This window comes from Necator americanus, chromosome III, assembly GCF_031761385.1.
Source record: "Necator americanus strain Aroian chromosome III, whole genome shotgun sequence".
In the NCBI taxonomy this organism is placed as follows: Eukaryota; Metazoa; Nematoda; class Chromadorea; order Rhabditida; family Ancylostomatidae; genus Necator; species Necator americanus.
Genome location: NC_087373.1, coordinates 11,293,733 through 11,359,198, shown reverse-complemented (window position 1 = coordinate 11,359,198; position 65,466 = coordinate 11,293,733). Strand labels below are relative to the sequence as shown.

The window sequence follows — 65,466 nt, the reverse complement described above, 5'->3', positions numbered from 1 at the left end:
GGTAAGCGGTGAAGGGGAGTGAGTTGATGTGGGCGTGGTGTTGCTACCTCCTCCGGGCAGAGTTCCTCGTTCTCATCGTCCTAGCGCGCTTGGTTACGGTGGGTCCACACTGCTTCAACGGCTGCTGCTATCTACTTGTCATATCTGAGCTTGTTGCCGACGAAACCAACGGTGTTCGCCGACGTTCTGTCAAACTCACTCATTCTCCGTATTTTTGCCCCGAGAACTATGGGAATAGGGATCCGAGCGCACAGATCTTCCGTCATGATCCCAGGGGTATATTCCGTTATGATTCCGTTGAGACAAATGAGACAGGCTGACGGCACGCGTGCGCGCGTTACCGAGCGTTTTAGTTCAACGCTTGTCAGCCTAGTCTGTGATGAATGAGAGGAATAATGCACGGAATGAGAGATAACAGCTGGAAACGATGTCAGTTCAGCTTATCCGAGCCGAAACACCGAGTACCGAGACGTGCTGACGTGCAATGTGAACGTTTGTGTGTGCGCGCGTGAGCGCGAACATCCAGTAATATGTGGAGTTTTCAGGATGACAGAATCAGAAAATGCTTTTACCATACAGCCGGGTGCTCTCGGTCGCTCTCTGTCTCTCCGCGACTCTCTGAACGTGTGTGTGTATCGCTTTCAGTGCACTGATCGAATCAATAGTTTATATGATGATAGTCATTCGAATGCGTGGATACGGATGGGTGTGTAGCGGCGAAACGTTGTCCTACCTACACGTACATTTCTCGCCGAACGAATACATTAACGTGGACGCACGCACGCACGCACGTACGGACGCGCACGCGTCTATACGTACATGTAGTCGCGACAGGCCCACAACGTCCCACCACGTCACGTTATCGTGTACGCGTGCGATGTACAGGACGGACGTATCCCTGCCGCGCTTTGTCGGTGGTCCGGCGAATCACCTTCAGTGAATTATAGGGATGGGACCTATGGGACAATGTTTGTTCTGATTTTCGCTGAAAACCGATAACTTTTACATTCCCGTAACCCTTAGGACCGTTCCGTTCATAGCGAGAAAGTAAAAGTCCTTAAAATTCCAATTACAAATAATTGAACTCTTGAAAATATGAAAATTCCTATTTTTCTCGCAAGTCTACGGTATGGAGGGAGAAGTCTCGGAAGAATGCTGTTTTAATATGATCCAAATCGAAAAATATGATCAAAAATAAATCACTTTCTTGGTTTATTAATGTTTTATTACCCTCTCCCAAATCAAATAATATGTACCTAAAAATGTTTCAGTGTTTAGAAACCGTTCAAAAAATTCAGGGAACTTTTCGAATTTGAGTTTTTTTGAATATTTCCCAAAGCCAAGTTTTTTTTTTGAATTATGGCTTTTTTCGATTCTTCTGATGACTGGTCTCTAAGTACTTTCATTTAGGGATCTTGAAAGTACTAATATTTTAGACAAACTTAATAACCTGAGAAGAGATTCTAAGCTAGGATTGCATGAAGATATTTTTCAAAAAAATTAAAACTAGGCGTGGAAGTAAAATAAAGAAAAATTCAATGGTACTACCACTTTATCCATAGCCGCGATTATAGGTGTAGGTTTTGTTTTTCTTTCTTTTTTTGTATAGGTTAAAACCCACGGATGTTATAAAAATATTGACACTATTCATTTTAGGGTTTTTTTTGGACCTGTCTAACAATATCTGTTACTGTGAATTTACTTTACTAAATAATTTACTTAAGTCATAATTTTTATTCATTGTTGGACAGAAACATTTAAAATCGAAACCCCGCGTAAAAATATTTGTCATAGAATCTTAGAGGTCAAGCTGAAGGATAAAGGATTAAGAGCACGGCTGATTGATCAGTCCCTACATGAGGGAGTATGAGGGTGCGCCTGCGCGCTCAACCTCAACTCAGGCTTCGTTTGAAGTTTATGAACGAGCAAATGCAGCCTTAAAATGACTTGTGGGTGCTAGCCGTCCCAAGTGTTTTTATCCTCCCAGACAAGTCTGGTACCAATCTATTGACCCCGGAGGGATGAAAGGCTCGGTGAGCACTAGGATCGTTGAACTTGTTGGAGGATATAGTAATATAATCCAGAACTTGATCTAATCTGAATAATTTGTCGGACGAACTAGGAAAATTGGTGCAAAACAAATGCGATCAAACGAAAATTGACCTTCGAAACGATCGATAGAGCAAAGATTGCGTCCAAAAGAATCGACAGTTGGTGTGAACTGCTTCTATTCTTTGATTCCCTCTTCAAATAACAGGTCCCCACCGAACTTGATTCTCAGGAAAAATGTGGTTTTAAGCTGGGCTTCCTTAGAATGGCTTTGTTGAGAAAAAAATTATTCATTAAAAGATTGTTCTCATTGAAAATTATTTCAAAAAAAGAAGTACTTTGAATTAGAACTAAACGCTTGCTAAACTAATGAAGTAATGATTAGAGAAAAAGCCAAGGATCGTTCATTTTTGGACGACGAAGAATTTCGAGAGAAGAAAACTGGAGGAAAAGTCGGCGAGAAGCGTTTGTAGAACAATGCTCATGAGAAAATCCAGAGGAAAATAAAGAAATCCTAAACGAAAATAAAGAATTGGATCAAGGAGGAGCATAGAGACAAGAATTCTTTGTTTCTATGGATAATACTCCTATAAAACCGACCACTTTTACTCATTTGTGGACTGGTTTAAAAGTGTTGTAAGGAGGAACTGAACTCATGGATTATTCCCGTATTGAAAAATAGTAATTGTTGAGTGATGTTTACCATAGGAGCTGGTCAATGATTTAATTACTTTACCAGGAAAAAGACTGAAAATAATGACTCCCACGAAACTCATCCAGCTCTCATTTCTCCCCCCGCTCCCTTCCCTGTTTCAGGATGTTCCCAACGATGAAAGAGTACGAGTACGCGCAGCAGTGTCATCGCTGCGGGAATCGGCTGCGGTTAGCCGAGAACACCCGAAGCGGCTGCCATTGAATATAAACTCACCGAGGCCTAAAAGTGTTTATATAACAGCACCAACTGTTAAAAGTGGTTATGTTTACCCGGCATCGTTTGTGTGTTCCACTCTCCACTCGCGTCAGCTCCACACTAATATCCTAGGACTAACGGCAGTGGTCGCGATACCGTACTTACTCGCCGTCTCCGCTCTTCTCATTTCACAGCAAAACGGCAACGTACATATGTCGTCATCCCTTTAAGGCAAACAAAATATGAGATGCAGTTCAGTTATGTGAATTGAAATAGTGTGTGAATTTCGGAGAGTGTTGAGCACTGAGAACTCGTGCAGATATTTCGCATAGTTCGATTCACATGTGCTGATGATGTCGGTATGATGGTTATGATGATGTTCGACGCGGAGGAGGACGAGATATTTAGGTACCACCGAGCCGAGCGACGACGTATGGCGATGATTTTCTCGCATAATCGAAGGTGGTAGCCGACGACCGAGAGGAGATTTTGACCTCATCCATGAGTAGAATAAAAACGAGTGGAACGATCGTAAGAAGTCAAACCTCTCTCTTCGTACATCTCAACTTCGTCATTCGTCACCTCGACCTTGATGCGGATAAGAAAACATCAAATGGACACCTCGTACCGCCGAACCGCGTCACTACACAGTAAAGTTCCGAGTGAATTCCAAAAGGTTATAGTAAGGTTACAGACGTGGGGAATTCAAGGATCCCTTAAGAAACAAACAAGGGTTAGAAAAAACTAAAAAGAAACAGGTTTTGGAAATTTTAACGTATAAAACAAAATTTAAACGCTTTACTGCTCATAGTTATGCCCGAAAGACCGGAACATCTGAAGATAAACTCAAACGAATTTCTTTACAGAGTGTCAGAGGTAAACTGCTCATATAAACAATGTTTTAGACAAATAAAGTCAAGATTAATTCGAAAAAAAAAACTAATTAAAGAAATTAATAACGGAGTATAGAAATGTTTAAGCTTTTGAATAAATTTCCAAAATCCTAAATATAGTGGGAGTTAAGAGTTTGCCGTGAATAGACGAAGTTTTGAAAAAAAAAACTTTGCATTTACCTACCACTTCAAAAAATCACTTCTTTCAGCTATACATTTAGGTAAATTTTGACAATTATAAGTTTCTGTCATTCAAATATGAGGAGAATCTTAGATGTTCTAATAAATATCTGCGTCAAGAAATGCAAGCAATCCACAAAAAAAATCTGAACGAAGCCTTTTAAACGAATTTATTTAATTCGCTAGAAAGTAATATTTGCAAGTAGCGCTCTTTCAGACCAAAGGTAGTAACACCTGTTCCAATAAATTTCTTCTAAAAATTTGGTCCCAAAAAAGTAATTTTAAAAAGAGAAGAAAATAACAAAGTTCTGCAATTGTAAGAAGTATGGAATTTTAACACGACATTCTGTAAAAACGTACGAAAAACACTATATGCGAATGAAAAGCTCGTAAAAGTAGTGAAAATTGTGATAAAATACAAAAATTCCCTTCATATCTCATCTTCTTTCGATACGAAATTGTCAGGATGTTAGCCATATGGTTGACGATAAACTTACGATTTGTTTCACGAAAAGTCAGAGGTCAAACTGGGCGGTGGGAAAATTCTTGATCTCAAAGGCACGGATACAGCACGTAAGGATTTTCGGAAAGATTGAGAGAGTAAACGTCAAGGAAGTGTGCAATGAGGATGAGAGAGGAATTGATGAGTTTCGGCTTTCTTTCTTCAGTTTTTGTGGAGGAAAAAGATGTCTGATAGATGAAACACCGCGAATATCCTAAATGAAAAATATCTCTTGGATGAAAACTTTCAAAAATAAAAAAAATATTGTTAATGATTTGAAACCATGTTTAAAATTACGGACATAGAGTGCTAACGTCCTAATTACATGGAAATTCATTTAGAAAAAAAAAACAGAAAAATGCCTTTGGAAGCATAAAGAGAATCCTAAGAAAAAATTGTTCCTTGGATTGTGTTCCAGTTACAGAAAAATAGAATGAGTAGAAAAAATGTATGCGGAAGAATTTCTGCAGTTTTAACCACCGCCCATTCTCTGAAGAATCTATGAAAACTATTAGAACAGGAGAAATTCCTCATCAAACGTGGAGTGAAGCCAAAAGTGAAATGAGAATGAGGGTCGAGAGTGTCGAGATTCACTGACTGGACTGATTGAGGCCACTTGGTCATAGATCTCTCTCTACATCCAAGCGTCCTCCACTTTGCCCAGCGATCTAAACGATTCTAGTGAATGTCGAAATGGATCAAGGATTACTTGTGCATGTGTGTGAAGTGAGTGTTGGTTGGTGTGTATGTATGTATGTGTGTGTGCATACTAGGTCCGTCTGTCTACCGATCCGAGTAAATACTACAGTAACCTAATTTTTCGGGATGCGTCGGCGACGACAACGATGACGACGAGGACGAAAGCAGCGCCCGGAAGTGCACGCGGCGGCGGTAAGAGGACGTCGTGGCAACGCGGTTGCGTGGCGAGTGAACTGTAATTGTCGGTCGACTATTCATCGTCGTCGCGGTTGTCAGGTACACAAGTGTGCAATGTATAGGCGTGGGATTACGGTAGTAGGTACATCTATAGCACATAGAGCTGCTCTAGAAATGCGAAGATTCAACGAAAAAAGGAAAACATTACTCAAAGCATGTATTTGCTCAGGAAAACATCAGTTTTCAAGCGAAAGCATCGTGTTCACCAATTACTCATGCAAGTGAGAGTAATCCGGTGAGAAAATCCATGAAAAGCCGACTTAACGTGGATGGGTGATCTCGTACACCCCGCGTGCGGGTTAGGTAATTGACATTGGCATTTTCATTTGGAAATTAGAGGGGAATGGTGGTGGTGGTGGAAAAGCCGCCGCAGATTCATACACATCTGTCGGAAGTAAGAAAGAGGAATCCAGGACAACAACAACTTCAGCTTGTCGCTATGGATCGATCGAATGTCGCATTCAAATGTTGCAATATATGATGTGACAAAACGCGGACATAGAGACGCGAACTTTTACATGGACGGCCCCGGATGTGTGTTGACCGGGGGAAGGTTTTGGTGCGAAACTGTCGAGGTTGGCCATTTTCAGAACAAACAGGAAATAAATTCTGGATTCATTGACTGGGTCCATGTCAGCCGGGTTAGAATGAGTTTAAACGGTGAATGGTTCAACAAAGGTTGAAAACTGAGTATTAACAACTTCCACTACTTCAAAAATTAAAAAAAGATGGGAATCGTAAAAATGAAAAAATTTGAAAGTAAAGATGGACGAATTTATACTGTTTGAAAAGATCACAAAAAAATTATTTTCACTCGAAAAACTGCATCTATACAGGAATTTTTTTACCAGTAAATTTTTTTGTTGTTGTAGAGAAATTCTAGACTCTATTATCACCGCAAAATATTTGCTAAACGATTTTATTGTTGAAAAGTGGATATGTGTTTATGACAAAATCTGCAGTAGCTGTAATAATTTCCAGGATAATTTCTGGACGATGGTAAAAGTTATAATGTTAATATGTGCGGTAGTTTTTAAACTCCTAAATGGATAATCCACGAAAAGGAAAAAGATTTATGAAATATTTTAGCGCAGATCGAAGAAAAAATGGATGACAGATTTCCAAAGAAGAAAAAAAGACCAAAATAATGTGGATTATGCAATGGATGACGTCATCAAAATGAATGTTTGTGTATTTACAGGACGAAGGAAACGGTGTAAAAGTGAAACTATCGTGAAAACATCGAAATTTGGTTCGATTAAACCTATCTGAACGTTAATGCGAAGAAAGTGAGAGGTTCATAGATATTAGCTAGTTTCCATATACAAAATCCTGATTCTTCTATCCTGACTTAACATGTGCCAGATCTTCATCACAACTTAATCGCATCAGAGGTTGAGCCGTTTCTACACGCGACAAAAAATAGTTTTTCCTTCTCTATCAAAAAAGATTGAAGTTACTGTTTCTGGGAATACTTCTATAAAAAAAACTGATGGAATTACTAAGACGCTTTAACCTAACGATATGAAGATATTTGAATAAGGTCAGCAAATCAATCCAGCATTTTTTTTACGGTTACTATTTCTATTGTTCTCATCCAAGGCGTTAGAGGCAAGGAATAAAAAAACGAATTATTAGAAAGAATTCATCAATAAAAGAAAAGTACAAGTGATGATGGCCGGATTAGTGATTTGAAGCAGGGGGAAAAAAACGAGGAAGTCGATGAAATGACAAAAATTCCCTTGGAAATCCTTTAGCTGCAAGTATTCCTAGGAGAATACAAATTCATCAGGTCAGCCATATTCTCATCAAATCATTCAATAGAGTTTAATTGATGGAAATTTCTGGAGTTTTGTCAAAATTATCCTTAGATTTTAGAGTTAAAGCGCAGATGATTCATGTGTAAACGTCCGCGATCAAGAAGATGACTATGAAGGATTTTGTAACTTTTAGATCTCACAAATCAACAAAAATTACAACAACAAAAAAGAACAAACTGTAGGGGAATTCCACCCATACCGATTTTTGGGTCAAAAAAAGATCATAAGGGAATTCATAATGGAGTTAAATAAAGGATACAAAGTCTTTAGAGTGATTTTGAAAAATCTTAACGCACTTGGAGCAGTTTTGTTAAAGGTGGAAAGTACAGTAGGATAAAAACCATCGCGCAATAATATTTAAGATGTGTTATTTTGCAGGTATAATTTTGAAACTTTACATCTAACCAGTAATGCTAAACTGTAGGCGAATTCCACCCATACCGATGCTGCGTGCAGATAAACCGCCAATGTGGTCGGTCGGTGTCGCTGGCGGGTAGCAGAGATGACATGAGACTGATCGGAGTGAGACAAAGAAGCTATTCGTTATAACAGCATCAGCAGCAGCAGCAGCAGCAGCGGTGGTAGCAGCAGAAGCAGGCAAAAGCTACCTAGACCGGACCGCTACGAATAGTGTGATGTGGAGTAACTGGTAATATATGGTAGCTACAGCGTTATAGAGAGAGATAAGAACGATCCAGAGACGCAGAATCCTCGACAAGATACCCGTCATTCAACCGGTTGCCTATTACAGAGGCTAACACATACATACCATCACCAACTGCGTAAAAGACGCGCGCCTATGCGTTGGGGGGTAAATAGGCTAGTGTCTCGAGTTCTGGATGTTATGGATGAAATCGGCTATGAGATTAGAAGTACGCTTGTCACCGCCGGCTGTAGCAAGGTAACTAGCCGTGGCCAGCTCTAGGAAGTATCTTCCGGCACGCTAAGTGCTTACTTCAGTCGACTTCCGGTGAATAGACGGCTCGGTTGTGCTAAAAATTACCTTGCATCAAGCGTTGCCGCACCGCATACCACCTTCATTCAACTCCAGAAAGCGGCAAGAAGTCGAGTTAGGTAGATCAAACTGGATTTGTTTGCGATGACATTCGCGGCTAATCAAATGCGAAGCCGTAAACCGTCGATGCTAACCTCATTCGAGACGTCTTCCGAGCCACAAAAACGAGGATAACCGAGCGACAACGATCGCATCACATGACATGCGTGCGCGCGAGCGATGAGGTTACTCTTTCACCCCATAACTTGTGTATCGCCGTTACTGATGAGTAACTGCAATAACTGCAGCAGCGCACGGAAGTGAGTCAATGGCTGATTAAGACGAGGCACACAGTCCTGATATTTGACGGGCGTCGACGACGACGACGACAACGACAACTGCGAGCAAATGCAAATTCATCTCCGTACCGTCAAATGCCGCTATTCATTGATCGACAGCAGAAAAAAACGCTTGAAAGCTAATTCATGAGCGCATACACGAGTGTTTTTATGGATTCGATGGATTTCCAGGTTCGGTGACGAGTCGGCGGCATTTCCGACACCTTTTCACCCGCGTCAACACACTACAGGAAGCGGACCATTCATGTGGGTAATCATTGCCGTTGCCCTCCCTCATCGTACTACTCTAATAGGGATTAGTGGATTAACGGATTATAGGAAAGGATATGTAGAGGGAAGGAGCCGTGGATTTGTAGGTTCGGGGAAGATTTCGATGCGATTTCACTTATAGAGCGAGTGCTATTTCTTGAAATGTGGATTCTTCCGGGAAATGCATATCTTTCCATTTTTTTCATTTTTTCACCTTTTTTCACTTTAACTTCTTCTTTCACTAAGAACTTCCACAAATTTAGTAGATTTCTTTGTAGGAAATTGAGACATGTTTCTTTATCATTTATAGAAACTGATGGAATGAATAAACGATCTGGATGGACAAACTCTAAAGAAAAGGAGTCATGTTTTTAGAAACTTTAATTAGAAATTTAATAACTTGTCCCAAAACAGGTATCAAAATACTATTATTAATATTACCATAGAAAAATTCAAGAGTTCAGCCGTGATTTACGCTTCTTGTTGTTGAAAATGTAACGATGCGGACAGCTTTATAATGAGTTAGTTCAGGAACCTTAGAAGAATCGACCAATTGCGCCGAAAATTACTTTTATCGTGTAGAAATATCATCTAAAAAAAACTATGCATTCAAATATTTAAAGTAACTTCAGCTTCAGAAAACTTCTCGAATGGCTCAAAAAAAGTTGAAGTAGAACATAATTTTCGAAATATTATTCCTTGTTTTACCGCTCAACATTTTATGAATTTCCGGACATGTCGTAGTTTTTATTTATTCTCAAGTATGTCTGAAGTTTCCTCTTGCGACCTTTCTCTTCCCCCGAAAAATCCAAGCATTTATACATTGATCAAATTATGTGTACAAACTGAAAATTTGGATTTAAATTTCTCAAAAAAAAAGAAATATATTAATCTGCGTCTCGCGGTAATCCGTTCTAACACGCAGCTCTCGTTAATTTCTGATTTTCAAATGCGTCACAAATGTTTTCGCATCGAGTTTGGATCAAATCCTATTTTGTTTGGAAGCAAAATTACTGGTATCTCAAAGCAGTGCTAATCTATCCACTATTGTTATATATAAAGCTTAATTTAGTCAATTCTTTGCGAATCAATGGAGAAAACTTAATTCGGATATATCTGCTGCAAACGCGAATCGCGAGATAACGCCAGAATTTTCAAAACACCTGAAATCATGTGGTCGAAACTACGTTTGAAACGTCAATGCCCTCTTTCGTAATGGATTTTGAGAGCGCTTTTTAAATTCTGCTATTATTTAAATTAAAACCTATTGAATAACAACAAATGGACATTTAGCAAGTATTTGCAATAGGATTTCGTTCTTCCCTAAGCCTCATAAAACTCATTATGAAACGTATGTCCTCCAAAATAAATATAACATAAAATTAAGATAAAGGGTTTCTTTCATCGTTCATCCAGGACAGAACAAAAAAAAAGTCTATTCAAGACGAATTTCACGGAGTTACTTGGAAGAAGTTCCAGAGAAAGGAGAAAAAAGTAAATTAAAATAAAATAAGAAAAAAAGCATATAAAATAATAGTAGACTAAAATGAAATAATTGCTAGGCCAAATTCTCTCTGAAGCGCAGTTGGGAGCTTTTTTCATGTCGATAGGGAATTTTTCTTTCTTTCATTCTAAACATCCCAAGTGAAAAAATACGCGAATACACAGAAAATGGGAACAATCAGGAACCTCAGATGTCCTACGTACTGCAGAACTCAATAATCCCTCCGAATTCGGAGGGCATAGCACGGCAAAAAGAGGTCCCTGCCGTGTGAGGACTACGACTATAGTCGGACACGGCGAGGCGTTGTGAATGTGAACAAAAATCTATTGAAATCGGGTGATTTGGTTATATTGGTCGCCCACCACAAAAGAGAGGTTGGGGCATCGATGGCCGGCATTGATATCGGTATTCCATTTAAATCGCTTCATAAATCGGTTATCGTACTACTGTACGGAACCGGAAGAGGCTTCGATCGACAGCGGATGAGGAAACGTTAACGGGGAGGAGGAGGAGAAGAAGGGACCCACATACTCCGGAGGAGTTCACCTGATTACGGGCACGAATACCTCGTGGTCAACTCATTGCTGATAACTGACCTCTCCTAATATCTTGCATGCATCAACTTATCACCAGTGATAAGTGAAATCGATTAGGGATGAGTATGGGTCCTATTAGGGTTCGCGGTGATACGGTACCGATTGTTAGTAAAGGTGATAAGTGCACATAGATAATAGGGCAACCGAGAGTTCGGAACAAAACGAAGAGCGATGTAGGCTGAAAGGTAACTGCAAACACGGATGCGTACGTATCTCGTCTCGGACAATAGGATGCCGCCTGCGGAGTCATAGGTTACGGATTCATCCCGGTGGCTCACGATATAAATGTCATCGATATAGCGGACGGTAGCCATCGATGAGTTGGCTGCACCTGGATGTAATAATATTGTGGTGAGATGTGTACCGGCTTCAAGGACAAGTGATGATGATCTCAAAAATTTCCCCGGCTCTGGGACCTAAGTTAAAAGATCATGGAAAGGTTGTGTGTGCGACAGCACGGACGATGTCGAGCGTTGCGGTTCGTTGAACTGCCGTCGTTCAGTCGGTTGAATAAAAACAATGTATTGAATATAGTTTGGATGATTCACACATCATCATCCAGTAAAGATGTGAGCGGGGGGAAAAGGAGGAGGAGGAGGAGCGACAAACAGTAAGTGTCGAGGAATATAACGGACGATGAGGACTGGGAAAATTCTCAGATAATCTACGGGGAAAGATAGCTCCGGTTGGTTTTAACACTAAATTAAGGTATATGCGATCAGCTTTAATATCCAGAAACCTTGATCCAATCCTAATTCTTGCAATTATAGAGCAAATGCTGATTTTAGTTGTCCATATATATGTCAAACATTGAAATAAACAGATAATTAATAAAGTACACATCCAATAATTTTTCCGATTACAATCCTAGAACTCAAATAGGAAGAAACCATACTTTGTTCTAAATTGCCATCGGTAGGTAATCAGATTAAAGAAGACAAAAACTAGAACGTTCCTATAAGTGGATTAAATATTTCCAAATGGGGAATGTTTTGTTTATTGTTCTTTGTACTTTTTTCGAGATTATACACAATTTGCAAAATCCATAAACCAATAAAAAACACATTCAAAAATTTTCACTGACGTCATGGATTCAAATATTCAATTAGTTTTTTTTTCCTGAATTTTGTACACTTGGAAATTTATTCTACCGTACCTTTCATTTCGTATTAGAACCATACCAAAAAATTTTCAATAAAAGAGAGTGAAAGGAGAGAGGGAAAGTAAAATATGGATTGGAGACCAAAATAAAATCACATCTGGCTAAGATAAACATACGGGAAACGCGGTTAGATCCAGTCTTTGATACTTTTACTGAAAACCATTCAGGAAAAGCAAACTGTTTTGAAAAATCGTAGCAGAATCAAATTTGAATTAAGGTAATTTATTTTTTAATTCCAATGCACAATCGTTGAGCAGCAGGTGAGAAAAAGAGAGGCGAGAACAGGTTAAGTCAAAATGTCACGGAACAAAACCTGATCGGCCGTATTTCTCATTAAAAAGTAACAACTTTGTGTTGAATGAAAAATATTCCTCAAACCTATAAAAATAATAATGATAATAATAAATAATTGATAAGGGGTCGATATTAGAAGTATGTGTAACTTCAAAAGTAGTAACGTTCTGACACCATTAACAGAATTTAAAAAATCCACCGAATAAATTATCTATAGCTTATTTTGTTTTTTTTGAAAGTCATTCGCAAAACTACCTCTGAAATAAATTATATTCATAGTATATACGTATGAAGGAGGATATATGAGGATGAGAAGAATGAAAAAGAAAAAGAAATGAAGGGGAACATATTGGTGGCAGGGATCTCAATGATCATGTGTTGTCAGATATCTCCAGAAGTCTCATAATTATCGCTTAATTTTGCAGGTTTTTTTTTCCGTGAAATATGGATTGTTTCAGAAAATAGAAGAATTAAATAAAATAGAGGAACCACGCCAGATCGATACTTATAAATATCATTACAAATGATACAAAAAACAAATGTTTTAAGCTAGTTTACTTTTGCATTGACGATATATGGGTCTGAAGAGGTAGCAGTTTTCCTGCTAGTATCACTATTGGGATAGTGAATCCAGAAAGGAAAAAAATTTCAGATTTTTTTTCAGATGTTACATAAGATTTTTTCTTCCGGAAAATACATCAACTTCTATCCACTAAAATGTAACACATCCATTACATTTACAATTAGGAATAAATTTTAAATAAAATAAGTAAGATGTGCATTACTGAAGGAAAAATCGAATGGTGCCTTCAAACTGGAATTAAAAGGAAGATAACCAAGATGTGTAGCACTTTTCGTGCAAAACTCTCTGAAGTCAAAGAACAATGTCAGAAAGTTGAGGAAACAAGTGAAAAACATAGAAAATTAAGAAAAAAAAGCTCTGCTTTGTTACTTGTGGACTCGACAGTCCCGAAAATCCATGAAATTTGTGCCGAAAACTGATGTTAAAGAACCAATAAACAAAAATTGCTATTGGAATTTGTCTTGTAGTAGGCAATTACTAGCTAAAAGTGGGGAAATCTCTGGCGAAGCCGAATGTGACGTCATCATCGATATTTATCAGAATGTGGTCGTACAAGTCCTGATCGTTTCGTCTTTCCCACGAGAAATGCGGTAAAATCGAATGGTTAGGATCGATGATCAAAGCGATTCAATACTGACAAGGAGTGGATGTGGATGAATGAATGAATGGATGAATGAATGAGGCAAAGAAATTCCTTGGAGAAAAAACAGAGAGAAAAGAAATCTTGATCACATGATGAGTGATGTACGAAAGTACATGAGTACATGGAACATATGCTCGCATATGATTACCACCATCGGTACGACGATAAGCAAAAGAATAATCCGACACCATATTATCACTATTCCACACGTATCTCATCCATATGTACATTCTCCAGCCCACCACCATACGCCTCTCTTCACTTACGTATCCCCGATCAATACCGTTTCATCAATATACACAAAGCTGCAACAATCGGACTCACACACATACATACACACATATACACACCATTCATTAGTTTGTCGTCTATCGTCCACAACCATCAAATCCATAAAACTCATCCGAACGAATCATTTCCGCGATGAGTTATTGAAAATACATCGAATCGTGAAGTCTTAGCGAAAGGTTTATTTGAAACCGCATCGCTGACGATGCAGTCAAAACATCAGTCGAGCAACGACGATGGAATTTTTCGGGAAGAGAACTTCTTCAGGAATAACATCGAGCGCCATCAAGTGACTCGTCGTCACGTCCACATGAATATACATATGTACTCAACATCGACATTGTGCAAAAATAGGAAGCTGATTCGTACGTGTGATGAAATCATTGATTTTGAACTTCGAATACGATGCAGTCAGGTAACTGTGCCTCGATTTGCACATTAGCCCGCCCACTGACGTTTGAAGCAAATTGCGGCATTGTTCTTTGAAAGCAACTATGCGACATATGACCTACTTGATTTTGTTTTTTTCCTTCGTTCTGATTTCAATTTCAAGACCAGTTTCTGATTTTCTTACTATAAAACACCCTTCTTTGAGGTATACATATACTTTGCACAGCCATATCTTGGATATTTGATCTATCCACAGCATATTTAGCTTTCTCTGCTAGTTTTACCATTGGTAATGAAGCACGGCTCTCCTGGTTCTTGAAAGGGACTATGATACATTTCTGGAGAGAAGCAACCTCACAACTGTTACAAAGAAGGACCTTAGTAGAAGAAAAGAACTGAACTTTCAGCGGGACCGCGTTTGCTACGAAGCTTAAAGTAACTTTAGAGTAGGAAGTGGTCTAAAACATGGAATCCCGGCTGCGTCCATGTACGCACTTTTTCTTTAGGAGAACTGTACAACAAAGATTCGGATTATTTACGGTTCCCAGGATCTTCTCTCGTCATTTTCAAGGATAGTAGGTCACATCTGGAACTAATACTTCAGAAGTACTTCAGAAAATATTGGATGTGGATTTTCCAAGAAAAAGAGAGCGGAGAAAACAATTTAAAAAAATCACAACTACTGTGACTATTCTCGAGTAATTTTCTAGGGAAGAACTATTTGATTGATGTCAAAATGAGCAATACAAGCAGACGCCGTCCTCGACATTCAGTTGTACAAACAAAAACCATTATGGATGCATCATGGAACAGCAATAATCGGTTAACCGCCATAAATTCCCTATTAGAATTAGGAATCAAAGTGGTGAATTTATTTTTGTTTTTTGCAAAATATTGAAGATTCTGCAAGTAACTTAGGGGAAATTAATCTGAGATAAGCTTCAAATATCCAGATCCAGAAACACGTTCGTATATCAATCAATTCACATATTGAACAATGATAACTAACAAACAATCAGATCCTATAATTCTATAGATCTCTACATTGCAACAACGATTTGTTTTTGCTTTAAAGCATTGAGAACCTCTTTCAGGTCTAGTATTTGGTTTAGAAGTGCTATTGCTCCATTTTCCAGATATTTTCACAATATATTACTTCGTTTTTTTACAACTTCTGTCATATTGGTATGTGATCTGAAATTCCACATAGGACAGCCATTCCTACGAACATCGAAAACCTATAGTTGGTACCGTAAGCGTACATTATGTGGATGAAAATGTTAAATTTTGTGGATAAAAACGGTTTATAAAGATTAGCTTGTAATCCGTAGGAAATAGAAAGAGAAACGAAGATACCGAATCCAAGCAGACCTACAGGACACCAGAGTGGAACAGAACATCCACCCAATAAATCCATATATAGCAGAGTTGAAACTGCGATTTTTATGCATTGTTAGTTTGAGAAGCAAAATCTTAAAAAAAAGTATGTTGATCACTTTTGTAATATAGGCAATTATTCAATTGTTGAAAACTATTAAAAGGATTCGGTTCTTTTTCTTTCAAAAATGAGAAAAAAATGAAAATCGAATGGATCAAACATGGGATACCAAGAAGTTTTCAGAATTTTACCGTGGAATTTATTTTATCACATTGAGATAGGGAAGGAAATCAAAAACAAAGAGCTATTGTGAAAGAATAGAGCAGAAAATGCAGGTTTTAGATCAAATTAGACTTTTTTTCTTGATTACATTGTTGCCTATTTGAAATTAATATTCTACTACTCAATTATAAAGTAAAGTTGTAATAAAATAGGTATGGAAAGCAGAAGAGTTTTTTTTTCCATTAGACTACAATTTATTCCCGAAATGAAGGTTATACTACATAGGACCGTTTAAATTTTCATCAAATTTTGAAAAACTTCTGAATTGATTTCCTCGATGTGGAAATAAGTAACAGTAGATGAAAGATAAACAACAATTTGGAGTATTCTTAAACTGACACACTCAGAAAAGAAAAAAAAACGACCACGTCTCCCATGAAAGTGGAGTAGATGACTGATCCGTGTTTGGGGATACGGTAGGATTTACCGCACTCACCCGCCTGCGCAATAGAAAAGAGTCAATTGGCGGCGCGCGAGCGACGGATTAAAGCACTCACCTCACTCACCAACGCAGCCGCCGCGTCGTCGTCCACGAATATGACTACCGGTTGCGAACAAATGACTGCGTATGACATATGATACTTAACGCAGCGATGGATACCGTATACAACGCACGTGAATCGGTAAACGGATACTTGGGACCTATTAAGGGGACACTTTACAATGTACACACACACATATGTAGATGTAAGTGATAGATATTGATTGATCTACGGGGATTACTCTGCAAATGAGTGCTGTTAGCCGATTTTTGACTGTGTCGAGGGGAAATAAAAAATTGATCTACGTGTTTTCTAATTATTTGATGCGTGCATCTACGTATTTCTGTTAAATTCGATTTATTCCCATTTTTTTGCATGTATTTTATTTTTGTATTTATGGAAGAAATCCTCTTCTTCCAATTTTTTTGCTGTTGACTTTTTACTTTACTTTTTTTTTTACTGATTTTACTCCTCAGTAGAATAATTTCAACTTAGCAAAACAAATGCGAAACAAACAAATGAAAAAACCAACTATTCTTAGCTAGTGGAGGCTAATAGGTCTGTCAAGTCATATTTACGTTCATAACCTCATTTAATTTGTTTGTGCCACTAAATCAGCTCAGTTAATTGTTTGCGTCGAAGAGTGCGATTTCTGCAATTGCGGATATGACCGCACAAATCCACCAAACTACAAAATCATCCAATTCCACTTCTTTTTCACTGGAAGGAAATGAAACTGGTGGAATAACAGCAGATAAACCGTATTTCGACGATCTCTTAGTAATTGTGTGCAATTTTTGCAAAACGTATCAAAATTCACAGGATTCGAATACAGAAATACTGTGTTTGAAATTATTTCTATGATGATTTTGTTGTTTACAGTCTTTTCTGTGGTGTTTTGTTCATTGATAGAAAGTAATAAGTAGTAAAGTTTTTGGGAAAAAGTATATTAGAAATTACTGGAAATCTTGAACAAAAAAAATAAAGGGTTAGAAACGAAAATTCTTGGAAAAATAAAAAAAAATCCTTGAATTTGAAATTCAAGTGTTTGAATATGTAAGTTATGCTTAGTTTTTATTTTTAATGGTTTTTTTGAATCTTTTATTAGTATTTTTTTTAGAAATTCTGTTATATTTATAAGTTACTATCGTAAATATACTTCTCGCTTATTTTTTATTGCTTCTTAGTTTTTGCAATAGAACTAGCTTTATTTGAAGGATATTTCGATCTTATGTGATCTACTGTATACATCCAGAAACGGGAGTTGCTTAGTGAATGATTGAGTGAATGTAGAGTATGACAAGTTGAAACTCACATCAAATCACTGTTGACGATCTGTATTAATTAACTTTCACGTAGAACTGGTAATAGAAAGAGTAAAACTCTAATGTGTCCAGCCGCAAAAAAATGTTTCGCCATAAATTCCATCACTGATACTCGCAGCACGTCGCAAATCCACACAAACACATACACACAAATACACACATTTGACGGCGGTTTGTCGCGTTTTTACAGCGGTAGCCCTGATTGCGGTCGTGGCTTTTTGAACCGAGGGCGCTGACGTGACGGCAACAGTGGCAGCAGCGGCGGCGGCGGCGACGGCGGCAGCGGTCGACTGACCTTAGAAGTGACGGCGGTGTTCAGTTACAAATCCTGTACGCAGAACAGCGAAAACGCAGGACTTGGATGCTCGGAGAGAGGAAGGTGAAATAACTGATAAATCCGTAGTGGTTGAACACAAAATAGGATCCAGGAGATCCATGGAGAAAAGATTATGAACGAATCATATCCAAAATTACTCAGAGAGATATTTTTAAATTCTCTAACTCAAACAAAGTGTTTTTCTTTTTTCTTCCTTTTTTTTCCTAGTGTAGCATTGGTGTATGTGAATAAATAAATAATTATGAGGAAGGAAACTGCAAACATAGTTGGACACCTAGCAAGGAATCAATTCATACAGGAGAATACTATGGTCCGCGGTTTTTCTGGATTAAAAGGAAGTACTCAGTTACACAGAAAAATCATTAACTATTAAAATTACCAACAAATTGCTAATTAATTGCAAAATATTGAATTTTAAAGTAGGATCTCCGGATGGATTTGTAATCAGCAGTGCAAATCTCTTTACAAACACTTCACTGACTGGATATTTGAATAAAATGAGAGCGTTCCAGAAAACTACTTTCACGCAGGGTGGTCGTTACAATAAGAAATCGCTTTTTGTACCTAATTTTTCCTATGTAGTAATTTTTTGAAGATTGAGACACATGGCTAGTTATAGACACACCAATGACTACTTCATGGAATCAACACTTGGAGAATTTTTTTTTCCAGAGATACCCTAAATTTGATAAAAATGTTGCTGAGATTCAAATCTCAAGCGATTATCAAATACTATGTCAACAGAAGGGTATTTAATAGGACAATCTAGTTGTTCGAAAATTGGTCTAAGATTAAAAAACGCTTCAATTTCGTGAAACTTCCGTGAAAATTCGAGCAAACGGTAAATTCACTCTATGAATTGCGGGGTGATCAACCTTTGATGAGCAGATTTGAATGTGAAGAGGTTGAGCGATTAGGTCCTACCTGAGTGCTTCCACTCAATTAGTATAATAAGAAAAATAAGATAGACAAGCTACTAAATATTTATAACTATGAAAAGATCATCAATATTCAAATGAAATAATAACCCTTTCATTTTGTTGATTTTGTTATTACTCCTGATGTAACTTTAACCTATGTAGAATAAAAAACAAAACAATCCACTTTTTTGGTTTCAATTAGAAGGTGATGGTCAAAAATTGAAAATAATAGCCGTGCGATTTTTTCTTGAGTATTATCTAATCTTACGTTAGGTTGTGCACATCAAAAAAATTAAAACGTGTTGTGACTTTACAAAAGATTAGGTTTAACTCAACAATAAGAATAAAAGTCCATGAACCTGGGGAAGAAAATATTTCCCAGATTTTTGAGCTCTTAATTAAGAGTCAGAAGATCGGATCAAATCTAATAAGTACATCCCTGTAACTCTGGGAACTCTGGGAAAAAACTGGCGCTGATGTTCCGATTGAAACCTTGACGAGATTTACAGCATCTCTTCACACGAACCTCAACGATTTAGGTAAAACGTTTGACCTTGATTTGCAAAGGAATGATGGAAGGTAAGAGGTAGGCTGAGGAAGAAGAGGAGGCTCATTGGAATGTATTGAGGGTAACCCGCTGTTTTCGGATTAGAGACACGCAGCAGAGGCAGGTTCGCATCGACGAACTTGAATAAAACTCAAGTAAAATGCTTGACCTCAAGATGAAATGAGGTCGTATGAACGAGAGGTGACAACGATAGAAGTACATATATACATTTAGATATATGTATGAAATAAGAGTGCAATGACTCTGTGGAACTAATAGAGGGGAACTGAATGCATTTCGGCTGCGAAAGGGCACTGATACCATTGATAAGGACCGATCACAGTGGTGGGCACGATGTCTCAAGTACTCAACGAAAGTTGATAACTCAATCACTGTCCATACAGAAATCGGTGACACATAAAAATACCAGCAAGGTGTTTTTTTTACTAAACAGTAAAGGGAATTGCTGTCTATTGAGAATTTTCCCAGGATATATTCCCTGATGGTTACGCTGAAATTCTTCAAAATAGTGGGTTATTTTATATATTTGTGTAAATTCCCAGAAAATTTCTCAATAGAGTATAATTCGAACAAGTTACTTCCAACAAAAAAAAATTGAGTTAATCTGAGTCTGAAAAATATTTCAGATTAAAACGGAAATAGGTTGGATGGGTTCTTTACACAAAAAAGGCAAATACAACACGCAAAAGTCTATTAAAATATTCTTATTGTAACAAGGAGTTTTTAAGAGTTTAAACTTTAGCGTTTAAAAAATAAGAAAATCACATAGATCAATTATGAATGGATTTTGCATTTTCACCTCAAAACTCCTTATCCCTCTAGTGAAAACTGCTAGAATCTTCAATAAATTCTCAACATAAGCTCATACTTGAAAAGCTATAGGATTATTCTCATTAGTACAGATTTTTTCAGAAGGAATTACTGGGTAACTAAATACAATACTCTTAGGTAATGGATAGACTGCGGGAAAAAAAATCCTCGAAAATATACATGTGAGTCAAATAACTAATACTCCGCTTGTTTGACCATTATTAACGGATTATAGAGAAAATAATAATAATAATCCTAAAAAAAGGAAAGCGTAGCATGGATTCATGATTGAAGTGAAATAAAACAAATCAGTCAAATCAAAATCAGTCAAATCAGGCATGTCAGGACAAAGTTCTAAATGAACAGCTGCTTTTGGAGAGAGTTTCGGCTGTCCTATCATGAATCAGGGTCAGGATTCAAATGACAGGATGCCCACAAATGACTGTCATAATAAAATTCCCCGAAAAAAAAAAACGAGATAAATGTAAGAAATCTGCACTATTATGGTAATCTTTCTTGTACAGTTACAACTATCAAAACTATTCTTATATAGTTACGAAATAAAAATTTCTTCCGGATTCCGGATTGGAACTGGGAACGCGCCGAATCCGACTGGTTAACATTGGATACCTTTTTATTTCGTGTTCAAAATAATGTAAAAGAAAAAAATTCCACAATTGTAATTGCAGTGATATGTATCTATTGACTACAAAGTCACGTGATCTGTAGCTGTTTTGTGGAGAAAATTTTAATTTTTCCGAAGAAGAAAGCGAAGAGTGAAGGGTAGACGTTAGAATCTCAGTCTAAGGACATTTGAGACCACTACACAGGCAAACAGTAGGTATAAAACAAAGGATTAGCCTTACTGTACAGACATTTTCAAGAAATCACTTTAAAACTCCATAGAACTAGAAGAATTTTTACTTGAACCATGGATCCAGACAATAAAAGCTAATAACAAAATAGTACAAAAGTCTGAAAAAAGAGATGAAATAAAGGAATGAAACAATGAAGGAGCAAAGAAAGAAAAAATACTCCTACGTTAAAGTAGTAAACATGTAATTAATAAAATCTCCTATGACGTCATCATTGCCTGAGATTTGGCTTGAAGACAGTTAAGAGTTCGCCTTAATCACACTCTGAAGGAGAAGTGTTTTCGAGTGAAGTGGGCGGAGTCATAACAAGTGGCGACGTGTTTGAGGTTGACTTTGCGAGTGCAAAACTTGTCACTACTTGATCTAACACGGCTGTGAACGAGTAAGGACTTGTTACACATGCACCTGGGATCGGTGTTAAGGTCCTGGCACGAAATGTGATGGATTTTGAGAGAGTCCTACTCTGGATGCTGCTTTGTTGAAAGGTTCCCGTATATTTTGAACAATTTAAGGAATTTTCGGGAATAGAACCTGAGTAAAACGTCGAATGTGATGATTCGTAATTAAATGGAGGTCAACACTAAGCAGTTTTGTCAACAGATTTAACGTATAGATAGCGTAAAAACGAACGAGATGGCGCCAAGCGGCGACGAAACGAGATTCCATACAGCCAGCACGGCATAAAAGCTTCAAAGCCCCACTTATCCATGAAGAAAACTCGAGAACCATTAAAGGAATGTGTTTGCGTGTACGTGTGTATGTATGGATGGATGTGGATGGATGGTGGTTGATGAGGAGCGACTTTGCTGAGCGACTGGGTGTGAAGTGGACGAGCTGCTCCTGCTGTGGCGCTGGGGCTGAGGCTGAGGCTGTTGCTGCTGTCTCGCACCCCATCATCGCGCAGCCGGAGGTCGAGTTATCCCGGAGTTATGATCGATGCAGCGCTGATCTCAAAATTCATGTCAATTAGGAATAACCGGCCGAGAACGGGCGGCGGACTCGAGCGTTCGTCATCGACGTCGTCGCCGCTGACCTGAGGACACGTCGAGTGAGGAGGAGGGAAGTGATGACGGTGAGGTTCCGTGCATAACAGGAGGTGCTGATGGTGACGGTGGCGATGGCGGCGGTTCGGTTCCAGGTTGTGCGACACTCCCAAAAATAGCGATAGTACCTAACTCTTAATTTTAGTCCTCATTACTTACCTCCTCAAGGACGGTAATACTTGGAGAAAGGCCATAACTACTTTAAATACTGTTTTAAGAGGAGAGTGGTGATAAATGCTCATTTGTCCGAAATAGTTCATTTCAAAAATTACCGCATATATATAGGCTATCACTAGCCTTACAAACCACAAATAATCCTCAATCAGATTTTTTTTGTAATTTTTTAAAAATTCTCTTCCTACAATATCCACCTAATATCATCATAATAAAGTCTAACAATTCTATCTTTTGTGCAGAAAATATTTCCAATGTTGCTTCACACCAAAAATATCTTAATGTATTACAAAAATATATAAATAATCTAATTATCGATACTAGATCTGTCCGAAAAACCTCGGTTCCAAAAGAAATTGATAAATGTTTTCTATTAAAATGATACTGGTCACATTTTATAATTAAAGAAGTGCGCAATGTATAGACTTAGCTTTAATTTGAAAGCAAATAAATGTTTGAAAATAATGGAAGCCAATATTAGCATTATTGTCCTCATCAGAGGCCATCCGGCAGGGTAGCGCAGTCGGTAAGAGGTTTCGCTGTGGCTGGAATCGGATCGATCGAAGGTTCCATCCCGCCCTAGTGCCAACCAAGTCTTTCATCCTTCGAGGGTCGATAAATTGGTATCAGACTTGTCTGAGAGGATAAAAATACTGAGCTGATACATTGGCTGGCTCCGGCAAGTCATTGTGAAGGCTAGTTACTCGTTCGTAAACCTCAAACGATTCTGAATTGAAGTCGAGCGCGTTGGCGGGTCCCAAGTGGATTGATTAGCGCCAGACACTTCATCCTTTATCAGAGACTTTTTACTTCATCTGAGTGGCTCTATCGGGCTGGGACTGCCATTGCTAGCAATTGTTATCATTTCTTTGGATAATCTTCATTCAGGAAATTTCTGAACTCCTGTGATTTCACAGGCCAGAGAATTGAGTGGAACTCAAAACATGGGATTCTGTAGGTGAGGGGAAAATGACAATCGACTCAGTAAAATCTCGATCGAGGAGTACGGATATTCCGTACAGAGTTTTACTAATTGAATAAATTGTCACGGATTTCTTACAATGAGTCACGGCTGCTTTTCCTGAAACATGAAAGAGATTTGAAAAAATCTCAAATGAATTCTGTCTGCCTAGTTTTGAGAAAAAGTTAATCGTTTAAACATTGCATAGAATTGCATATTTCAGGCATATTATTCAGAAGAAGGCGAAAGACCCAATCAATAAGATCAATTAACAACCTTGTGCACAGCTCACAAAAATCAGCACTCAATATCGATGAGATGTTAGAGGATTTGTCTGACTAGGAAATCCTTGTGATTTCTTCTCGATAACCTAGAGGAAAACTAAAAATAGAAAAAAAGAATAAAATAATGATTAAGTGAAATGTCTACGAGCGGGCAGGTACACGTTGTCCTAACCTTCAGTCGATCTAAGAGCATCTATCAATTGGAACCTTAATCGCTATTCTATTCTATTCTAGAATAATCGCTATTCTTCTTCACCACAGAAACCAGCGCTTTTTTCCTTCTAGAAATTTTTTTCTTTTTTAGAATTATTTTTATCTTGTCAAAATATTGAAAAAAAAAAACGAGATAAAAGATCTTATAGAAGGATTTAGTCAAACTTTAGCGGATAACAATCATTCGTTGAAAAATTTAAACACTATCTGAGTGCTAGTACTATTGTGAGGGAGTATCGGGAGTACAACAGCACATGGAGATACAAGGAGTATGGATATGGGAGAAAGTCTGAGTATCAGGTGGAAATATGATTTTAGAAGTATGGATATACGCGATGTGTAGAAGTTTGATTAATAGATCTAAGGAACCCTGCTGTTTTTTGAAAGAAAAAAATCGGAGATGAAGAGAAAATAACGCGAAAAATTTGAAAGGGCTTCAGAAAGCAACTAAAGTCCGATTTTTCCAGATTTTCTAATTGAAAATTCAATTTGGGGTTTTTCAGCGGCTAAAGAGCATTGACAAAGATACAATTGATCACGGATATTTTAGGAATCACCGATGACTTTAAAATTAGCAATATCTTCAATTTTTAGCGTAGAAAACCAATGCTATTAGCGCAAGGCGGTGTAAGACCACCTATTGCGAGATGCTTTGCGTCATTACGGGTACACCTGTTGAAAAGAGATACGCTATAGTTTAAGCTAGTGTTATGGAGTGAGTAATTTCGTTCGTGTAACTTCACGAGGTCCCCACAGTGCAAAAAAAACCTCATACTGAAGCTGTTGGTATTTCTTAAAGAACTGATTTTAATAAAGACGAATGCAAATTAAATTAAAGCTGTTTTTGAAAGAAGCAACCTCATAGAAGCTATATACGCCGACCAACGGATAGGTACTTGGAGCGTTTCACTCCGAAAAGACCAAACACTTGGGTAATCTCGAAGCACAGCGGGCTGTTTGCGCACTAGAGCTGAGCATTTTCCCGTCTAGGTTGTTGAACGATGGACACACTATATGTTCCAGAACATTCCATACTTCTACAGTATCTCGGAAGAATGGATTAGCGCCCAAACGGAAGGAGAATTTCATAGGAAATCGTTCACACCTATTACCGAGAAGCTCCATAGCCTTACGGCAGGTATTAACTACTACCGTAGTGATCAACAGGTATCCGAGGAAGACCTTGGATGTAATGAGCGAAGCCTGTTAAAGCTGGGTTACCACGAAACCTTACAATCGGTGAACACGAGAGACAGAGCTTAGGTGAGGTAACATCCGTGTGGGCAATATGTTCGGGAACACAACATCGACATGTGCTCAAAATGAGGGGAAATGAGGAGGAACCGCCGACCGGACGGACGGATGAACGGACACGGACAAGTTGTTTCTGTTAGTGTGGCGTTAGACACGTGTGAATGCAAGTTGGGTGCACAAGTTGAGAAGAAATGATTGCATCTGGGTTGAGCAGAACATCTGGACTCAGGAAAAACTCGGAAGCAAGCGAAAATCGAACAAGAACCCACACCGATAGGGGTTATCACATCGCATACCGTGTAAAAACTCTAAGTCACGTTTCGATTAATTTCTCAACTGGTCGGATAAGTAGTTCGAAGAGTCCAGAGAGATGTCAGAAAACAACAACGGCATTAGCAGCAGCCATTTTCTGCGGAGTAGTAAGTGGAGTGAATGGCACGTGTGCGTATTTCTCAGTGCGAGTGAGTTTAAACCGAAAAGTACCCGAGTTGAGTGGTCAGTTCACAAAGTGTAACGGAGTGGAACAAACGGCTAAATCACTACACACTGCAGCAGATTAGTTGAGACGTCTCGTCGTGATGGAAAAAAACACACGATGCCAAACAAAAACCTGCCAGCTACAAGTATAAAATAACACAAAAATATCGAGGATCTTCGCAAACGGCACAACGGATTCAGCCTCAAAGAATGGGAAAAATCAAGACGAGGGAAATGGATGAATAAATGAATGAATAAATAAATAAATAAGCAACTAAACAAATAAATAAATATAGAAAATGAATAGGAAGGGGATTAGGAACCACTGTAATCTGGAGACTACATTTATCGAACAACAGTACTAAAAATCACCGTAACCACAAAAACCTATCGAATAAGTGTAAAGCTAAGCTAAACAAGAATATTTAAATTTGAGGAAGTGTGGGTCTCACGGATGAAATTATGGAAAAGTTTGAGAAGTGGTTTTTAACGAACGGAAGGAGAAAACTCATAGTTTCCTCTTTTCTAAATTCTTTACCATAGCTTTTATAGCTACAGTAAAACCTCACAGGACTCTACAAAATATGTACTTTTCAAAAATTTCTCCAGAAGCAATACGTTCTGAATTATTACATAACTGAAATTTTCACTATATATTAAAAACAAAAAGGCTGTTTGCCCTTATGCGCCGCTTATCTTAAAACATAAAATTTTGGAAAAAAAAGACACCAGGTATTTCTTTAAAAAAGTTAATACAACGATAAATACGCGTTTGCCTCTTTCTCAAGCTACATATCCTGAGGCATTTCTAAGACAAAGTGCAAATAAGACTATTCAACAGGGTCGACAGTATCAACTGGTTCACCATTGGTATTCAAGGAAAAATCTCCTAGATAAGCTATAAAGTAAAGTTTTGATATTTTCCGTATCAAACAAGTCTTTGTGAATGAATGTGGAACAATTTGTGGAGGAGACCCACCTGCTTTCCCCTCAATTTTCCTCCGAACAAATGTTCACAAATTTAGAAAGTGGAATAAGTAGTTTCGCTCTTTCGATTAAACAATAACTCGCCTGTGACATCAGAAACTAAATTTGATCGTATATAAATTAAATTCAATAATTCCTATATAAATTAAATTTGATTCCTCGGAAACAAATCTTCTAAAATTTCTTTTAAGTTACCCGCTGAAATTTCTTTCCTACATCATTCGTTCACACATTATTATACATTGTTAACAAAAGAAAAAAATAGACAAATATCAAGGAAAACGTAGAAAAAGAATCCTGAGATTAGTCATTAATGACTGAAGTTGCAAGAAACTAAAAAGAAAAAGAAAAAGGAAGAGAGAAACTAAAGCTACTTGGAGTACCTCCAAAATATCGAATTTTCAAGAAAGCGATGCTGCCATGTTTGGAGTAGGGCCATTGTTTTTCTAACTTTGAAAGGAATTTTTGTGTAATTTCACAAAATAATTCCATTAAGTATCTTCGCGAAGTCTCAAAAAAAGTATTTTTTTTTCGCATCTTACTGGAATTTTTTTCGTATCTTATTGGAACTGCTGATTTTTTTAAAGAATTATTTCTTGATTACGATCTTAAAATTTCATGTCATACTATGAGAGAAATTTCTGTTCCCAATAATTCTATCCATTCTAATAAGATGAATAATAATGAAATAAACCTTGGGAAGAATAAAAGACCTTTTGATATGTTGAAAAACAATTCACATAACTACCGAAAACTTGGAATTCGTTTCCGTTTATGGATGAAAAATATGTTAGCAGTAGAAATGTCCAAACGACAACAGAGTGTGCGACGAAAAAGGGCACCTTTGAATACTGGAATCCAAGGATACCTAGCTAGGATCGCTTGTCACCTAGAAACCTTCGACAAGTTCTCGCTATTATTTTTCTCGGAAACCTCAACGATACCTGCGGAATTTGAGTTACGAGTTACGCTAACGATGACGAGGCCGTGTTCCTTCGCACATATCTCTGTAGCCATGGCGTACGGCTCGGTAAGAGAAGCGAGTTGCGGTGAGCCACACTAATGGACCGCTCCAACCGTGGTGAAACTCAATATCTTGAGGATTTAGAAAGGGATATCAGTAATGGAGAAGCACACGAGTTATCCGTAGTCAAATACCCAGCCAGCTCCTCTCCGATGCTCTATCCATACGGCGCTTCCATGAAGCTTTTCCGCTCGGTTTGTTTTTCAGCTTTGCCTGTTTCATAATGATGGATATTGGAGAAGGAAAGTCGGCAGACGGAATTTTTTCTCCGCGCTTTCAAAATTGCGTACTATTCATATTACCGTAATAGCTTCACAAAGAATTGAGTGCTGCTCAGCCGGAAAACCATTCATCTGGGATTGGTTGACAATGTACGGAGGCTGAGATGTACGAGTTTCCGGTTTCAGTAAAAGCCAATGAGCACGCAATTCAGTCACTCAACCTCCATGCATTTGACGCCTCGAATCCTAAGTGTGACGTGAACGCCTCGATAAATATGGGATGTAGGTACGGTAGGATTGTCGTAATTTCTTAGGGATGTGAATGATGGGTCACGAATATAAAACGTATATAGCATTTTTACTTACTATTCAAACAATGTACTTTACCGTGGATATGAAGCTCCACGTAAGGATACTAAGGGTATTACATCAACAATCACACGTATGCCGGCATATTTCTTTTAAATTTATTTCAATTTTAAAACTCCATATGAACCACAAAAAGTTTCCTCAAAATAGGTGAAAAATCGCAAAAAATATCGTTAATAAACAATTAATTTCTACATTGAATTCAGTTTCATTCAATTCATTTTCATTCAATTTTTGGCTTCGAGCTGTATCTAACTTCAGATGCGCTCCCAATTTGTTTTATTCAGAATAATTTAACCGAACCGTGACCAAAAAAAAAAATTAAGGGGCGGGTGTGGTGTAGCGGTTAGAGGTTCCGCTTCCTGCACGATCGATCGGAGGTTCGAGTCCGAACTAGTGCTCACCAAGCCTTTCATCCCTCCGAGGTCGATAAATTGGTACCAGACTTATCTGGGAGGATGAAAACACTGACCTCACACATCGGCTGGCCACCGCAAGTCATTGAATAGGTTAGACACTCGTTCTTAAACTCGAAAGGATTCTGAATTGAAGTGAACGTGTTGGCGCATCCCAAGCGGATTGATTAACGCCAGAGATTTTATCCTTTATCCTTTATCCTTTATGACCAAAATTAACAGAATTTTCATTCTTAATTCGTTTTTTTTGAACAAAAATAGTAAACAGAAATGAAGCAATCATATAGAAATATTTTTAAGTCAAAAGGATAAAGGCTTTAACGTATCCGCTTGGGATGCACCAGTGCGTTTTATTGCACTTCGTAATTGAGTAAAGTTTAGGAACGGGTGTTGGCGCATACAATGACTTGCGGGGCCCAGACGATGATCAAGTCAGTGTTTTTATTCTCCCAGACATTTCCTGCAAAAAAAAAACTATCCTTTATTTGGAAAAAATCTTCTTCAATATTGTGGAAAAAGATGAAAATTTTTCTCCAGACTTTCCCGTAGTCTTGATACCAATTTATCCACTTCGAAGGGATGAGGGGCTTGGTGAGTACCACAGCGATTTCGAACTCTCGACCACGTGACTACAACGGACCTCTAACCGACTGCGCCACACCGACCCTTACAAATATTTCTTTGGAACGAAAGCAAGAAATTTTTCTAACTCTACTTGATACCTATAAATCATTTTAGGCTGAAGCTAAGCAGGCTGAGGTGAGCAACAGAACTATACAGAATCTGCAAAATTCTTACTTTAAAAGTTTTTTTTTATAAATAGTGCAAGAAAATAAAAACTTTTCTCCGGAGCTTCCCGTGGCAGTCTTGTTTGGGGCTTCTAGCTACATGGGATATAGGCTTTTTTCAACGAAAAAAAAACATCAGCAGAAAGATTTCTTTATGAAAATAGGTGAATTGATTGCTTTGTTGGATTTTCTGTTTTGCTATCGGAGTGAACCTGACGTCAAAATGAAAGAAGGAAAGTTGAGTTCAGAAAAATATTTCAGTTATGAGAGGTGGCTTGTTTTTCTGACATTGGTGGAGAAAAACAACCTTGATGTAGAAGTTCGTATTCTCTTGACTCCATTATTTCCTTTTTTTCAGGAAAAAAGTAACTTTATCTCTTTATATGCTGTTTGTTTATTCCTCTCTCTATTCGTGCAACTGTTGTGGAAGAATTTTAACAGCGGATTTCGGAGTAGATGGTTACCATCGAAGAATACTGTAGAGAACCAGTGAAGCACACAAACACAATAATCTTTAGCACTTTTCCAATCACAAAGTAATGTTTACGCCCACGCACACCCCTACATATCTCAGGAATTTTTTCATATTTGTGCAGTCTTAGATTTAGAGCAACAGCGTAAATTTAGAGGAAGTTAATTTTGAAAAATTTGAAGAGATTCCCTTCTCATTCTTAGGGATAGCTTCGACGCAGCCGCAGCATGGCAATTCGTACCGCCAAGATTTTTTCTCCAGTCATTTACCACTATTATCGGACAGAATTAAAGGTCCCATATTGTGTTTATCACATTGACACCATTTAGGCAACGTTTTGCCATGAATATTTACAAATATAATATACCAATAAATCATTTCAAATATATACACTCTTGCTCTTATTAATTTTGCATTTTTCTAAATTTTTCTGAATTTTTTGCTTAAAAAAGTTTTGCTTGCTTTTTTGCTAAATATTGGAGAGGTGGAGTCTCATCTATGAAGGACCCATACAAAAATTCGATAAGCAGAAATCACAACAGATGTGAAAATTTTTAAAGAAATTTGGAAGAAATGAATTTGAAGTTTTCAAAGTGAAGACTTATAAGCGTTGACAAAGGTAAGAGAATTAATTATTCGTAGTTAGATTTATTGAAGTTTATTTTGTCAGCATGGAAGTTTTTTTTTCTGAAAAGTTTTCGTCCAACTCAATGAATGGAGGCTGCACTTGAAATTAAGCAGATGAGCGGGGAACGCGTATCGGGTTTCCTGCATTTGAGTGATCTGCATATATGCCGGAGGTTTTTTTTCAAGGTTATTTGAGAATAAATGGATTTTCCCAAGTACACAGCTTCTATTTAAATTCAACAGTTAATTATATTTAAATTAGAGCAGCAAAAAAAAATGAAGAGAGATACATGGTTGGTTCAGCTTCAGAATTTCCTCAAATTTTTCCCTTCTACAGATTTCTTTCTCCATTAATCACTTCCATTTCTTCGTGTTATACATCAAAGTGAACGAAGACGAAGGAAATGAATGGAAAAAAAAACATGTGATTCGGAGTGAGGAAAAGCAGACGAGGAGTTCTACCGTAGACTTCACTGCATTTTTTAATGTGATCCTTCGGGTGATGAATTCGTGTCGTACACGCGAAGCAATCGTGAAAAGCACCACACACGCGTATACACGATGCTTCCTTATGAAGTCATGAATCTAACACATATATCCATAGGAAATCAGCTGTTATTCCGGAAGAGTCAACGTGTGTTAAACCAATGCACAAGCAATAGGAACAAAGTGTGTTCATCTTCCAGAAGTGCAAAAGTTCGACTTTCCTTGAATCTTGGCGCAGAGATTGCAATTTGTTGATAGTCGATTGTGTTCAATTTTTCTTGTTTTACGATGATACGATCTTTTTGATTAGGATTTCCCGGAACCTCAATCTACACGAGACATCATTCAAGACAAAAAAATTTTGTTGATTGCAAGTTATCAGCAGGAATCTTGCACTCTGATAATCTGATTTGTTGCAAATCGAGAAATGTGGTTTTTTCCCAAGATTTTCAAGGTATAACTGATAGGGAACTCTAAACAGCGGGGATGTGGGAGGGAAGAGGAAATTTTGGAAGTGTCTATCTGGCTAACCCACTGCCATCATTTTCGAACTTATCATTGATTTTCGCAGCTGGGAAATTCTCAAAAAATTCGACATCAACTACTGATCAATTTCCGCTCAGTAGTTATTGAGCATAAGGTCCTAAATAAAATTTCTTTTTTTTTCTGGAATTCCTCGTAAGGCCAATTGGAATTCGAACAATTCCGCGGTAGAAAATAGTACAAGGTTCTCAAAACTTCATGTTGAAAGTTACATAAGGGTGCACCTGCCAGTTTAAAGCTACCATGACTTTAATTGACCAAAACCATGTGTGAGTCTTCGCTTACTACTGAGTTACTACACGCCCAGAGCCCGAGAACCGCCGCTGCCGACACCTGTTCTGTTTTTGAAAAAGACATAGTCTCCTAACTCATAGTTCAACGTAGGAATCAGCGCCTTCGGTCAGAAAAAGTATCGTTCGATGAGGTTCAACCTCGTTCTGGACCCTGTAGTCCCTTCAACCGTTATTTCTCCCACATTGGATGACGAGACCTTGTGGGATGCCATGAGTTATCGACGAGACATGGGAGCAACCAGAAAACCATATTCAACCATCTTAAAAATCCTGGCTGTCTTAAGGTTCTCACCACAACGGTGCCACGCGAGCTGCATGACTCAGACAAATTGTCGACGATTAGTGTCCACGAGCTTCTACTGCCACACAAGAAGAATTTTCTCGAGTATATCATAATTAGGGGTGGGTGTAGTGTAGCGGTTAGAGGTTCCGCTTCCTGCACGATCGATCGGAGGTTCGAATCCGCCCTAGTGCTCACCAGCCTTTCATTCCTCCGGGGTCGATAAATTGGTACCAGACTTGTCTGGGAGGATAAAAACACTGACTTGACTCATCGGCTAGCCACCGCAAGTCATTGTTTAGACCAGATACACGTTCGTAAACCGTTCGTCAAACGATTCTGAATTGAAGTGAACGTGGGAGCGCAACTCGAGCGGGTTGATCAACGCCAGAAACTTTAGCCTTTATCACTTTATATCATAATTGGGGACACGAGTAAGGTCTTGAATGATAAGCACACGCGACAGCTTCGGTGGGTACTCAGGGGTGCACCGCCTCAAAAAAAAAACCAAAAGCGATTCATATCAGAAAAGAATCTGTTTTGTTGTTGACAAATTTGGCACTGCTCTACCTCCTTCCTGCCGGATCCACAGCAAACACTAAATTGTGCGCTGCTCAAATCCAAACGTTGGCCGATGCCATTCACAAAAAACTCCCAAAGCGCAATAATGCCGCAATAATCTGGTTCACTACAACCCCCGTCCTCATGTTTTGTAGCTGATCCGCCAGAAGATTCCCGTTCGAATGGACGACAGCACCCCTTACTGGTTATTTCCTCGACCTCTGCCCTCAATTACCATTTTTTTGTGCTCTGAAGACTTATCTTCGCAAAAACAAATCCAACGAGAAGAAGGGTAGAAAGTCGAAACTGAGATCGTCCTCTTCTTCAACACGCAGTCATCACAACTGCGGAGCACGAAAATCGGAAAGCTCATCGGATCGCCGGGAAAATGTGACAATATAGACTATATTACTGATTTAGATCTCGTTGTAATAAAAATTCAAGTCTCTGAAATAAAGGGAAATTTTATTCAGGGTTTTCTCTTATTCAGGATCCAACCTAATACTTATCTTTTTTACCCATGAGGTTCCAATTCTCTAGCTTACTTACTATTTGTACTTATTCACGTACTTATTTATTTCATAACAATAAATTGTATTCAACCAAAGTAGGATTACTGTGTCGTGCGTTTGATTTTACAAAACTCTAAACTCCTGCTATTGTTGAACATAAATTATTATCATGGAGTAAATAAAAGAATAAAAAAGATGAAAAGGATAAAGTCACTGGCGTTAATCAATCCGCTTGGGATGCGCCAACGCATTTTACTGGAATTCGTAATCGTTGATGTTTACGAACGTGTAACTGGCCTATACAATGACTTGTGGGGGTCAGCCGATGATCAAGCCAGCGTTTTTATTCTCCCAGACAAGTCTGGCACCAATTTATCGACCCCGGAGGGATGAAAGGCTAGGTCGGCACTAGTGCGATTACGAACCATCGACCGTGTGGCTACAACGGACCATTAACCGACTGCGCCACATCCACCGCTATGGAGTAAATAGTAGTAGAGAATTGGGGACTGTAACATAAACAAAACATAAACAACATAAACATAAATGCCTTCCGAGTTCCTCCCAGGAAGAGAATCCAACTGAGTTACACCTGCGTGCTTCACTTGGACAGATGGAGGCAGAGCGTGCGGGATTATGACCACCAAATGTCACCATGAGGGTTGTAGGGGTTGCAGTTGTAGTTGAAAATTGGAGTAGGTCTCATTTGGTCAACTAGTCCATGCCATTTTCAGTAATGCTAAAAAAACTGTTCCCAGGGCCCGTAACCTCGCGAAGGAGAGAGGATGAACAGACGTAGGCCAGCCAACACGGTCACCACATTTAACCCGATTCGATTTTCTTTTCCAGATAACCTTCAGGAAGATGTTTTCAAACGTTGTCCTCAATCTTTTGAGGATTTAAAGGATCCCGCAAAAAAAAACATCCGCGCCATTCCGCCTGAGTTACCTCGAGAAGTGATGAAGAACTTTTAGAAACGTTCTCAGCAATATTCAGCAATTCACAACGACGGCCACCGTCTGTTATTTATAATTTTTAGAGCTCAACAAATAAAATGGGATTTTATGTACTTTTTGGAAATATAGTCGGTTTTTTTCGTTTGTAAGTGGATTCTTTTCATTTTTCATAGCGGTTTAAAGGCATCACTCCAGGAATCTGAGGTGGTACGGATTTCAGGTGGAGTATTCGTATACGGGATAGTAGATTATGGAGAGGGGGTGATTCCGTCCATTTTTTCCTAATTGCCTAATACATCTTCGGGCGTTCTGACGCACTATTTTCTACAAGGAGTTCGACTGGAGCGCGCCAGCTTGTGCACGTGCCGCATCTTCCTTATAAGAATACTCCACCTGAAATCCGTACCACCTCAGATTCGTGGGGTGATGCCTTTAAAATGGGATCATTATGTCCTACTCTGTATTGCACGACTAAATCGACGAAGAACAGGAAAAGGTGAAGTCAGGATTGTTTTGGTTGGAAATCCGGAATGTCGTGCCTGTGCACGAAGCATGATTGTGCCTAGATTTAGCGTAATGATTATGCAAAAAGGAACTTGCTAGAGCATACTGAAAAGAACGGATGTATCGGTTTGCAAGTGCTGTTTTCCCTTCATCTTTTCTTCCTTTCTATTTTTTTCTCCATAGCAAGATTCATGAGCTAGGTAAATTTTTGTGATCTACACAATATTTAAGGTCAAAGTTATAGAGTTAAAATTTCAAATTTCGAGGATGGTAAGCAATCTTCTCGAGGGAAAAATCTCAAAATAAAATAATCGCTATCAATTATCTGTGGAAAAACTCCAAGAAGTGAGGAAATCCGGGATTAATGTTTGAAAAAAAAATAAACAAGAACGCATCACGATGGTTTCAGTATGGTCTTGAACTGAAAACAGTTCCCGAAACGCATCGACTTTCGTTTGCACACATTCTAGAAAAGTATAAAGTAGTATGTAGTAAAAATGACGAAAATTATGCACGTGATCGGGCAACAATGGGGTGGATGTGCAGCATTGATCCTCTAGTTGATCTACTCGCCAATCCATCGCTCATCCGCATGGACAACAACCGATGTCCGTGTTTCATGTTCATTTGATAAAGTTCTATTTAATCTATTATGAATGGTATTTAAACATATGAAATTACATACTTACTTACCTACTGCCTTTGAGAGCGTGGGATTATTTCCCACTACAGTTCCCAGTTCACTAACTACAGTCCAGTTACCACAGAAAAGTTACCAAAGTTACTAGTTACCACAGAAAACAGCCGAAATGCTATCACTTCTTGTAAAATAGTAGAAAAAAAAATTGTATTTTATGCCGACGCTGACTTTGTGATAATCTCCTAGACACAAAATGAGTGTTTGTAAATTTCTAGACCTTTGGTTTTAGTCACTAACAAGAAATGAACTGGTTTCTTTTATGTAATTATTGATTTATGTGTTTCTAATCACTGATGTTATGGTAATTATGCACTAATATATTGTATTTTATGTTTTATTTACAGTTTGTAGATCTCATTCCCCTTGGTCGCCATGGTGTCTGTAAGAACGCGGTGGTTCACCATGGTTCACCAGCTGGGCTCTGGTGAGACTGGTCAGTTTGTTTTTCTGTTCGAAGTCCCACGCGGGGTATTTGGAACGATGTTAGGGAGGAAAAGAGTGTGAGGAGGGGCAGGACGGTAGTATCAGAAACCTTTAACCATTCTCAGACCTTTGATAAAGACGAGATTGTCCCGGAAACGTCAGGCAAAAAAAAATTTCATAGGTATCTCGTTGGTAAAAGAGAGAAAAACAAATATTGAATGCAATTACAATAGTTCGATCAAGGCATAGAAAACAAAAACACAAAAAAAAATGATTACTGTAATTTAAAAAAAAACAGCGTAGATCATGGTACAACGACAATAAAACCCGACATCATTTAGGCACTAAGGGGCACTCATTCAACCTCATTTGCACAGGGCAGTCCGTTCAAAACCAATGAGAAGTTCTTTTGTTTAAAAAAAACACCATAATGTGTAAAAATGTAGCCATGCATGGGATGAAGTTCTTTCAATTCGTTTCAAAGAGTTTATGCAAAGTTTATAAACACTTCCAACAATTTATCCGCGTTCTCGCTGTAAAGTTCTCGCGAAAACTTCTGTTAAATTAAATAGCAGGAGATTTAACGAAGAATACACGAAGATCATAAGAGAAATTCATAAGAGACTTAAAGGAATAATAGAAAGAATTCAAGGAGATCAAGAAGGATTTTTTGAAACATTATTATGCCGATCCTGTTGTTGTTGATGAAGGCTCCATCGTCGGGTCAACCAACTCCGTCAAATCATTCACGTAATATCGCATTTATGGGATAGATCCAAATTTAATGCGATTCAATCCAAGGAATCTGCAATGGTTACAGTTTGCAAAAGCAGATCTTCCATGGTTCGTGTGTCAAACAGGTTACCCACTCAAATTTGAAAGCAAAGTAACGATAAAAGATCCAGGGATTCGGCGCTAATCAATCCATTCGATACCCGGAAACCTGTTCGACGTCGACGTTTCTGAATTGTTTGAGGTTTCTGGATGCATGTCTGGCCTATAGAATGACTTTTGGAGGTCAGTCAAAGTGTCAAGTCAGTGTTTTTATTCTCCCACATTAGTCCGGGGATCAATTCCATCAGTCTGGGATTGATCCATGGTTCAGAGGAAAAAAGTGTTGTGTTGATTTGGAAGAGGTTTCGATCCACCAGCCGCATGCACGCTGAGCGTAACCTCTTACCACTTCGTTTGGGAGAGGTATATCATCATGTGTTAAGAGAACAGAGTCAGGATAATGTCCATGTTATTCCAATTACTTCAACTATTTTTTAGAGGCTACTTACTAGCTATTTTCTCTATTAAAAAATACGCTCGGGATGACAATGGCCATTGATGGAAGAGTGATATCCGGTCGAAAGTGGCCTTTCTTTTTGAAAACAACATATTTTCATTAATATAATTAATATAATTAATTATATTTCATTTATATAGCAATTATAATTTCATTTTATTTATTCATTTATGTACTATATACACACCACACATGAAAATGTAGCGAAAAGCAATTTGATAATTTTTTGGATTATTGTAATCTAGTGCAAAACACAAAACTTAACCGATCCGTGAACAAAATTTACGCGAAATCCGCCGAAAAAAAGCAAAAACGCATACTTTAGCCAGGTTTTACACGAATTCCAAAGTTTCCATGGAAAACGAACGGGTTTCAGCGAAGCTCAGTCGGATTTACACAAAAATAGACGGTATTTTGAGAAATGCACCGTTTACGCGAATGTTACTTGAAATCTGTCAAATCCCCCTTTGTAGACGTTCTACCAACGAAAGCAAATAATTTCACAGAGGAGAGAGGGTCCTAACGGATTTTTAGGGAACTGACAGATTTCTAGGGAATTTTCCAGCACTATGGATTGAGCTAATTACAACGGGTTGCAATGTGGTGAGTGTCAGCAGCGAAACAGAGGAGCGCCTTACTGGTAGCAGCCTCTACAAACTTCTGATCATTGAAAATATTCGTTGGATTCACTATGATCCTTCACCGTTGGGGCGTCCAGTTCCACGAGTCGCTACCGATCCATGATATGTATCTAAACGTTTACTGCCTTAGTTTCGCAAATTTCCTCAAAGCTCAATCTAAAACAGAAAAACAGAAAGCCGGTGCTTTTGAAATTACCATAATAAACAAGAAAAAAAACTCACTATTATGATATGAGCTTAACTGCGCTGAGTAGATTCCTTTTTTTTCTTTTCTTTTTTCTACAGTCGTTCCCTACATTTTTTGAAGTCCTAATGTAGTGTCGTGACATACCTCATTGCAAAATTTTTGCTTTTATTTTTCCTGTTTACTGTTGCAGATTTTCAGCGGAAGATACGAACAAAATGATGTAGAAGCTGACAGTACCCACCTTCTGACGTTGTCATTCAGTAAGTTTCCACATTTCTGGAACTTTCCTGTACAAAACCCAAACAAGCACTCTACTACAATGCCTAATTTTCATTCCGTCCTGCGCACCGTTATTTACTGTTGCGGAATTTTATGGATTTCTGAGGCGTTCGTGACCCGACTTTGGCAGATCTCTGCTTTTGGCGAATGCCACAACGCAACGCAACTGCACCAAGGTTCATGTCGTTTTGACTCATCTGTACAACTTCTCTCTACATTTTCTGATAATCTGATGTTTTCTCCGCTCTTAGATGGATTTCCAGTAGTGTCTGATTTCGGATGAGAACTTCCTTCAACTTCAATTCCTCATTCGGCGTTCCAGCTCTTTTTTTTTAAATGTTTGTGCTAAACTCGACTATATGGGGACTGGATAGGTCTCCTGGATAGATTCTTAAGGATTTTCCTTAGATTTCACGGAATTCTTCAGAACCGCTCAGACTCAAACGTACATCGCTTGCCCTTGTATTTGGTGCCAACATATTAGATCTTTTCTGAAGTTCAACTATTTATTCGACTTCTGCCAGAACTGCCGACCTTTCCAGCCACATAAAAATCATCCTCGAAGCATGACGATGTGAGTGTCTCATGGATGTGATTAAGGAAGCGAAAACAGTTTTCATACAAGAGTAATGTGCTTGCCATTGATTATTGATTTTTGATAAGCTAACGCGTTCGTTTCCTCAGTTTAGAATCGTTTAAGGTTTATGAAGCCATATTCGGCATTGATTTGCAACCCATCAAATCAGTGTTATATCCCTCAAATAAATCTGGTACTAATTCATCCATTCCGAAGACATGAAAGGCTAGGCTGCCATTGGGCGATTTCGAACAATCGACTGTGCAGTCGCGGCGGAATCTCTCATCACCGTGTAAACTCTCCCGGTATGAGATTTCCACAACTGCTTTAAAAAGCGGAGCGAAATGTTGTTTTCGAAGCGTCATCCGTACGCGTTCTGCGTTCGTCATATGTACGCGACAACCGATGCGTAAGACTCTTTGTTATTGCATATGCGAGGTTCGGAGAAGCTAAGCAACGGCCAGTAGCTAGTAGTAGGCCAAAAGGCAACAGATCACGAAACTGGCGATGTCAGGGTCCCAGTGGGCAAATATGGAACTCCTGGTGTAGACTAAGGATATAGGCATCAGCTCGCTCAATTCTCTCTAGTCACCTTGAAGAACTGGGTGGGAACCGCCTTAGGTCGCACGATGTACGCTAGAATGCGCCACCCGCTGTACATGCTCCGGTTCACTCAGAAGCCCATTCATAGGTTTTACTGGAATACGCTGCTGAGAAGACCTCATTGATCCTTGACCGCTCGCTCGTAGATGCGACGCGCGTACAAAGGTTCTCACTCGCGTCCTCACGTACCTCGTAGGAAGAAACGCCATTTCGCACGAGTTTGTTTTAGGACGATCAGAAGAAACTGAGCAGGGCTATGTTCATGTTTGTAATCTATACGCCGAGGTCTATATTTGCCCACGGAGCCCACAACATCGCCAGTTTCGTGATGCCCTTAAATAGCTTCCTCTCCCTGTAGACAATCCTCATCTTTACTGTAGACGGTGCTACCTAGGTTTCGGTTCATAAGTAGTTAGTTACACGACGAACGGTGAACAGATGGATGGAGTTGCAGCTTCAGTTCACTGGGGACCAAAGGCGACCAAAGGCATTTCGTCGAGGAGAAGAATACCGAATTGACCTCAGCATTCCTTGCTAAATATTGATTTTATAGCTGCTACGGCTTGTCCAAATAACAGGACCGTTGTTCAACCCGCATACTCTGATTTCGGTTGAAAGTCTCGAGAAAGTTCAAATCAGCTGGAGTTCGCCAAGGTGAAGGCGCAGGCTACCGTTATTAGGTAGTACAAAATTTCAGCAAATTACAGCTTCTCTTTGAGTGCGACGTATACATCGCCGGCGTATTCGGAAGAGTATAAGTAGTGCGGGGTGTCCTAACGTCGCTGAAAGGAAAGCAGGAAATCGCTCAACTGATTTTCGCATGACGTCATCCACATCATAGGTAACCAAGGAGATTTCGTACCAACCCGACGTCTTGCTCCAGTTCCCACTTCAAGCGGTGCAGTACGTCCGATTCCCGTTGGCACTGCAGGAGTTGTTATTCGATTCGTGTCTTCAAATCAGGCGAACGAACTTTTTTTTGGATTCCGTGTCGAGCGCATTGAGAAAGCGATGAGGAAGAGAGGAAAACGACTTTGTAATCCAGTAAAGCTAAGCGGAAAGACTTCGAGTATCGTTGCCAAACTTCCGCCACTCTCGTTACAATGAACACATGCGGGTAATAACAGAAATTCGAACGAAAACTAGCTCGTTCATTACAGCTGGCTTCTTTGTAGCGTTTGGTGGAAAGACGTAGAAGCGTGTACCTCACACCCACACGCCGCCATGAAGTTCCTCATTAGTTTTCGTATGCCGTGAAAATCACTTCTTATGAACGGAGATTACGATAGCATTTCTCCACGAGTCAGGTATCTTTCTGCAGATACATACAGTGCGGAAAGGTTCTAATTTAGGATCGGAGGGAAGAAACGACCTCAACATTTCAGTGTCAATATACTCGTCTCTACTAGGTTTTCCATACTACTACATTTCGTAGATACAGACCAGAACCTGCGACTCGGTAGATGGTTCCTGACCATGTACGCGTTGCTGAGACATACTCAAATACAAGTATTTATGGCGCTTGTCGGTTCAGCAAGGCAATGAATTTAGCGCTTAAGATTGGCAGTGATCGAAGGCAAGGATCCCCGAATCGACTTCGTGCAGCGTTGAGTGGAAACAAGTCCAACTTACCACCGTACTAGTGCCCTAGTAAAGCATATGCTTCGCTCCGGGCTCTGTCCTCTCACGCTTTCTCAAACTCCTTCGCTCATAACTAGACTTCATTCTCGCTATTGCTTCTCCGAAAACTTCTAGTTGAAATAACCGGTAGAGAGGGCGGCTACACATACGGAATTGTACGTGAACCTTCCGCCGTCAGCTGCCTAGTAGCTTGGACTCGTCAACGTGCAGCAGAAATCAACAGGATAGTTTATTGTTCTTAATATATCGTCTCCATAGGATTATAAGGATCCCTTCAAGACAAATACACACACAGTTTACAGGATACTATGCGAAAGCGTAGACAGAAATAAAGTCAGCATTGGTGTCGATAATACAGAAATCAGCACCTAAAACATAACTGAAGAGATTGGTCGAGAGGAACGAGAAAAAAAGAGAGCGTGTATATCCGGGAAATGGTAGGAGAAACTGTAACCCGCTTCAGTCGGCACTCAAGGAGTCGTAGGGCGACCCATCAAATGAATTCGGCGGCAGGGATTTGGCGGATGATATACAGGAAAGAATAAACAATAACCGGACAAGAACGAGCAAGGAGACATCATAAATGATATTTATATAGACAACTTATCACAAAAACATTTAAGAAAAAGAAAACTCAAATAAACTCTCACTAATTAATATGGTCCGTTAAACGGGAGAACAAAGGCAGACAGAGAGAGGATGTCGATGAAAGCGTTGTACGCGGGCTAAGTGGAGGCAGTACACGGGGAAAGTGAGGACAATCTCTAGAGAGAAAATCTCAAATTTATATTCTCAATGTCACTCGGAAAATATCAAAGGCACCAGTTTAGTTGGTCAGAGATCGGCGTCGTCAGTGTCACCACTAGCCTTTTACCAGCACTTTCTGACATTTGCCACGAATCGCCCAATGGAACTGGTTGAAATCTGTTTTTGTCCACATCTCTGTATCAGTTGGAGTACCATTCACTCTTTCAATCACCCTAGAAAAAATTGTTTCATGGGTATTACAAACAAATAAGCACACCTAGCAGTTGCAAGAAGTCCAGAATCGTCACCTGTACCTTATCTCTCTGCCCATGTCTGATAGACAGAGAACCTTGCCTCGGCCTCCGCTCTTCTCAGCTGTTCGGTTGCTCTCAAAGCAAAGTTCTATGTCGCCCCTAAAGAAAACGTATTAAAAAGTGCACTTCGGTATTCGTAGAATGTCCAAAAGCATCGAAACCAAAACAGAATGGCGCTGAAATTTTTAGAAAAAGAAAAAAGAAGACATCCAGACAAACTAGAACCTTACCTCCGCTTATGGTACGACAAAGTGAGATCAAGATCAAGAGCCATTTTCATTAGCATCGATACGCATTGTCCATCATTTAGTGAAAAGGCAGAGCCGTGGGTGGAGGAGTTCACTCTGCAATTAGAGAAGAAAAACATCCGCAAACAATAAGCAATGCATCCATTACTGGTAAAAAAAAAAACAGAAAAAAAAAAACGAAATTTGTTATTTGGTTAAAGAAAAACGTACAACATCGCATTCCACATCAGCGGGTTGGTGGCCATATTCATAAAAGCGCTCAACTGATTCGTTGATGTCACCGATGGGCTTCCACCACTTGTCGCTGCATCTTCACGGAGGGGCGATGCGGTGTCACCAGCCAATGATCCTCCAGAAGATCCGGCCTGGATTTCCTTAAAATCAATCCGTTTATCAACGTATAGGCTTTTACTTGCAGGAATTATTGATAGAAAACAAAAGATACGAAAAGAGAATTGGCAAGGAAGTGAAAAAAAGGGCTGTAAAGTCAACCAGGTAACGTTCCTCAATAATGCAACATAGAATTTTCTTAGTTTCATTTAAACAAAATAGAAATCCTGAAGTAAGGCAGGTGTAGACGCGTGGATAATGTGACCATCAACAAATTTAAATGTATTACTGCGCACATATGTGTATATAACAAAAAATAGTGACCATCAATCTTTCAGTAACTTAACCTTAGCATACTACATTCATCTAAATAATCTAAGATGATTCCATCATATGAATCCAATCAAATCCTTTTTTTTAATAGGGAAATAATTGAATGACGAATATTTGGACGCATGTTGGATAACCGTGACTTTTTCTACGCAGTCCGCTCTTTCCCTGCTTGACGCATTTCCTCAAAATGAGGTTCTTCCCAAATCGACTGCGTCGGCCATAATTGGGTCAAACATAAATAACGACGTATATAAATCCGTGTTGGTCAACATGTAGGTAATCATAACACGCTAAGCACAAAAGTGACATGAATGGTCACAACTCTTGCTCAAAAATTTCCAGAAAACATTAATTTTCGCCTGTCACGACTTTAGTATGACAGTCGAACAGACAATGGCAGCTTTCTGGCAGCAGTAACAATCAGTGATCAAGAGATGAACAGCTTAGCCAAACTACAGAAAATGGCCCCTTCAGAATAATTACTGCTTCTACGAAGGACTATTGAACATACTGCATTCTTCGTAAAATGCATGGATAATTGATAATGATACTTTTCTTATAATCAGTAGATTAAACCAAGTACTTCTAAACAAAACACCTAATCATTGCTAAGACTTCCCTACTATCGATTGGTGAGCAACAAAAAAAGCAAATTGTTCATAAGATCATGTTGAAGTAAATGTATGAAATTTCCATACATGCAGGAACGCCTACGTTAACATATAAAACTGCTTTATCCTAGGGATCCTAGAGAGTGATAGACGCTGAAATAGACAAAGGTGTATAAATTGTTATCAATCCTTGCTACTTTGTAGGTTAGCGCTTAAAGGCATCACCCCACGAATCTGAGGTGGTGCAGATTTCAGGTGGAGTATTCGTATACAGGATGGGAGACTACGGAGAGGGGGGTGATTAGGTCCATTTTTTCCTAATTGCCGTAAAAAACGGCCCGGAAGATACGGCTTCATTTGTTTTGGCGCACCATTTTGTACAAGAGGTTCGATTGGAGCGCGGCAGTCTTGGGCGGCGCCGCAACTTCCGGGCCGTTTTTTACGGCAATTAGCAAGGAATGGACGGAATCACCTCCCTCTCCGTAGTCTCCCATCCCGTATACGAATACTCCACCTGAAATCTGCACCACCCCAGATTCGTGGGGTGATGCCTTTAACCATGCTATTCTTGTCATTATCACTGCCCTGAAGCACGCAACTGAATCCAGAATATCCATGCTTTCCGGCAATCTCTTGCTCCGAATGTTTGAAAGTCGTAAAAAGAGCAATAATTACATTTACGTGACTATGAATGCAATAATGCTGGGGAAATCAAAGATAAAACGGTACACATGGGAATCTAATGGAATAGAATACAAAAAAGTAAGCAAACTGAGAGACACCATCAGAACTTGCGCAAACTGGTATTCCACACATTCATGGAAAGAGAAATGGATTTCGTCCAAAATGGTACAGGAAAAATTACCTCATGTGCATTCTCTTGCTCTTCTTCTTCAACTGGATAACCAGCGGATATGTTGATGACTTCACTGGACTTTGGTAGGTTTTCCAAAAAGTTGAAAGGGTTACTCAACTGAAAACGTAGCAAAGTAATTAGAAAACAAAAGAAGACGTTACTGACAGAATTGTAACACAGTAGGAGTGAAGCTTAGGTGAACAGTACAAAGAATTTGAGACTTTCGTGAATGCGGACACAAAAAAACAGTCCTTCACACTAAACTTGTACAGTAATCCTGCGTATTTTATAAACTTGTACCTGACTGGCTGATTGTAACTGCTGGAAAGCGAGGGCGACGCTGTCTGTTGGAGGAGCTGCCTGGCTGCTTCCACCTGCGCGCGCTCTCTTGACATATGGTTGTGTAGGTGTCTGAAAAAAGGGAGAACATTCCACATCTCTAGTCATCTTATCCACCTCCAGTCTTAACAATTTTCACATAGGTCAACTAATCATAATAACCAATCGATTTTCCTGCCAAACTTTTCCTTAATGTTTATTTGAGACACGACTTTCTCCTGATTACCTCAAACTAGGTTTGAAAGCCCACGATCTACCTTGAAAAGTTACTGTCATTTGTTTGTTAATCAATTTGAAACAATGAAAATTTCTGTGAAACCTTCCGGAAAATATTTGCCTACTGAAAAATAGTGCACAGCAAACAACATATGGATTATGGTCGAATTCAGAAAGAATAGCTTTTGTGGTTCTGTTTGAAAACCTTCCACTGTTAATAGAAAAGGCATCCGAAGTAGAAGTCATCAGTCAGAAGATTAGAAATATACTACTTGTGACAGAGAAAAGAACACTTGTAAACTAATGGAAGGAAATTCGCCATATTTCATCTTCATTACAACATCAACTAAAGACGACATTGGGACCCAGCACTACTTCAACGCCAACTTGGGATACTACACTCCTTCTGAAGGTTAGATCCGAGTTTTACTGCTAATACAGTTAATTCTGCAGTAAATGTGTAGCTCCCTCTAAGTCATTCAACCATGAACAAAATATTCTGAAAAGGGTAGCATGCAAAAAACAAGCCAAGAGAACACCCACCTCACCATCCGTGGTGGAGTACTTTTTTCTTTCCAACGGCTCAACAGCCATCACGCGGAGTTTCTTTCTACTCTGTTTATCGTCCAAAACATCCTGGTGAAAAGCGGTCATATGCCCCCACATACTTTTTGTGCTACTGTCGCCTCGTTTCAGTACTTTCCAACAGTATACACATTCCACATTTTGGTTTTCATTAAGTAGACGGTAATGATCCCAAATCTCTGATGACTTTTTACACGTCTTCGTGCCTTTTTGGCTTTTCTTCTTCCCATCAGTGGGCGATTCAGATGGATTGAGAAGAGACGACAATACATCGGCAGCGATGATATCGTCGGCCATCGATGATGTTGAAGGAGAAGCGTCCATTTGTTGATCAACAGAGAAATGTGCGGGCATAGACAATCTAGAAAAGTAACGGAACGGCTAGCTGACAGCATGAAACACTCGGGAACAGAACGAATCTCCAAGAAAATCAGAACGAGAACACAAGAATGATGAATGGACCTCTAAAAATTCAGGGATAGAAATTCATTTTAAAGAAAATTATTGGTAAATGAGTTTATAGCTGCTTGAGCGCGATTATGAAGGAAGGAAATTTCAACAAAAAAGAAACAAATACTGACTGTACGCGCAGCATAGCTAAGGTTCTAAGAACCCCTTTTATCCTTTAAATATATTACTATTAATGTTATATATTACGTATTACGTAATAATATACGTACGTGTTACGAAGCCAACGATGTTGGAGTCTCCGTGGATAAACGGAGTTCGGCGCTCAGACTATGAATATGAGCGTGGCCCCGCTCTGTCCCCTCTGATCGTCCTGAAAAACCGCGTGGGAACCGCCTTAGTTCCCACGAGGTACGTTAGAACGCGCCACCCTTGTACACACACCGGCTTCCTCAGCAGTCTATTCACTGGTTCTACTTGAAACGTCAGCTGACAACGCTTCATTGATTTTAGATCGCTCGCTTATGGATGTGGCGCGTGCACAAGGGTAGCACGTTTTCACGTACCTCGTAGTGACAAACGCCGTTTCGCACGCTTTTTTTCAGGGCGATCAGGGGAAATGGAGCAGGGCCACGTTCATGTTCGTATTCTACGCTTCGAGCTCTATATTAGCCCCAAAGACTCCAACATAGTTTATTTCCTGATACGCTATCTTTAACATTTTATTCGAAACTGAATTCAGAACTACTAGATGGGTACAAGACGAGTTGATTAACGTTAAACACCTCATCCTGCTTAAAAACACTTCGTCTTTTTTCCGAGCAAAATCACTACAACCCTGAGAGAACCGCAAACTTGTTATCGCTGCGGGATCACATTCATACGATGTCGTAGCGCGCATAATTCCCTAACAGTAATTGAATTATGAGCCAGTGAAAGACAGGCAAATAGATCGGATATATGAAGTGAATGAACATATAAGCATGCAGGGAACGAATTGACATAAATCTTCTCGAATGCCATCGCTTCATTTAAAAGGGGAAAAAAGAGAAAAATGTAAGAATGGACTGCGTACGAGAAGATTAATAACCACAGTTCGAAGAAAAAAAACATATTGGTTTTGGATGGCATCAATCACAAAATCGATTTTTTTTCCCACAATTAGCTTGAGGTGCAAATTTCTGTGTCACACCAAGTAATATATCGGGGACAAGATGAATATTCAACACAAGATGTTGGAATTTATCATTAATAGAAAAAAATATGAAAAAAAATTTGCTCTATGTTCATTTCACACTACTTTTGTATCTTTTGGCATTCCGTCCTTCTTAACGAAGCAGTTCATTAAATTTGCAAAGCAACTGGAATCAAATTGAGGTGATCACAAAGGCTGGTGCAAAATTTCTGATTTGGTCCTAACGCGAACGCTTAGTCGTTGATTCCTAATAACGAAAGCAGCAGAAGTAAGTTCGAAGAAATCTGAATCAAAATGAAAACAGATTTTAGTAAGATTTCAGCCGAAAAGTATTAACTGGAGAATATAAAAGAAGAAAACAAATCATTTTCCTCTCCTTTATCGGCACAATATTTGCCTATATTATTGCTGAAATTTTCTAACTATAACAGAGGGGATATTTACACTTCCGGGCACACATTTTTTTGTATAGTCCTCCTTTCAAGAGGGTTGTACTGTAGCAAAAGTGGATTTGCTGCATAACTTTAGCTTGGATACACAATAATTCTAGGAAAGGAAAGCGTGAACGGAACAAAAGGGTCAGATTACAAGGAACAGTGAAAAGTGTATATACACTTGGGAAAAAAGATTTCCTTGAGACCTTCCAGTAACTAAATCCCAGATCCCGCTGGGAAAGCAAGGAACTTGACCGTTTTTATGGCGGAAGTTCGCGAGAAATCTAACAAATAAATTCAAACAACGTCGAGGAAATCGACACAAATCAAACTGGATCAATAGAGTTGATCTACACACCGCAAAACCGTCAACAACTATGTCTCGGAGGAAAAGGCTGGCGGAAAGACGATGCTCTGCACGATCATCACAGAAGCAACCACCCAATTCATCGACGTGGAGGGAATGAGGAGGAAAGTTTGCGGTGGCCTAAAACTGGGATGGAGGAGCGGGGGGTGCGCCATTGCTGTCAGGCCGGCGGCCATCGAATACTGAAAGACGGGGGAAACCCGGGCTCCGAGACAGCGTGTTGACCGAGGAGAGCCGAGGTGCACGGACGATGCAATAGAGCGAAGTCTCGTGGAGGGAGTTGGGAGACGAGACACGAGGAGGCAGCGCTTTCCTGACGGGGGACGTCCGAGAACGAGAGCGAGAGAGCGCCACCGGGTCGGAGGGTGCCGATGTCCACACGGGTGGGCCGCGAATCGATAGGCAGAGCGGGGTCCCGGCCGATGCTCAAGGTTGGACGGGGGTGGGGGTACGGGGCCGACACTGGCACCTATACACTCGTTCGAAACGAACACAGCAGGGATCGTCAGAGGAAGTTCATCTCGCACAGCACAATGAGGTCCATATAATCTCGTTTTTTTCTTCTTCCATTGCAAATCGATCAAATGGAAATCAACTAACCTGTGCTAGTTTTTCGCTGAACCTCGCGAATACACCGTCGGACGAGTGGAACTTTTTTAGATGAGTACGCAGATTGTTCGGACTACGGTCATCTCCTTGCCACGAGCAGTGCAAGCACACCACACCGCCTACGCCATCTGAAACAAAACAGGGGGAATGACCAAAACAACATCATGTTTTTAACTATTGTAAACGTATATTGTTTACAAATTGTACATTGTAAACGTCTGGAAAAGTTAAATTATCAATATATCCCGACAGTTCCGATTGAAAAAAAAACCCCCAACTGTATCTTTTGAACTTTTCAACCAGAAAAAAGAGGAATTGAATCCTTTTTTTGAAACTATCGGTTACTTCCTTACAAACTTCTGAGAACTAAAATATCCAGGCATGCCCTTGATCTTCCGAAAATCCCACGATAATATGTTCGAACTGTACTCACTCCATACTTCCGCAAATACACACATCCATAGCAACAAAAGTCTCGTTAATATAAGGATTCATTACATTATAGGAGCTCTTGATAACGTCCATTATTCTTTAACTAAAAAAAGGACTCTGTGGAAAGCATGGGGAAGTTTCCTTTTCTTAAACGAGCCAGGGCACAAATATTTGCAAACCTTCGAATCATTTAGAGTAGTCTGGGTTCTTTTTCCAAAAGAACCCATTTCAGTAAGGGATGGAGGATGGAGGTTCCCCAAGCGAAAATTATGATGCAAGAGTTCTTCTATGAAAAGGAATCAAAAACAACTGATTCAGAATGTCGGTGCGATTTTGGCATGAAATGTTGGTATCACTGTTGCTTTTTTTTCTGCCGATGCACAGCAACGAGAACTGAGTTCGTTTCACTCCGCGAGAACGAAGCATTACAGACTCACTTTCGTACGATTCTGATAAATGTTACTTCTTCTGAAAACTAATGACGACAAGATCTAGTAAATGTAATACTAATAAAGTTTATCACACAACAACAAAAATAATTTCCCTAGAGAAAAAAGTTATTTACAGCATTTACAGGATGTTATTCACAGCCACTACTAAACTGTTAGCCCATGAACGGATAACGACGACAACAGCAATAATAAAAAATAGGGTTACGGAATGAAAAATGTTTTGAAAAAGATGAATTCATAAAAAGTTATTGAGGAATTCGAATCCCAAGAATTTCGTAAGTGACATTTTTCCTTCCCGAAAACATCTAGCCACTGAAAAGTGTGGACCGAGCTCTAAGGAACGGATTCTTTAAATCCCTGTAGAGTAGTTACATAGAGGGCTGTCACCTTGAACGCCATGTACAGAGCATCGTTTTTGTCTGTAATTGCGTAGGTTGCGCATGAATCATACGCATGCTGGGTATGAGGCCCGAAATCGTTTCGTCATCTCGTACAGTGGGAGTTTCTATCTCCGTCCAGAAGAAAAGATTGGAAATGTCACTTTGTTAGAAAAATAACTACTTTAATTAAGCTGTGACCATCAGTACCTATTTCTTTACTCTGATATCCTCGATACTCGTTTGACTGGCCAGGATCAGGGTGGGAACGCCCGCGCAGCCCAGGAGGTGCTCCACGAGGGACGCGTCGCGGCCACGCGTGTAAACATAACTGCCGCAAAGACTATAGAAATGTCAATAGAAAACATTCGTTAGAATAAGGCTGTAGTAAGCTATCAGTAGGATCAATTGACAAATAAGAGTCTGGATTTCCTGATTCTAGTAAATCAGCAGTTATGGGATACGCGGTAACGCTACTTCCAAAAAAGAAAAGCACGAATTTATAAAAGGAAATGTGCATGACATTACACAATTCCTTTTCGCTTCCCTTGTATTCTATTTTAAAGTTGTGTGGATCTGAGGTACCTAACTCGTTGCATGCATCAATGAAAACAGCGAATTGTTCGGAAAGTAATTGTCATCAAAGCGAAAACTAAAGGACACTCATTACGAACCCTTGAAACGGAAACACCAAAAGCATCCGAAGCACTAGTTCACCTGACGGGACAACACTTTACACTCACAGTACTAAACTAACTAACTTCTAACGCGTGTTTGTTCATTTGTGTGGATGTAGGGAGTTCCTTTGTAGTATAATTTTATAACTAATCCACTATTGGCTTTTTTATTTTGTTAGTCCTACTAACGGAAAGAGTTGCCTCGTTGGGAGAACTGATACCTCGAATGCCCAGGATGCCTCTGTTTCCCGGATTCATGAGTTAAGTTGCGGATTTTCACCGTAAAGCTTACAAACTACGTTCCAAACTTTAATTCCTAATGGGAAAAACTCAAGACTAAAACCTTTCACCTTTAACGTGCTGTCTCTAGCATTCAACTAGAACTAAGCTGTTCTCCCATTCCCGACAGGCAATGCTATAACTTATAGGTACACATGGTTAACTGTGTTTTTTCCAAGCAGGAACGCACATCTGTCAAGGTATTCTCACGTTCTCACGTTCGTATATGTTACCATTCCTCGAGTACAAGTAGAAACTTGCACTCCTTACGGCAACTTTTCTTCTTCACCACAAATTTCTTCCCAAAACTCAGCCGACTGTCAGGAAAGAACCTGAGTTCTTCTCCAAAAAAAAGGAGAGAAAGAAGTTTAGGAGGAATGGAGAGTCGGAGCGTTTCATTCTCGACGGCCAGTCATTCATAAACATGTGGCTTTTCCTAGGGGCAGCTGTTCAAACATGTGGACACAAAGAGAGACTCCAACAGGACGAAACCGTAGGAAAAAAAGCATACTAGTCAATCAAATCACGTTTTTTTTTTGGAGGAAGAAAAATGTGCAGTGATCAGACACCGATGGCTGCAAGGAAGAAAATTGCCCAAACGAACATTCGGCATGGAATAGCCAAGAAGTTTGTGCCTCAATCAACCGTAATCAGTCGTTTTAAATTTGATGAGCATTTTTTTTCAGAAAATTTTAAAATCTACCTTTTAATGTAAATTTACCTTTGCCTTTTAGTGTAAATTTTAAATTTGACGAGCCTTTTTTCTCAGAAATTTTTAAAATTCACCTTTTAATGTAAGTAATCATAGCATGTATTTATTACAGATTGTTTTTGTGTCAGTATATTTCTTCTCACATTGGAAATAAATAGAATTTCATGCATTTAGCAGATGACTCGAAATGAAGCCTTATTTTTTAAAAACTATTGCAACTCTATCATTTTTCAAAATTACAAAGATTATGTTAAGACTACATCAATATGTATGCAACAGAAAGTTTTTGAATTTTTATTAAATGCGCCGATTACGGGAAATTATAGGAAATTATCTGATTTTTATATACACATTTGGAGTTCTTAACGTTGTGGACGTCAACTGCAAGCATTTTTTGCGGCACAGTTGCAATTTCCCCCTTCACGAACGAAGAATTTCAGGCGACTGCACATAGTTTTCGAAGTTTGATTTTTGATCTGAGGTGATTCGGAAGAAAAAGAAGAGATGTGCAAAAATGAGATGAGGGTTAGGAGACATTATGGAAATGGGATATTACGTGATGGAAAATTCTCTTTGCACGAGGTGACGTTCTTGACCCAAAAAGTACGATTTTTTCCTAATAAAATTTTTCTTATTTTCAAAATCAATAATATAAAATCAGAGGCAGAAAGAGTAAACGGGCATAAGAATCATAAGGAAGATTATGGAAACGAGCATAACATAATGTTTCCTAATTTTTCCACCACTATAAGTAATCAAATCATAGATTGTTTTTGTGCTATGCTAACATAATTTTCACATATTGAGAATAAATAAAATTTTAGTGCTTGTATCAACTTGTGCAAAGAATATCCTAATCATTACTTAATACATTACTTAAAGACACCTCACGAATCTGGGGTGGTGCGGGTTTCAAGAGGGTTATGCCTATACGGAATCGTAGATTATTAGGAGAAGAGTGATTCCGTCCATTTCTTCCTAATTGCCGTAAAAAACGGCCCGGAAGATGCGGTGCGTGCACAAGGCTGGCGCGCTCCACTCGAACTCGTTGTAAAAATAGCGCCCCGAAGCACTCGAAGCCGCATCTTCCGGGCCGTTTTTTTTCGGCAATTAGGAAGGAGCGGGGTCCCAACCGTTTCTGCAAGCTACGATCCCGTATAGTCTTTGACCATCGGAAATCCACATCACGTCAGATTCGTGGGGTGATGCCTTTAACTCATTACTTATATTACTAATTTTGCTGCAACGTAAAATCTAATCCCAATAACTCGAAAAAAATTAAGAACACCCCTGTTTCTATTCTAACAAACTTCAAAAACATAACTGAGCAATACCCAGCTGATTCATGTCCAAACAATTTGAACTATATACGCTTTCGTCAGCTGAGCCACCACCGCCACCGCCGCGGTCCTATTGCTGACAACCTGTTTCTCGCTCATTATTGCGCACAAACCTCACCGTTTTTTTTTCTTTGATGTTTTGTTTTCAACGTCGACGGATTGTAAGTTCATTGTTTTTCACGTAACATCCTCTGTACTACTCTCCGTACTGGACACGTAAATTACAGATTAATTACAATAAATTACAGATTTTAGCTCACGAAACAAATCACATTTGTGATTTCTAGAAATAGTGACTTACTACGAGTAATTGATTTCTTCGATAAGTCTTCGTTCCTCTCTTAACAAACTCCAAGTGACTATTTTTATACAATTTTAGACTCTTGTTTTTTTTTGAAGCGAGGAAGGAGGAAATTTCTGGGAGCGGTGCAAAGAACGATAAATTCAAACTACATCAATTGGGTTCACGGGAACGTTTGCAATCGTAACCATCAAATTCGTGCTAGTGGACCCCGTCGAGGTACGTTTTCCTTCGAAATAATTTTGAGGAGGAAGCATTTCTGAGTTCTACTAAGGAAGCTTTGAGCGAGGTACTAGTACGACTGAATTTCAAAGATTTGCACAAATTCTTGAATCAGCAGAAACTATGTATTTGTGGATTGATAAATCTCTGTGAATCTTAAGAACTTTTATTTTATTTCAGAATTTCACTCTTTTTATTTTTTGGCATTACTTCCTAATAACTTCCACTATTTCAAGGCACACAAGAAAATAGAGTTTGATCTTAAAAAAAAACTGTTTAGGACATGACCAGAAGAAGTGTCGAGAATAAGTTTTTGTTTTTTTTGTAAAAAAAAAAAATGCGTCGTGGCATTGGAAAGCCAGAAGCGCCAGAAATTTTTTTATAGTTCGCAATCTCTCGATGACAGTTCACGCAGACAAGTTCGGTTCCGAATGCGTTGAACCGGATGAACGCGACGCGTCTGCCGCAACGCATGACCTTTGCTTGCTTGGCGCACGCTCCTTCGTCTTATTGCTGTTTAATTTCAATCGAGGGGGCATAGTGCGGCACGCTGTTGTGGTCGCAACCAGTCATTGCGGTTATATCTTTGTTTTCTGTGAAAGTATGAAAAAAGGGAAAATCAATAAATAATAAATGGAAGAACCAAAATTTTGGTATCTATGCGGGAGAAATTTATTTCTGCGATATGGTAGCTTGGAAAGCATTCGATTTGAACTTCGACAAATTTTTTGGCAGTTTTTTTTTTTGCTGAGCTATATCGTCCAAGAGGCAAGGATTGGTGCTATCTCCGCTGTATAGTGGTCCTCATTCCTCTCTGCGCATCTGTCTGCACCCTCCACTTAAAATTCAAAATAAGAGCATATGCAATATTAAAACAATAGAAACTCTTAGTGAACCGTTGGTAACTTGCTCAAAGGAAGCGTATCCCAAAACTGAGGTATTTGGGAAACCTGTGAGAAAATATAGCTAGGGGTGTAGAGTTGTAGTGAGTTTGAGCGTAACCTCACTCAATTCTCCCTACTGGTTCTTAAAAACGGCGTGAGAACCCCTTTAGTTCCAACGACGCACGTATGAACGCGCCGTTCATGTTCTGGTCTGCTCTGGTTCATTAGTTTTACTTGAGTATGGTGGTAACGAGACTTCACTGATCTTCGACCGCTTTCTCGTGGACGCGGCGCGTTTTTACGCACCTCGTAGGAACAAACGCACTTTCGCAAACCATTTTTTAAACGACGATCAAGGTGAATTGAGCGGGGCCGCAGTCATACTCACAATCTACACTCCGAACTCTACAGTTTCCCACACACTTCGCACCCACGCCAGTTTCGTGATACGCTGCCTTTGAAGGCGGCGTTTGCGAGAATTTTCGGTCATTTTATGACGTCGAAAAATGTATTTTGCGTCGGATGCATTCCCGCAAGCGTCCGTGCGAATTGCGCGTCGGTGTAGGTGTTCCTGATCCCAGAAACTCCCGTCTGAGCGAAGGAAGTTGCGCGTTCTTATAATTGTCAGCTATGTACCTTACGGGTTCTGTTTACTAATGGAGAAGTCCCAACTTCAACAATTTCTCTGAACAGCTCCTTCGATCACGAACACTCGAAAAAATACTTAGGGTGCATAGTGTTTTCTGACACAGCGGCGTTTTCTTTTTATATGTAACTCATTTACTACTGAGTGACTCATTCTGATGAGCTTATTTTTGTTCTTTTATAAGTCTACGATATGATGTGTTCGAGCTGTAGAATTTTTTTTGCATTTTTTGTTCTCCATGGTCACTCTTCGAGAAAGAGCACTAGAAACGTATACTGTTTGAACTGAACCACTGTGAAATCCCTAAATTCTGGGGTGGTACAGTTCAACTCGCACTAGTTTTTGTTCTCGAAAATTTAATTGTAGCCGGCTTTTCAACAGGTAATGGTACCAAATCTTCTTGCATCTTCTATTTTGTACAAATTTCGATTTTCTAGCAACTAACTTTTTCATTCAAGTTCTTCATAAATGCTCCAAAACCTCGTTTCTGAGGTAGAGTTGATAACTGACAAGTAACGTTATTTGAGAATAAGCTATCTAAGGGTACTGTAATAGAACTCACTAGTATCTTTGAGATCTTTGAAAAATTCCCAGACAGGATGTGATTTCTTTCGGCCCGCATTCCTCATCCAGGGAGAATATCCTGGCAATAGATCAGCCACTGAAATTTGGCCACAGTGAAAGAGAGTCTGGAGTTTTTCTTTTCAAATTTTGGGAAAATCAATTTATTTCATTTTTGTTGTTCCTATATACCTTATAAAATTACTTAGATTTTTTCCGAATCAAATGAAAGAACGAATCTTCTTTTTTCTGAAGACTGGTTTCAACCGAATTTTAACGTTTTCTCCCCTGTAGTGCTCACCAAATCACGAACCTTTTACGTCATTATTCTGGATATTGTGCTGCTGTTGAACTGCTGCTATATGCTGTTGCATTTGTGATATGGCAGAATTGATGTCGATATGTGTAGTGATAAGTCCGGAAGAATCACCACAAGCTGCTGATTCTGAGGTTGACGGTGAAGCGGTGAACTGAAATTCTCGTCTATATACAGATCGTTGAGCAAATACAGTATCCAGCCCAGACGTGCGGGACTTACCGTATCCTTCTCTTTGAAAAGCGACATAATCATTGCAGATTCGTCGTTAGCCGGTGGCGGTGCGGGACTACCGGCAGTATTAGCCGGTACTTCCGAAAATGTGGCGGTGGTAGCTGAGAGAGGAGTGGGTTGTCGAACTACAGGTGGCGTTGGTGAAGGTGCACTTTCCGAATCTAATCCTGAAAAATGAGCTGATTCAAAATTCCAACGTGAAATCACAGCTCTTGTTCATCGAGAAACTTTTGTTCAGCAAAGAATGAAAAAAAGACGGTAGTTGTCATCTTTTATTGTTGTTCTGTGCATTACTCAGTGCAATTCGTGAGAACGGCAAAAATGTTGGCCGAAAAAGGGGTAACAAACTAAGCCGCGTTTAAGGGGAATCTCTCTCTCTCAAAAAAAGGAAAAATTGAGGAAGAAAATCAGTGACGAGATGGAGAACGCTCACAGTTTGCCAATTTGTGCAATCGACCGCTGATAAGCAAAGAAATGAACAAAATTGCTGTGTGGCATCTACAAAAAACTGATTAAAAACTAGCAATTTTTCACAAGTTTTCACCTGAGCATCTCGTAATTTTTTGTTTTCACTTGTATGAATCAAGTTCATCGAAGAATTTTGAGCAGCAATTTATAGGGCCGCAATCAGGAAGCGGTAGAAAAAATTCATGTAATTTTAATTTTAGTGGAATTTGAGCAGTTTTTAACCGGCGTAACCAAATTTTGGGGAAACTATTCGATGATCCTGGACGTGAATAGCGTGTGCGGCACAACTGTACTGCGGTAATACCGCAAGCTATTACAGTACCGAAACGAAATTGTCTTATATGTACCTAATTCTTAGGCTAAGAGAGGACTCTAAAGGACGCTCTAATTTTTTGAGATGCACTATCTTTAGTGGCATACACGTAGCGACAGCCTTCCGTTAGTGGAAGTCACGCTGTGACAAAATTGAGGACCTTCTTTTTGGAGAAAATAGGAATAATACGGGAAAAACTTAAAAAAAAAAACTTACTTTTGCCCCGTTCTAAGTTTGCTACTCGAAGGTCGGAAAAACCTTTTCAAATCCAAGAATCAGAAGCCTTAGGAATATCCCTTTGATCAGTTTACCACAAAGAGAAATTTGTTACTTCCGAGAGTTACAAAATCTATTCTAAGCAGTTTCATTTTGTCAATCGTACAATTGTAAAGTGTTATCTCGTAGGGTGATCTGATGTCTCTAATCCTCGGATTTCTTAGCGGATATTTCGCCTTTCCACTGTAATACCTGTACCAAACTTCGTCCTGCATCTTATCTGGTACTGGAGGCAAACAAATGTCGAAAATCCCCTGAGCACGTCTATAAAAAGTCAAAAATTGTCTGGAACGTTTCTAGCAATTTTTTATACGTAATACAAGGAAAAAAGGAATTTTTTTTATCACTGGCATAAATCTATTTTCAACCATCTGCAGTATTTCTACTCCATTCAACCCTACACAAAATCATTTCTGTTCCAAAAAAAAAAACACTTTTTTTTTGCTGAAGAAAGAGGAAGAGAAAGGTTGTCAGCTATAAAAGACCTTTCTTTCCTCTCTCTGTTGTGGTTATATTATATTTTATATTGTATTATATTTTATTTTATTTTTATATTTGTATTATTACTGTTAATTTTTGAAAGTTTGAGAACAATTGTGTGAACAAACAATGAATTACTAATTGATTATATTTAGAAAAAAGTAATTAGGATTTGTTGGCAAACATTATAATTGGACTAGGATTTTAAAATGTAAATAAATTTCCGCATAACATCTGTGAAAAAGTGTAGGAAAAACCGGTGAACATCCCCGGATTGAAAATGGAATTACGTGGAGAACTGCCGAGCTGACTGACTTTCACAAGTGGCCGGCCGTGAAGACTAATATGCCGGCGAATTGTCATAAGTGCTAGTGATAGCGAGAATGAAGTCCTTAGAGAATGTTTCCACACAAAAGTTTATTAGTGGAATGTATTGAAATCGTATATGCACATATATAATGAACATTGTATGTATTTGAAGCTTTTATCGAACAAACACACTTTAGTGACTTAAGAAAGAATGAGAAAAAAATTTGCTTGCATAATATTCAATATGTTTCAATAAAATGTTTTGTGATTTTCTCACCATCTCATATATATTACGTCAATCATTTTAAATTTGTTTTTGGTGCCATTTTCAAAACCATTCAAATAGATCTATTCAAATTTGCCGCAAAAGCGTTTTAAATGTCTGTATGTATCGGGTCGCTTTATATGAAAGACGAGAATTTTTTAAATTCGACTCGCGCTGAACTAAATTTTGAAACAGGAGCATTGAGGTTTTATCAGAAAGGTGAGAGAGGATAGGGGTAAATGTAGCATAGCACTTTTTTCTTTATTTTAAAGGTTTTGTTTACTTCAGAATAAAAAAAAAACAAAAGAATTGAGGAATACCCTGTTAGATATTCATGGGATCGTATATTACGAATATTTATATTTACAACAATGCTCTTCGACATAGCTACAGTAAAGATTGATGGAGATCAACGAGATTTCAGTTGTCGTCACCCAATTCAATACAATTTTCTTAGATCTGAAAATCAGCCAACTCCTGGAATGCCAGAAAGAATGAGAAATCAAAATTTGCATAATTTAAAAATGTTTAGAAGGCGAGGAAATGTTTTAATAGAGTATAAAGTTCTATGCGAACAATTTTTTCATTCAAAATCCACAAAAGTTTTCTTTCTTACAGCATGGTGCCGTTCGAGGATAAAAAGTAACTTTTTATCAGTACGAGCAAGTTCACGTGAAAACCTATCAGTATTCTATTTAGAATGATTTCTCCTCAATTAAAGGCATTACTCCACGAATCTGAGGTGGTACGGATTTCAGGTGGAGTATTCGTATGCGGGATGGGAAACCTATCAGTGCGAAGTTCGGCATTTAGGATGATTTTCCGCGACGAGCTCCACGAGGGGTCCCCCCTTTTGCGTGGCGGCATCTTACTGGCTGTTTTTCACGTTATTAATTAGGAAGAAATCGACGGAATCACCCCTCTCTCCATAGTCTCCCATCCCGTATACGAATACTCCATATGGAATCTGAGGTGGTACAGGTTTCAGGTGAATTATTCGTATACGAGATCGACGATTATGGAGAGGGGGTAATTCCGTTTCTTCCTAACTAAAAAAACGGCCCGGAAGATCGGCGCCGCACAAGGCTAGGCGCGCTCCAGTCGAACTCCTTATAGAAAATAGTGCTCCAGAACGCCTGAAGCCGTATCTTCCGGCTCGTTTTTTACGGCAATTAGGAAGAAATGAACGGAATCACCCTCCTCCCCATAATCTACGACCCCGAATACGACTACTCCACCGGAATAAATTCATATTCGTGGGGTGACTTGAAAGGACTTCGAAATGAACTGGTTACGGTGCCAAGGTGCAGAAATGATTAGTGTTATCCTGAGGAAACTCAGAAATACTGCAGCATCAAGGGAATTACGAATTTTATTCAGCGTGATGGGAAATTATTGTAATCGCATGATTGACAGGATGTTGACAGAAAACGGCAGACTTTGATAAAGTCATATTTAAATCCAGAAGTTAAAAATAGTTACGTAGGGCTAAAAACACAAATGTAGTGAGTAATACGTATACATTTATGTTATTTATTTTCTCACTATTTTATCTATTTTTATATTTGTTTATTTACATGTATTTATATGTAATAAACGAAAAATTACAAAGGGCAAGAAATATTCATGGAAACAAGTAAGAAGGAGGAATTAAAACTACTGCCTTTTAAATTAACTTTTAGCTGAACAATAAAAGAAATTACTATTCACCCTGTAGATGATCTCTTATGGCACGTACTTGTACGTACATGATACTTAAGCATGTGGGACAAGGAAATCAATGACTTAAATTGGTAGAAATCTTGTAGTAGTTATCTAGTAATAAAAATAAAGTAATAGTAGTTTAGTAGTAGAAATATCCGATTTTTTCCAGCCGAATGACAGCGATGCTCCTACGAACGCAATGAAGCAAAACGAAGAAAACAACGAAAGTCAATCAGAGAAGGAGCACGCGTTGCGACAGCGAACGCGTCGCGGTCACCGCAGGCGAACACCAACGGCGCCGACTTTATCTGGCCATACATATCAAATGATCGCCGAAACTTTGAAAACTAGTCAGTTATTCTTGTATTTTTCTTTGTGCAACTTTCGCCAAACATCATAAAGAAAAGAACGCTAAAATTTCTACGAAACCAGTAATTTTAATTTAATAAACGCATGTATTATTTACTTGTAAAAAATCATCTAACAAATGGAATCTACAGAGATGTTAACCAGTCTTTTGGTATCTGGAAGTTTGTTTTCTTTAAAGGTATCTAAAGAGGAATTTTGAACAAAATCTTAATTCAATTAATTAACTGATCAATTCTAAGCGAAGGTGATGTTTTAAAGATACACCGACATCAATCCAGAAAGACGTTAACCCTTAGCTATGGATCCTTTTCGGTATACCTTCTAAAAATAACGTTTTGGTTCACGCAACTGCAACCCTTATCGAAAAAAAAACACGAGTTTTGTGAAGAAGTATTAGAATAAAAAATAAATAAGAATAATAGAAAAAATAAAAAGAACCTTCCAAATCCTACAGTAATCCGCAGGCTAATAGAAATACTAATCTTTTTTACAAAAATAAACATGGAGCTGTAGAGCTCGGCACCTCGATTCCTCCTTATATTCAACTCATCAATTCATCTTGCTCATGCTACATGTCCGCTTGCATGTGGAGACACTTGCGTAGTTTTAAATGATTTTACTACTACGATCATTGGGTCCCGTAGTGAAAAACCAGCTGTTTCCCCCAGCTTTGTACAGCAACAGCAAATCGCTTTCCCAGAATCGTCTGAAACAAGCCCCACTCAAAGCTTTTATGATTCATCCAAAATGGATTCGGGCATTCCGGAGAATCATAGATGATCATTCGCTCCAATTACGGCATCTCATCTAGGAATTAGTGGTCGTAAAAGATTAGATCTTACATAAGCAGATTAGATACAAACTTTTAGGAAGAAATCCAGTGAAGATGGATTCCTCGGCGGACTGACCTTCGTTTGGCACTTCTTTTTTTATACCGCCTAGTCGATTCGCTATATGCAGTATGCTGTTCCCACCGATTAATGACGTCATTCCTGAAAGTAGGTCACCGAATCGATGCGACGAAGATTCGAGATTCGTTTTCACAATTTGTTATTTTCACGTGGTGATACAGCAACAACAACAGCAACAACTCGTAAGGATACAGTGATTTTCTCTTCGGAGGATAAGAAATTAATAATATTCGACCACGTATCTAAGGAATCGAAGAAGGCGGCGGTGGTGGTGGTGGTATTGTAAGGAATCGGCATCAGACAGAAACAGCCACCAACACCTAATCAGCAATGTGTCCATTGTTTTCGTTTCGACATATTCCTATTGTTTCACGGTTTAGAAAATCAGCGCCGCTATTGTGTCGGCGAAATGTCAAAATTCCTGTAAAATTTCGTCGAACTACACGGAACTCACGAAGTCATCAGTATAACAACGTTATTTTTCTAGTAGTTGTAGGGGATTGATTGTAAGTAGGAAAGGGGGAAATTCTAGATTTCAGGACCTTCCTGTAAATACCATTTTTTTCTTTTTTCTTCGAATGTATCGTTTGATCATCGTCATGGTTCGAAAGTGGGGAGGGTAGAAAACTCGGGGAAAAAAATGAACAGATAAGTGATGCTTTCAGAGGAAAGCTTATTAAAAGGGAAAATCATTCAATTACAGTTGTTGGTTTTCTTCGAAAATTTCAGCAAAAAAAGTAAAAATTGAGCTACTTACTGAAACTGACTCGATGAAATGCTTCCTAGGATATACTATCCGATCTGTTATGAGCTCAAGTAGGAAAACTGATGGACACTTCGAGGTAGAAAGGAAAAAAAGTCAAAATAAATAAGATAGAGGATAAAATTGAAATATGGATCGTTTCGCGTCTGCCTTGACGGTCCATTTTTGAGATTGAGTTTCTTAAGGTGAGTTTCTTATTTTTTCCAACACTAAGTGTTTTTTTTTTCGTAGCTTGAATCTACAATTCTACGCAGAAACAGCCAACAGTTCCCGGATTCTAGAAATTTACATAGTATCAATTGAAAAATCACATAAGATGTCACATAGCAGAGATAGGAAGTCTCAAGAATCGAGGTACAAGACTCAATGAATTCTCATCCGTTCTGATAGACTTTTCGGAGGAAAATTAGCAATTTTTTATCTTATTTCTTCAGGAAAACCTCAGAAATCTTTGGCTAATGTAGACGACATGCTTATAAGGTAGATAATCGTCTTTTCCATGTACAACAGTAAAATTTAAGAGGATTAGAATAGGAAACCAGGAAAGATAAAGTACTAGACCGTCAATCCAGGAACTACAAGCATGGAGTCGGGCCGGAGAAAAGGTTTTGCGGACTGTTCCCGAGCGAAATATGAGATTTTAAACCTAAAACATTTCGAAACCGAGAGAAGTTCGTTTTTTTTTCCTTTCCATGGATAACCATCGGAATAATTACCAAGACAAATAAAAACAAATATTAAGATGGGATCGATTTGTACAAACGACCTCGTTGGTTGGAGGTCGGTTTGATGTTTGTTTCCCTCGAGATTCGACAGTAATACTAGGACAAAGCGAGTAAGGTGAAATTAAGGATTATGTATAATTTAGCGAGTAAAACGAGTCCGAGCATCGTAACCTTTTCTGGCATTAGGTTTTCGTGATGATTAGAATACAAAAAGGTAATGGTAATAAATATTGATGAATATTTAGTAATAAAAATATTAATAAATATTATCTATGTAATAAATATTAAACCCTATAAAAGTGTCAGTCAAAATGAGAGCATAACGAGATGAACATGGGCGACACTTGGGCCGTGGGATGCTGCTGAACATCCACGACATCTGGATGCGGTGGCTGCTGCTGCTGGCGGTGGTGGTGGTGGATGGTGCTTGCTACTTGTTAGTAATGACAAATATAATGTTTGTTAGGCTATGTCTATGTGTGTATGTGTATGTGAGAAGCAAAACCAGATCCAGAATATAGAGGAGACGAGATCTTACAGATGCGATAAAACGACAACAGTCACACTCGGAAATGTACAAATTAGCAGCGAGCGCAACAGGGCGCGGCGCTTCGCCCCTCGCGCTGTTTGGCTGCCTGACTGCCTGCTTAGCTTACGATACGACCACCTCCTGCATTGAGGTGATGGTGAAGGAGTCACAAGAACCCTCAACACGACCACCACTACCAGAAGACGGTTGTAGTAATCACTACGAGAGGAAGCGGCGCGACACGGCACGCGTTCGTTGCAGGAGAAGAAAAAACGCCGGAAGATACTGTATCAAACGGCCAGCTTTTAGAGGTGAAGAAAATAACTAGACAGAGGAAAAGGAAATAAAACATTAAACATAAGAAACAGAGTAGGCGAGGATGGAAAATCACGTTTGATTGAACCGCGACGTTCACGTGACAGCACCGCGGGAAAAAAATCGATCACAAAAAAAATTCCTCAGTGATGATCTACCGCCGGCTTCGAAGCATCTCATCGATACACCCAATGGATTTGCGGAAAACGCTTTTATGACCTGCTTTTCGAATAGTTTTTTCATTTTCTCATGAATAAGTCGAAATTAGACAACAATACGTCGAAAAAAAAGTAGTGCACCATTCATTTTTATGCTACAATGGAATTTTCCAGATTTTCCCCGCATTTATCGGATGCATTTACGGCTAATGCAACCCATTATTCTCAAAAAGCACTACAGAATCGAAAAGATCCAATGAGTTTCTTTCGTTGTTCCAGGTTTTCAGCCGTGTTTCTGGAAACTGTGCATCGGCGACGGTCATCCTCAAAAATCCCGGACTACTTGTTCAGTGCACCGAAAAACTTACGGTTATTCTTGAAAATAATGCTAAGCTACTTTCAACATGGAAAGATTAAGAGTAGAACAAAACAAAGGGAGATTGGACGAGAAATTGAAAGAAAATCGTAACGAGCGGGGCCAATATCGTGCTAGGACCCATATCCTATGTAATTGTGACAATGCGCACGGCATGGAAGCGGCTGCCTACGAATTTCTGCATTGAAATTCAAGTTCTTTTCGATATAGTTTCATCGGCTAGATCGCTATACCCAGTCATATTCGAACTCAAACTGGAAACCACGTCGAAAGAAGAGGTCTTGCTGCTTTTCCTCAGCTTTCCTCGGTGACGTTACTAGTAGTACAGTCGTCCATACTTTAAAAGCGGACGAGCAAATAATTTCAGGGATGTTTCGCAAGATCTGGAAGAAATCGTGCTCCACTTCGATTTCTCGAGGTGCTAAGCATTGGATGTTGTTTTTCGAGAACACATACCATCCGCTCAAAATTTGTGACTCCCGTGCTGTGTTGCTACCCTGCCCTCGACACACTTACAGTAGCCGCTTTCACGCTAGGACCCTCCCCTCCTCGTGGGTTGGGCGACGGCCTTTAGCTGCATCACTCAACGATACGCTCGTAGCATATGTGAGCGGTCGAAGACCGCGCCGTTTTCAAGGGAACCGCCTACGCAATATTGCATCACAAATCAAAGTTTCAATCGTACTGTCGTATATTTTAGCATTTATGTCCACTTTTGTAAAAATAAGCGCATATGGTAAAATTACCCTTATCAGGTAAGAGTTTTTTTCTGGAAATTAATGAACTGGCCTAATACTGCGATAAATTAAACTTTTGATTTACTGTTGAACTTCTGAAGGGACAAACAAATGACGGGACCCTAAAAAATACTAGACTAGAGAATAGACTTGAAGGCGTTGGCGACAGCATCTTCATTACTGTATTTCGAATGTACACGTGTCAAAACGACCTGATCTGTGGTGGAATTGCGTAAACAGTAGCGATCGAGATGGGTCCCTCGTCGGTCCTATGTAGCTGGGATACAAGGTTGACAAGGGTCCCACTGTCCCATGCAACCCCTTGCACAACTGCACCTTCCACCAGGTCATTTCAATTTGTGCTTAATTCTCTTGATTTGGAGAATTTAAATGACTGTGAATTAGAAAAAGAAAAAGAGTTTCAAAAGAAAATACACTGGGAGCTTCCCTTACACGGTTTTCTGGACGAACATTATAGATTTTTCTGGAAAAATTTCTATGAATAGTTCTCCTGTTTCTAAACAAAGTTATCTCTCACTTCAGGCGTGAACACAAAAAAAATCATTTCGAAAAAAAAAACAGCTGCTGTTTTTGACTACTTTGATGCATCAGAAACGAATTTAGGAA

At 39.1% G+C, this 65,466-nt stretch overlaps 2 protein-coding genes across 5 annotated transcripts; one reads left to right on the top strand and one right to left on the bottom strand.

Annotated features, from left to right (window-relative positions):
* Positions 1-27,784: 27,784 nt before the first annotated feature.
* On the top strand, positions 27,785-41,358 carry RB195_009262 (uncharacterized protein; the record flags this gene model as incomplete). The annotated part of the gene is made up of 5 exons (XM_064189734.1): positions 27,785-27,940; positions 32,246-32,363; positions 35,826-35,898; positions 38,215-38,276; positions 41,231-41,358. 5 exons carry the CDS (start codon positions 27,785-27,787, stop codon positions 41,356-41,358), a joined length of 537 nt encoding a protein of 178 aa, XP_064047317.1.
* A 620-nt stretch (positions 41,359-41,978) lies between these two features.
* Positions 41,979-61,315, bottom strand: RB195_009261 (uncharacterized protein; the record flags this gene model as incomplete). Of its 4 annotated transcripts, XM_064189733.1 has the most annotated exons (12): positions 41,979-42,096; positions 42,178-42,276; positions 42,408-42,521; positions 42,636-42,799; positions 44,565-44,672; positions 44,856-44,966; positions 45,654-46,056; positions 48,722-48,836; positions 55,593-55,691; positions 55,905-56,061; positions 56,130-56,308; positions 61,234-61,315. In XM_064189733.1, 12 exons carry the CDS (start codon positions 61,313-61,315, stop codon positions 41,979-41,981), a joined length of 1,749 nt encoding a protein of 582 aa, XP_064047314.1. The 4 variants fall into 4 exon arrangements, with proteins under 4 accessions (XP_064047314.1, XP_064047313.1, XP_064047316.1 ...); XM_064189732.1 differs by lacking the exon at positions 45,654-46,056 and having other exon boundaries at positions 48,700-48,836; XM_064189731.1 differs by lacking the exons at positions 48,722-48,836; positions 55,593-55,691; positions 55,905-56,061; positions 56,130-56,308; positions 61,234-61,315 and having other exon boundaries at positions 42,172-42,276; positions 45,654-46,049.
* Positions 61,316-65,466: the final 4,151 nt, after the last annotated feature.